Source organism: Poecile atricapillus, chromosome 37, assembly GCF_030490865.1.
Source record: "Poecile atricapillus isolate bPoeAtr1 chromosome 37, bPoeAtr1.hap1, whole genome shotgun sequence".
NCBI lineage: Eukaryota > Metazoa > Chordata > Aves > Passeriformes > Paridae > Poecile > Poecile atricapillus.
This window is the reverse complement of record NC_081285.1, coordinates 3,089,533-3,157,539: the sequence shown is the minus strand read 5'-3', so window position 1 is coordinate 3,157,539 and position 68,007 is coordinate 3,089,533. Positions and strand designations below refer to the sequence as shown.

General features: G+C 64.6%; 5 protein-coding genes and 1 long non-coding RNA gene across 6 annotated transcripts in view; 2 read left to right on the top strand and 4 right to left on the bottom strand.

Moving 5' to 3' along the window:
* LOC131591139 (plasma membrane calcium-transporting ATPase 3-like) overlaps positions 1–12,844 on the bottom strand; it is a 15,689-nt gene extending 2,845 nt beyond the window's left edge. The window contains exons 1-9 of the mRNA XM_058861617.1: positions 12,807–12,844; positions 10,902–10,974; positions 9,717–9,873; positions 8,565–8,762; positions 7,020–7,277; positions 5,422–5,547; positions 4,378–4,506; positions 2,752–2,928; positions 1,728–1,942 (exon numbers count right to left, since the gene is read on the bottom strand). Of these exons, the coding sequence (XP_058717600.1) occupies positions 1,728–1,942; positions 2,752–2,928; positions 4,378–4,506; positions 5,422–5,547; positions 7,020–7,277; positions 8,565–8,762; positions 9,717–9,867 (1,254 nt within the window). The 5' untranslated portion in view covers positions 9,868–9,873; positions 10,902–10,974; positions 12,807–12,844. The remainder of the gene's footprint in view (positions 1–1,727; positions 1,943–2,751; positions 2,929–4,377; positions 4,507–5,421; positions 5,548–7,019; positions 7,278–8,564; positions 8,763–9,716; positions 9,874–10,901; positions 10,975–12,806) is intronic.
* Positions 12,845–16,488: 3,644 nt separating this feature from the next.
* LOC131591140 (red-sensitive opsin) lies at positions 16,489–24,707 on the bottom strand. The gene is made up of 6 exons (XM_058861618.1): positions 24,530–24,707; positions 22,517–22,813; positions 20,734–20,902; positions 19,769–19,934; positions 18,770–19,009; positions 16,489–16,602 (listed from the first exon to the last, which is right to left on the bottom strand). Exons 1-6 carry the CDS (start codon positions 24,639–24,641, stop codon positions 16,489–16,491), a joined length of 1,098 nt encoding a protein of 365 aa, XP_058717601.1. The 5' UTR covers positions 24,642–24,707.
* On the bottom strand, positions 17,758–18,259 carry LOC131591141 (uncharacterized). The gene is made up of 3 exons (XR_009280266.1): positions 18,210–18,259; positions 18,090–18,109; positions 17,758–17,949 (listed from the first exon to the last, which is right to left on the bottom strand). It is a non-coding gene; the product is annotated as an uncharacterized LOC131591141 (long non-coding RNA).
* Positions 24,708–30,050: 5,343 nt separating the features above from the next.
* LOC131591082 (blue-sensitive opsin) lies at positions 30,051–35,692 on the bottom strand. The gene is made up of 5 exons (XM_058861527.1): positions 35,308–35,692; positions 33,065–33,233; positions 32,205–32,370; positions 31,019–31,258; positions 30,051–30,179 (listed from the first exon to the last, which is right to left on the bottom strand). The coding sequence occupies exons 1-5, from the start codon at positions 35,690–35,692 to the stop codon at positions 30,051–30,053; spliced, it is 1,089 nt and encodes a 362-aa protein (XP_058717510.1).
* A 3,514-nt stretch (positions 35,693–39,206) lies between these two features.
* On the top strand, positions 39,207–45,546 carry MECP2 (methyl-CpG binding protein 2). The gene is given in 4 exon segments (XM_058861627.1): positions 39,207–39,267; positions 43,856–44,164; positions 44,284–45,123; positions 45,125–45,546. Coding segments are annotated over 4 exon segments (1,533 nt in total). The 5' UTR covers positions 39,207–39,229; the 3' UTR covers positions 45,471–45,546.
* Positions 45,547–50,737: 5,191 nt separating this feature from the next.
* LOC131591059 (host cell factor 1-like) overlaps positions 50,738–68,007 on the top strand; it is a 17,630-nt gene continuing 360 nt past the window's right edge. The window contains exons 1-16 of the mRNA XM_058861486.1: positions 50,738–50,865; positions 51,665–52,102; positions 54,097–54,323; positions 55,069–55,217; positions 56,470–56,630; positions 58,175–58,383; positions 59,989–60,073; positions 60,310–60,416; positions 60,919–61,098; positions 62,190–62,474; positions 62,592–62,614; positions 63,528–63,749; positions 64,778–64,975; positions 66,393–66,623; positions 67,353–67,457; positions 67,955–67,994. Of these exons, the coding sequence (XP_058717469.1) occupies positions 54,116–54,323; positions 55,069–55,217; positions 56,470–56,630; positions 58,175–58,383; positions 59,989–60,073; positions 60,310–60,416; positions 60,919–61,098; positions 62,190–62,474; positions 62,592–62,614; positions 63,528–63,749; positions 64,778–64,975; positions 66,393–66,623; positions 67,353–67,457; positions 67,955–67,994 (2,203 nt within the window). The 5' untranslated portion in view covers positions 50,738–50,865; positions 51,665–52,102; positions 54,097–54,115. The remainder of the gene's footprint in view (positions 50,866–51,664; positions 52,103–54,096; positions 54,324–55,068; positions 55,218–56,469; positions 56,631–58,174; positions 58,384–59,988; positions 60,074–60,309; positions 60,417–60,918; positions 61,099–62,189; positions 62,475–62,591; positions 62,615–63,527; positions 63,750–64,777; positions 64,976–66,392; positions 66,624–67,352; positions 67,458–67,954; positions 67,995–68,007) is intronic.

The following is a 68,007-nucleotide window of genomic DNA, read 5'->3' as shown; positions in this document are numbered from 1 at the left end:
TGGGAAAAAATGGGAAAAAACGGGGGGAAAATGGGGATATTGGAGGGAAAAATGGGGGAAAATTGGGAATATTGGGGGATAAATTGGGGGAAATTTGGAGCTGGTTGTTGTCCTTCATCGTTTTCTGGGGTGGAAAAGGGGGAAAGTGGGAAAAAACGGGGGAAATGGGGGAAAAATGGGGAAAATGGCAAAAAAAATGGGGTAAATTGGGGAAAATTGGGGGGAATTGGGAGCTTCATCGTTTGGTTGTTGTCCTTCATCATTTTCTGGGGTGGAAAAGGGGGAAAGTGGGAAAAAACGGGGGGAAAATGGGGAAAAATGGGAAAAAATGAGGGGAAAATGGGGATATTGGGGGGAAAAATGGGGGAAAATTGGGAATATTGGGGGGGAAATTGGGGAAAATTTGGAGCTGGTTGTTGTCCTTCATCATTTTCTGGGGTGGAAAAGGGGGAAAATGGGAAAAATGGGGGGAAAAGGGGGGAAAATGTGGAAAAAATAGGGGAAAATGGGAAAAAACGTGGGGAAAATGGGGGAAATCGGGGGGAATATTGGGGGAAATTGGGAGCTGGTTGTGGTCCTTCATCATTTTCTGGGGTGGAAAAGGGGGAAAATGGGAAAAAACAGGGGAAAATGGGGGGAAAATGGGGAAAAATGGGGAAAAATGGGGAAAATTGGGGGGAAAAATGGGGAAAATTGGGGGGAATTGGGGGGAATTGGGAGCTGGTTGTGGTCCTTCATCGTTTTCTGGGGTGGAAAAGGGGGAAAATGGGAAAAATGGGGAGAATGGAAAAAAATGGGGTAAATTGGGGAAAATTGGGGGAAATTGGGGGAAAAAATGGGGAGAATGGCAAAAAAAATGGGGTAAATTGGGGTAATATTGGGGGGAATTGGGAGCTGGTTGTGGTCCTTCATCGTTTTCTGGGGTGGAAAAGGGGGAAAATGGGAAAAAACGGGGGGAAAAGGGGGAAAAATGGGGAAAAATGGGGGAAAAATGGGGAAAATTGGGGGAAAAATGGGGAGAATGGCAAAAAAATGGGGTAAATTGGGGAAAATTGGGGGGAATTGGGAGCTTCATCGTTTGGTTGTTGTCCTTCATTTTCTGGGGTGGAAAAGGGGGAAAGTGGGAAAAAACGGGGGAAATGGGGGAAAAATGGGGAAAATGGAAAAAAAAATAGGGAAAATTGGGGGAAAAAATGGGGAGAATGGCAAAAAAATGGGGTAAATTGGGGAAAATTGGGGGGAATTGGGAGCTTCATCGTTTGGTTGTTGTCCTTCATCATTTTCTGGGGTGGAAAAGGGGGAAAGTGGGAAAAAACGGGGGGAAAATGGGGAAAATGGGAAAAAAAAGAGAAAAAACGGGAAAAAAATGAGAAAAAAAGAGAGAAAAAATGGGAAAAACCAAGAAAAATAGGGGAAAAATGAGAAAAAAATGGGGGAAAAAAATGGGGAAAAAAATGAGAGAAAAATGGGAAAAAAATGGGAAAAAAACCGGGAAAAAATGAGAAAAAATAGGAAAAAATGGGAAAAAATGAGAAAAAACAAGAAAAATAGGGGAAAAAATTAGGAAAAAAATAGGAAAAAAATGGGAAAAAAAATGGGAAAAAACAGGAAAAAATGGGAAAAAATGAGAAAACCAGGGGGGCAAACGGAGCTGAAGGTGGGAAAAGGAGGAGAAACGGGAGCGGGTGGACGGACACGGCCATGGACAGACGGACGGACGGACGGACCTTGACGGAATAGGCCAGCGAGATGGTGACGGCCAGCGGGAGCCCCTCGGGGACGGCCACCACCAGCACGGTGACACCGATGATGAAGAACTTGACCCAGTACTGGACGTAAACGGGGGCGCACTCGGCCAGCCAGGGCCGGCCCTGCACCACGAAGGTGTCGATGACGAAGTAAAGGACGAGGATGATGACGGTGACGGCCGACATGGCCAGGCCTGGCAGGGGACGGGGTGGGGACGCGGCGCTGAGGTGGCCCCGGGGGTGTCCTCTCGTGGGGGTCACCCCGGGTTGGGTCTGGGGTCACCTCGGGGTCACGTCCCCACCCCTCAGGACGTGTCCTCAATGTCCCCAACCCCCTGTCCCCTCATTGGGGTCACCCCGGTTTGTGTGGTCAGTTGGGTCTGGGGTCACCTCGGGGTCACGTCCCCACCCCTCAGGACGTGTCCCCAGTGTCCCCAACCCCCTGTCCCCTCATTTGGGACCCCCAATCTGCGTGGTCAGTTGGGTCCGGGGTCACCTCAGGGTCATGTCCCCACCCCTCAGGACGTGTCCTCAGTGTCCCCAACCCCCTGTCCCCTCATTGGGGTCACCCCGGTTTGTGTGGTCAGTTGGGTCTGGGGTCACCTCGGGGTCATGTCCCCACCCTCAGGATGTGTCCCCAACCCTCAGGACATGTCCCCAGTGTCCCCACCCCTCAGGCCATGTCCCCAGTGTCCCCACCCCTCAGGACACGTCCCCACCCCTCAGGCCACGTCCCCAGTGTCCCCACCCCTCAGGGCCGTGTCTCCACCCCTCAGGCCATGTCCCCAGTGTCCCCACCCCTCAGGCCGTGTCCCCAGTGTCCCCACCCCTCAGGCCGTGTCCCCAGTGTTCCTACCCCTCAGGCCATGTCCCCACCCCTCAGGCCATGTCCCCAGGGTCCCCACTCCTCAGGCCATGTCCCCAGTGTCCCCACTCCTCAGGACACGTCCCCAGTGTCCCCACCCCCGTGTCCCCCCGGATTTGGGGACCCCCCGGTGCCCACCTGCCTTCCCGATCTGCAGGGCCAGCCGGGTCAGCTTGGCCTGGAGCACGGATTTCTCCTTCTTGGGGTCCCCCCGGGGGGGTCGCGGCCCCCCCGGACCCTCGGCGCTGTCCCCTCCCCCCTCGGCGCTGCGCAGCGGCTGCAGCTCCACGGCCACCGCAGGGTCCGGCCGGGGGCCTGGGGACAGCGGGGACAGACAGGGGACATCGGGGGGGGACACTGAGGGGACAGCGGGGACAGCGGGGGGGACATCAGGGGGGGACACTGAGGGGACATCGGGGGACAACGGGGACAGAGAGGGGACATCAGGGGGGACACTGATCGGGCCTGGGGACAATGGGGACATCGGGGGGGACATCGGGGGGGACAGAGAGGGGACATCGGGGGACAGAGAGGGGACAGAGAGGGGACAGCAGGGGACAGCGGGGGACAGAGAGGGGACAACGGGAGGGGACACAGAGGGGACATCGGGGGACATCAGGGACAGCGGGGGACAGAGAGGGGACAGCGGGGGGGGACACTGAGCGGGCCTGGGGACAACGGGGACAGCGGGGACAGAGAGGGGACATCAGGGGGGACAGACAGGGGACATCGGGGGACAGCGGGGACAGCGGGGGGACATCAGGGGACAGAGAGGGGACAGAGGGACAGAGGAGTCTGGAGCTCTCAGGGACATGGGGGAGATTTGGGGACAGAGGGAATGGACAGAAGGACAGAGGGGACAGAGGGACAGAGGGGACAGAGGGGACAGAGGGACAGAGGGGACAGAGGGGACAGAGGGGACAGAGGGGACAGAGGGACAGAGAGACAGAGGGACAGAAGGACAGAGGGACAGAGGGGACAGAGGGGACAGAGGGGACAGAGGGGACAGAGGGGACAGAAGGACAGAGGGGACAGAGGGACAGAGGGGACAGAGGGGACAGAAGGACAGAGAGACAGAGGGACAGAAGGACAGAGGGACAGAGGGGACAGAGGGGACAGAGGGGACAGAGGGGACAGAGGGGACAGAGGGCACAGAGGGACAGAGGGGACAGAGGGGACAGAAGGACAGAGGGACAGAAGGACAGAGGGACAGAGGGGACAGAGGGACAGAGGGGACAGAAGGACAGAGGGGACAGAGAGGGCAGAGGGACAGAGGGGACAGAAGGACAGAGGGGACAGAGGGCACAGAGGGACAGAAGGACAGAGGGGACAGAAGGACAGAAGGACAGAGGGACAGAGGGGACAGAGGGAACAGAGGGGACAGAGGGGACAGAGGGGACAGAGGGACAGAGGAACAGAGGGGACAGAGGGGACAGAGGGCACAGAGGAACAGAGGGGACAGAGAGGGCAGAGGGGACAGAGGGACAGAAGGACAGAGGGAATGGACAGAAGGACAGAGGGGACAGAGGGGACAGAGGGCTCTGGGCACACGGGAGACCCTCGGGGACAGAAGGTGACAAAGCCCACAGGGTCACCAACCCCCCCCAGTGCCACCCCCAGCCTGGGGACACCCCCGGTGCCACCTCCCTTGGGGACACCCCCGGTGCCACCCCCAGATCCCCCCAAAACCACCACAGACCCCCGGTGCCACCCCCCTTGGGGACACCCCAGCCCCCCCCCAGCCCCCCCAGCCCCCCGTGTCACCTCTCCTGTCCCCTCCGCCCTCCTCGGTGTCCCCCGCAGCCCCCAGCAGGGTGAAGATGATTCCGCTCTGCGAGTTCACCCCCACGGCCGTCACCACCATCCTGCCCGAGCCCTCCATGACGTGCGTGCCTGGGGACACCGGGGACACCGGGGTCACTGAGGGGTCACTGAGGGGTCACACGGGGACATCGGGGTCACACGGGGTCACCCAGGGGTCACCAGGCTCCCTCAGGGGTCCCCAGGGGTCACCCAGGGGTCTCCAGGGGTCACCAGGGGACCTTGGGGTCATCCAGGGGTCTCCAGGGGTCACCCAGGGTCACCCAGAGTCACCCAGGGGTCACCAGGCTCCCTCAGAGGTCACTGAGGGGTCACCAAGGTTCACCCAGGGGTCACCCAGGGTCCCCAGGGGTCACCCAGGGGTCTCCAGAGGTCTCCAGGGGTCACCCAGGGGTCACTGAGGGGTCACCCGGGTCACCAGGGGACATCGGGGTCCCCTGGGGGTCAGCAGGGGTCACCCAGGGGTCACCAGGGGTCACCTGGGGGTCTCCAGGGGTCACTGAGGGGTCACTGAGGGGTCACCCAGGGGTCTCCAGAGGTCATTGTGTGGTCCCCAGGGGTCACCCAGGGGTCTCCAGGGGTCACCCAGAGTCACCCAGGGGTCACCAGACTCCCTCAGAGGTCACTGAGGGGTCACCAAGGTTCACCCAGGGGTCACCCAGGGTCCCCAGGGGTCACCCAGGGGTCTCCAGAGGTCTCCAGGGGTCACCCAGGGGTCACTAGGGGACATCGGGGTCCCCTGGGGGTCAGCAGGGGTCACCCAGGGGTCCCCCGGGGGTCAGCCCCAGGGGTCACCCAGGGGTCACCCAGGTGTCTCCCAGGGGTCTCCAGAGGTCACTGTGTGGTCCCCAGGGGTCACCCAGGGGTCTCCAGGGGTCACTGAGGGGTCTCCAGGTGTCTCCAGGGGTCACCCAGGGGTCACCCAGGGTCACCCAGGGGTCACCCAGAGGTCACCCAGGGGTCACCCGGGGTCCCCACGCCCCTCACCCGACAGCAGCAGGGGGTCTCTGTCCAGGCCCTTGCGCACGTGGTCACTCTCCCCGGTCAGGGCGCTCTCGTCGATCTTGAGGTCACTGCCCTGGATCAGGACCCCATCGGCCGGCAGGAGGTCACCTGGGGGTCATGGGGGGTCATGGGGGTCACCTGGGGGTCAGCGGGGTCATGGGGGTCACTGGGGGTCACCTGGGGGTCATGGGGGGTCAGGGGGGTCACCTGGGGGTCAGCAGGGTCAGGGGGGTCACCTGGGGGTCAGCGGGGTCAGGGGGGTCACCTGGGGGTCACCTGGGGGTCACCTGGGGGTCATGGGGGGTCATGGGGGTCACCTGGGGGTCAGCAGGGTCAGGGGAGGTCATGGGGGTCACCTGGGGGTCAGCGGGGTCAGGGGGGTCATTTGGGGTCACCTGGGGGTCACCTGGGGGTCAGCGGGGTCATGGGAGTCACCTGGGGGTCACCTGGGGGTCAGCGGGGTCATGGGGGTCACCTGGGGGTCATGGGGGGTCAGGGGGGTCACCTGGGGGTCAGCAGGGTCAGGGGAGGTCATGGGGGTCACCTGGGGGTCAGCGGGGTCAGGGGGGTCATTTGGGGTCACCTGGGGGTCACCTGGGGGTCAGCAGGGTCATGGGGGTCACTGGGGGTCACCTGGGGGTCACCTGGGGGTCATTGGGACTCTGTGGTGGATCATGGGGTGACCCTGGGGTGTCCCCTGGGGTGTGGGGGACACGAGAGGTCACGGGGATGGGGACACGGGGATGGCATCAGGAGGGGGACAGGGGACGGGGACACAGGGACAGTGACTCAGGGGACACAGGTGACACAGAAACAGGGACACAGGTGACACAGGGATGGTGACACAGGTGACACAGAAACAGGGACACAGGTGACACAGGGATGGTGACACAGGGATGGTGACACAGGGATGAGGACAGGGACAGTGACACAGGTGACACAAGAACGACACAGGTGACACAGGTGACACAGACGACACAAGAACAATGACACAGGTGACACAGGTGACACAGGTGACACAGTGCCAATGACACAGGTGACACAGGTGACACAGGTGACACAGGTGACACAGCACCAATGACACAAGAACAATGACACAGGTGACACACGTGACACAGGGATGGTGACACAGCGCCAGCGACACAAGAACAATGACACAGGTGACACACGTGACACAGGTGACACAGGTGACACAGGTGACACAGTGCCAATGACACAGGTGACACAGGTGACACAGGTGACACAGGTGACACAGGTGACACAGGTGACACAGTGCCAATGACACAGGTGACACAGGTGACACAGGTGACACAGGTGACACAGGTGACACAGGTGACACAGGTGATACAGGTGACACAGGTGACACAGGTGACACAGCGCCAGCAACACAAGAACAATGACACAGGTGACACAGGTGACACAGTGCCAATGACACACGTGACACAGGTGACACTGGTGACACAGGTGACACAGTGCCAGCGACACAAGAACAATGACACAGGTGATACAGGTGACACAGGTGACACAGCGCCAGCGACAAAGAACAATGACACAGGTGACCCCCCCCCTCCCCCACTCACCGTACTTCACCTGCACCACGTCCCCCACCACCAGCTCGGCCACGGGCACCTGTGCCAGGTGTCCCCCGCGCAGGACGGCCACGCGCTGCTCGCGCTCCAGGCGGCTCTGCAGCCCCCGGAACTGCCGCTCCTTGCTCCAGTCGTTGGACGCCGTCACCAGCACCACGCACGCCACCGACAGCAGGATGGCAGCGCCCTCGATCCACCCGGCCTCGGCCTCTCCGGGGTCCTCAGAGCCCCCCGAGAGCTGCCCGCACTCTGGGGACACAGGGGACATCAGTGGGGACACGGGGGACACCCCTGGGGACACCCCTGGGGACACACGCCACCGACAGCAGGATGGCAGCGCCCTCGATCCACCCGGCCTCAGCCTCACCGGGGTCCTCGGAGCCCCCCAAGAGCTGCCCGCACGCTGGGGACACCGGGGACATCAGTGGGGACACGGGGGACACCCCTGGGGACACCCCTGGGGACACGGGGGACACCCCAGACCACGCACGCCACCGACAGCAGGATGGCAGCGCCCTCGATCCACCCGGCCTCGGCCTCTCCGGGGTCCTCAGAGCCCCCCGAGAGCTGCCCGCATGCTGGGGACACCAGGGGACACGGGGGACATCAGTGGGGACACGGGGGACACCCCTGGGGACATGGGGGACACCCCAGACCACGCACGCCACCGACAGCAGGATGGCAGCACCCTCGATCCACCCGGCCTCGGCCTCTCCGGGGTCCTCAGAGCCCCCCGAGAGCTGCCCGCACGCTGGGGACACGGGGGACACCGGGGGACACGGGGGACATCAGTGGGGACAAGGGGGACACCCCTGGGGACACCCCTGGGGACACGGGGGGACACCGGCTGGGGACACGGTGACACACATGGGGACGGTGTGGGGACAGAGGTGACACATGTGGGGACACGGGGGACAAGGATTTGGGGACAGGGACAGTGCTGGGGACAAGGGACAGAGCTGGGGACAGGAACACGGGGACAGGGACAGGGGATGGGGACAGGGGACAGGGACAGGGGACAGGGACAGGGGACAGGGGACACGGGGATGGGGACAGGGACACGGGGACAGGGGACAGAGCTGGGGACAGGGACACAGGGGCAGGGACAGGGGATGGGGACAGGGGACAGGGACATGGGGATGGGGACAGGAACACAGGGACAGGGAACAGGGGACACATGAATGGGGACACAGGGATGGGGACACAGGAATGGGGACACAGGGATGGGGACAGGAACACAGGGACAGGGACACGGGGATGGGGACAGGAGACACAGGGATGGGGACAGGGACAGGGGACAGGGGACACGGGGATGGGGACAGGGGACAGAGTTGGGGACAGGGGACAGAGCTGGGGACAGGGACACGGGGACAGGGGACAGAGGGATGAAGACAGGGGACAGAGTTGGGGACAGGGACATGGGGACAGGAGACACAGGGATGGGGACAGAGTTGGGGACAGGGGACAGAGCTGGGGACAGGGGACAGAGCTGGGGACAGGGACACAGTGCCAGGCCCGTGGGGACAGAGGTGTCACCTTCATCGGCGGCGCCGGGGGGGGCGTAGAAGGACAGCCCGAGGGACACGAGCGCGGCCACCTCGAGGATGACGAGGGTGACGTCCTGCAGGGCCTCCCACACCAGCGCCGCGAAGCTCTTGGGGCGCCGCGGGGGGATCCAGTTCCGGCCGAACGCCCGGCGGCGCCGCTCCAGCTCCGGGGGACCCTCGGACAGCCCTGGGGACACGGGTGTCACCCCTGGGGACAGCCTGGGGACACCCGGACAGCCCTGGGGACAGCCTGGGGACAGCCTGGGGACACCCAGACAGCCCTGGGGACACGGGTGTCACCCCTGGGGACAGCCTGGGGACACCCGAACAGCCCTGGGGACACGGGTGTCACCCCTGGGGACAGCCTGGGGACACCCAGACAGCCCTGGGGACACGGGTGTCACCCCTGGGGACAGCCTGGGGACACCCAGAGAGCCCTGGGGACAGCCTGGGGACACTGGGACAGCCCTGCGGACACGGGTGTCACCCCTGGGGACAGCCTGGGGACACACAGACAGCCCTGGGGACAGCCTGGGGACACCCAGACAGCCCTGGGGACACCCCTGGGGACACCCCTGTCACCCCCACGGCCACCCCGGGGACACTGGGACAGCCCTGGGGACACGGGTGTCACCCCTGGGGACAACCTGGGGACACTGGGACAGCCCTGGGGACACGGGTGTCACCCCCATGAACAACCGAGGGTTTCCCAAGGGCAATGAGGGAGTCTGGGGGTGTCGGGGCGGGTTCTGGGGGGTCCCAGGTGGTTCGGGGGGGGTCCCAGGTGGTTCCGGAGGGGGTCCCAGGTGGTTTTTGGGGGTCCCAGGTGGTTCCGGGGGTTCCCAGGTGGTTTTTGGGGGTCCCAGGTGGTTTTTGGGGGTCCCAGGTGGTTCCGGGGGGGGTCCCAGGTGGTTTTTGGGGGTCCCAGGTGGTTCCGGGGGGGTCCCAGGTGGTTTTTGGGGGTCCCAGGTGGTTCCGGGGGTTCCCAGGTGGTTTTTGGGGGTCCCAGGTGGTTTTTGGGGAGTTTCGGGAGCACCAGGGGCGGTTCCCGAGGGTTTCCAGGGCAATGAGGGAGTCTGGGGGTGTCGGGGCGGGTTCTGGGGGTCCCGAGGGGGTCTCAGGAGGGTCCCGGGGGTCTCACCGTCGGTGGGGGAGGTGCGCAGGCGGCGGCAGAGCCCCGGGACCCCCCCCAGGTCCCGCTGCAGCCTCAGGAGCGCCTCGGAGCCCCGGAGCTCCATCAGCGCCCGCAGCTCCGGCACCGCCAGCCCGAAACCCCCCCCGGCGTCCCCCATGGCGGCCTGGGGACAGGGGACACTGATGGGGACACGGGGACAGGGACAGGGGACAGCCCGAAACCCCCCCCGGCGTCCCCCATGGCGGCCTGGGGACAGGGGACAGCCTTGGGGACACGGGGACAGCGACAGGGGACAGCCCGAAACCCCCCCCGGCGTCCCCCATGGCGGCCTGGGGACAGGGGACACTGATGGGGACACGGGGACAGCCTTGGGGACAGCCCGAAACCCCCCCCGGCGTCCCCCATGGCGGCCTGGGGACAGGGGACACTGATGGGGACACGGGGACAGCCTTGGGGACAGCCCGAAACCCCCCCGGCGTACCCCATGGCGGCCCGGGGACGGGGGACAGCTCTGGGGACACGGGGACAGCCGTGGGGACACGGGGACACTGCTGGGGACAGGGGGACAGGGCTGGTGCCACCACTGGGGGCTTGGGGACAGCGCTGGCCAGCACTGGGGACAGCGCTCAGAGTTTGGGGACAGCCCTGGGGACACGACTGGGGGCTTGGGGACACATTTCAGAGCCGGGGGACACCGAGCACAGCTTGGGGACAGCAGGAGGGACCAAGAGCGGGGCGGGGACAGCAATGGGGACACCGAGGGGGACACGGGGACAGCCCTGGGGACACAGGGACAGCTCTGGGGGCTTGGGGACAGCCCTGGGGACACCATTGGGGGCTTGGGGACAGCCCTGGGGACACGGGGACAGCCCTGGGGACACGGGGACAGCGCTGGGGGCTTGGGGACAGCCCTGGGGACACCATTGGGGACTTGGGGACAGCCCTGGGGACACGGGGACAGCGCTGGGGACACCATTGGGGGCTTGGGGGCAGCAATGGGGACACCGAGGGGGACACGGGGACAGCGCTGGGGACACCATTGGGGGCTTGGGGACAGCCCTGGGGACACGGGGACAGCCCTGGGGACACCATTGGGGGCTTGGGGACAGCGCTGGGGACACGGGGACAGCGCTGGGGGCTGGGGGACAGCCCTGGGGACACGGGGACAGCGCCAGCGCCACCGCCCCTCACCTGTCAGCGCTGGCGGGGCCTGGGGGGGGTCTCGCCGGGGGGGGCCCGGCCGCCCCCCCTGCCCGGGCCACACCTGGGGACAGCGGGGACACCTGAGGGGACAGCGGGCAGCGGCCCCGCCCCCCCGGGGACACCAGCGCGACACCAGTGACTCCCAGTTCACCCCCCAGTCCCTCCCAGTCCCCCCAGTTCCCCCCCAAGAGCCCCCAGTCCCCCCTCGCCCCGCCCAAACCCCGCCCCCTCCCGTCCATCCCCCGTTTTCAGCCAATCAGCGCCAGGGGGGGGCGTGTCCAGCGCGGAGGCCCCGCCCCCGGCCCTGCGGCGGCGCGCGCGGACTGCGCCAGGCGGGGGGCGTGGCCTCGGGGAGAGGGCGGGAAAACCCCGTCCATATATGGGCAAAGCCACGCCCACTTGGCGGGAAAAAACAGCTCCCCCCTCCCCGTGGTGTAAACCCCGCCCACCGCGGGGAAAGCCCCGCCCCCAGCGCCGCACAGCTGGGCACACGTGGGCTCCCAGTGCTCCCAGTAACTCCCAGTTTACCCAGTAACCCCCAGTTCACCCCAGTTCACCCAGTAACCCCCAGTGTTCCCAGTAACCCCCAGTAACCCCCAGTTCACCCCAGTGCTCCCAGTAACCCCCAGTGCTCCCAGTAACCCCCAGCTCACCCAGTAACCCCCAGTTCACCCCAGCTCACCCAGTAATCCCCAGCGTTCCCAGTAACCCCCAGTGCTCCCAGTAACCCCCAGTAACCCCCAGTTCACCCCAATGCTCCCAGTAACCCCCAGTTTACCCAGTAACCCCCAGTAACTCCCAGTTCACCCAGTAACTCCCAGCTCCTGCTCACACCTGGCCCTGACACCTGGACAGCCCCGAAACACCTGGATACACCTGGCCCTGACACCTCGACACACCTGTCACACCTGGCCCCAACACACCTGGCCCTGTCACACCTGGACATCCTTGGCCCTTACACCTGGACAGCCCCGAAACACCTGGACACACCTATCACACCTGGCCCTGTCACACCTGGACACACGTGGCCCTTACACCTGGACAGCCCCGAAACACCTGGACACACCTGGCCCTGTCACACCTGGCCCCAACACACCTAGCCCTGTCACACCTGGCCCTGTCACACCTTGTCACACCTGGACACACCTGGCCCTGACACCTGGACAACCCTGACACACCTGGACACACCTGTCCCTGTCACACCTGGCCCTGTCACACCTGGCCCTGTCACACCTGGCCCTGTCACACCTGGACACACCTGGCCCTGTCACACCTCGCCCTATGTCACACCTGGCCCTGTCGCACCTGGCCCTGTCACATCTGGACACACCTGGACATCCCTGGCCCTGTCACACCTGGCCCTGACACACCTGGACACACCTGGCCCTGTGTCACACCTGGACACACCTGGCCCTGTGTCACACCTGGACATCCCTGGCCCTGTCACACCTGGACACACCTGGCCCTGTGTCACACCTGGACACACCTGTCCCTGTCACACCCGGACACACCTGGCCCTGTCACACCTCGCCCTATGTCACACCTGGACACACCTGGCCCTGTGTCACACCTGGACATCCCTGGCCCTGTCACACCTGGACACACCTGTCCCCATCACCCCTGTCCCGCCCCCCCCCGTTTCCCCCATCAGCCTCACACCTGCTCAGGTGCCCCCTCCCCCTCTGCCCCCTCCCCACGCCCGCGCCCGCCCCCCCAAACCCCCCCAAATTCCCCCTCTCCCCCTCCCCCCGCATCCTCCCCCCTCCCCCCTCCCGCAGCCCCGCGCGCTGCCCCCTCCCCCGCCCCTCCCCCGATCCCCCCGATCCCCCCGAACCCCCCCGAACCCCCCGAGCCCCCCGAACCCCCCGAGCCCCCCGGAGCCCCCCCCGGTACCGGTCCCGGCCCATCGGTCCCGGCGCTGCGGCGCTGCCGGAGGCGCTGCGGGCCGGGGGCGGGGCCTGAGGGGGGCGGGGTTGGAGCCCGGAGAGGGAGGCCACGCCCACTGGGTGGGACCCCCCGAACCCCCCGAACCCCCCCCCGTGTCGAGGATGGAGACCACCGGGGGGTGGCACCGCCTCTTTGTCACCTCCCCCCCCCCCCCGTGTCACCTCCCCCCGTGTCCCTCCCCCCCCCGGTGCCACCTCGGTGTCCCTGTCCCCGACACGGGGTGGGGGGGACACGGGGACAGAGGGACAGAGGGACACGGGGGACAGAGGGACACGGGGGACAGAGGGACAGAGGGACACGGGGACAGAGGGACACGGGGGACAGAGGGACAGAGGGACACGGGGGACAGAGGGACAGAGGGACACGGGGACAGAGGGACACGGGGGACAGAGGGACACGGGGACACGGGGGACAGAGGGACACGGGGGACAGAGGGACACAGGGACAGAGGGACAGAGGGACACGGGGACAGAGGGACACGGGGGACAGAGGGACACGGGGACACGGGGGACAGAGGGACACGGGGGACAGAGGGACACGGGGACACGGGGGACAGAGGGACACGGGGGACAGAGGGACACAGGGACAGAGGGACACGGGGGACAGAGGGACACAGGGACAGAGGGACACGGGGGACAGAGGGACACAGGGACAGAGGGACACGGGGGACAGAGGGACAGAGGGACACGGGGACAGAGGGACACGGGGGACAGAGGGACAGGGACACGGGGGACAGGGGGACAGAGGGACACGGGGACAGAGGGACACGGGGGACAGAGGGACACGGGGACACGGGGACAGAGGGACACGGGCACAGAGGGACAGAGGGACACGGGGGACAGGGACACGGGGACACGGGGGACAGAGGGACACGGGGACAGGGGGACACGGGGACACGGGGGACAGAGGGACACGGGGACAGAGGGACACGGGGACAGGGGGACAGAGGGACATGGGTACAGGGGGACACGGGGGACAGAGGGACACGGGGGACAGGGACACGGGGACACGGGGGTGGGGTGCGAGGGATGGAGGGGGTGGGGACAGCGGGGACAGCGTGACCTCAGGGGGAACCTCCTGTCCTCTCCCTGTCCTCTCCCTGTCCTGTCCCTGTCCTGTCCCTGTCCTGTCCCCATCCCTGTCCTCTCCCTGTCCTGTCCCTGTCCTGTCCCCATCCCCGTCTTGTCCCTGTCCTGTCCCCAACACTGTCTTGTCCCCAACCCTGTCCCTGTCCCCATCCTTGTCCACTCCTTGTCCCTGTCCTTGTCCCATTCCCATCCCTGTCCTGTCCCCAACACTGTCCACTCCTTGTCCCTGTCCCTGTCCCATTCTTGTCCTGTCCCTGTCTCCATCCATGTCCCAGCCTTGTCCCCTTCACTGTCCACTCCTTGTCCTGTCCCTTTCCTGTCCCCATCCCTGTCCTGTCCCCATCGCTGTCCCCATCCCTGTCCCTGTCCTGTCCCCACCACTGTCCACTCCTTGTCCCTGTCCTTGTCCATTCCCATCCCTGTCCCTGTCCCCTTCACTGTCCCATCCCTGTCCCATCTCTCTCCACTCCTTGTCCCCACCCTGTCCCTGTCCCTGTACTTGTACCATCCCTGTCCCCATCTTCATCCCCATCCTCATCCCTGTCCCATCCCCATCCCCGTCCCTGTCCTGTCCCCATCCCTGTCTCCTGTCCTTGTCCCATCCCTGTCCCCATCCCTGTCCCCATCCCCGTCCCCATCCCGTCCCTGTCCCCTCCTGTCCCATCCCTGTCCCCATCCCTGTCCCCTCCTGTCCCATCCCTGTCCCATCCCTGTCCCCTCCTGTCCCATCCCTGTCCCCTCCTGTCCCTATCCCATCCCCATCCCTGTCCCCTCCTGTCCCCATCCCCATCCCTGTCCCCTCCTGTCCCCATCCCTGTCCCCATCCCCGTCCCTGTCCCCATCACTATCCCTCCTGTCCCCATCCCTGTCCCTGTCCCATCCCCGTCCCTGTCCCCTCCTGTCCCCATCCCTGTCCCTATCCCCTGTCCCCTGTCCCCACCCCGGTCCCCATCCCTGTCCCCATCCCTGTCCCCATCCCTGTCCCTATCCCCTGTCCCCTGTCCCTGTCCCCTGTCCCTGTCCCCATCCCCCTCCCCCCCCTCCACGTGCCTTTCCCCTCTGGCCCCGCTCCTTTCCCGCCCCCTCCCCGCCAATCACAGCGCAGCGCGCGCCCCTCCCCGCCCTTTTTCGCCAATCAGAACGCGCGGGAGGCGTGGCCAGAGGGGCGATGACGTCACCTCCATTAAAATCACGCCCCTTTCGCCCCACCCCTGCTCCTGATTGGCCGCTTGGGGCAGCGAAGATTGACATCCCTATTGACCAATAGCAGAGCCGCGCGCAGCGGGAGCGTTTCCCATTGGCTGAGAGGCCTCGGGGGCGGGGCCAGCGGCCGCTGTCGCCTCCGCGGGGTCCGGGGGGGATTTGGGGGGACACGGGGGGGGGAGGGGAGGGGGTGACACCCGCAGGGGCTGATGGGAGGGTTGGGGACCCCTGAGGGACATCCGGAGGGGTGCGAGCCCCCCAAAAGGCGATGGGACAGTGGCGACCCCCCAAGAGGGGACACTGGGGACCCCCAGGGCCATTGGGGACACCCAAGGAGGGGACACTGGGGACCCCCAGGGCCATTTGGGACATTGAGACACCCAGGGACATTGGGGACACCAGAGAGGGGACATTGAGGACCCCCAGGGCCATTGGGGACACCCAAAGAGGGGACACTGAGGACCCCCAGGGCCATTGGGGACACCCAGAGAGGGGACACTGAGGACCCCCAGGGCCATTTGGGGCACCCAAAGAGGGGACATTGGGGACCCCCAGCACCCCAGAACCATGGGGTCACCCAGGGAGGGGACACTGGGGACCCCCGGGGCCATTGGGGACCCCCAGGGACATTGGGGACCCCCGGGGAGGGGACATTGAGGGCCCCCAGGGACATTGGGGACCCCCGGGACCATTGGGGACCCCCGGGACCATTGGAGACCCCCAAGGAGGGGCCATTGGGGACCCCCGGGGACACTGGGGACCCCCGGGGAGGGGGACACTGGGGACCCCCAGGGAGGGGACATCGGGGACACCCGGGGAGGGGACATTGGGTACCCCCAGGACCATTGGGGACCCCCGGGGAGGGGCCATTGGGGACCCCCGGGGCCATTGGTGACCCCGGGGAGGGGCGATTGGTGACATTGGTGACATTGGTGACCCCGGGGAGGGACATTGGGGACATTGGTGACATTGGTGACCCCCGGGGCCATTGGGGACATTGGTGACCCCCGGGGCCATTGGGGACATTGGTGACCCCCGGGGAGGGGCCATTGGTGACATTGGTGGCATTGGTGACCCCCGGGGCTGTTGGGGACCCCCGGGGAGGGGACATTGGTGACATTGGTGACATTGGGGACCCCCGGGGAGGGGACATTGGTGACATTGGTGACATTGGTGACCCCCGGGGCTGTTGGGGACCCCCGGGGAGGTGACATTGGTGACATTGGTGACATTGGGGACCCGCGGGGACACGCTGGCCGGCGGCGGGAGGTGACAGCGGGCGGGACGCGTGTCCGGGAGGTACAAAGCTTTATTGGGGAGGGGGGCGGCGGGGGTCCCTAGGCGGGGGACACGGAGGAGTTGGAGACCGAGGAGACCTCGGTGCGCGAGGTGGAGACCTCGGAGCCATCGTCCACCTTCTTGCCAAAGAGCTGCAGGATGCAGTTCCGGAACTGCGGGGACACACCGACACACCGACACACGGACACGGGGACAGACGGACACCGGGGACAGGGACAGACGGACAGACGGACACCGGGGACACACGGACAGACGGACAGACGGACACACGGACACCGACAGGGACACACGGACACACGGACACACGGACACCGGGGACAGACGGACACCGGGGACAGAAGGACAGACGGACACCGACAGGGACACACGGACACACGGACACACGGACACCGGGGACAGGGACAGACGGACAGGGGACACACGGGACACACGGACACCGGGGACAGACGGACACACGGACAGACGGACACCGGGGACACACGGACACACGGACACCGGGGACACACGGACACCGGGGACAGGGGACACACGGACACACGGACACACGGACACCGGGGACACACGGACACCGGGGACACACGGACACCGGGGACACACGGACAGACGGACAGAGGGAGAGGGGACAGGGGGGAAGGGGGGACAGACGGACATGGGCCAGACGGGGACAGACGGACACCGGACAGACGGACACCGGACAGACAGGGGGACAGACAGACACGGGACACACGGACACCGGGGACAGACGGACACACGGACAGACAGGGGGACAGACGGACACGGGGGACAGGGACAGACGGACACCGGACACACGGACAGACGGACACGGGGAACAGACGGACACCGGACACACGGGCAGGGGGGACAGACGGACAAACGGACACAGGACAGACGGACACGGGGGACAGGAGGGACAGACGGGCACCGGACAGACGGACACGGGGGACAGACGGACAGGAGGGACAGACGGACACGGGGGACAGGAGGGACAGACGGGCAGGAGGGACAGACAGGGGGACAGACGGTCACGGGGAACAGACGGACAGGAGGGACAGACGGACACGGGACAGACAGGGGGACAGACGGACACGGGGAACAGGCGGGCACGGGGAACAGATGGACACGGGAGACAGACGGACACGGGACAGGGACAGACGGGGACAGACGGACACCAGACAGACGGTCACGGGGAACAGACGGACACGGGACAGACGGACAGGAGGGACAGACGGACACGGGACAGACACGGGGGACAGATAGGGGGACAGCGGACAGAGGGGACAGGGACAGACGGACCGGGGGGACAGACGGGGGGACACAGGGGACAGGAGGGACATGGGACACACCAGGGACAGGGGGACAGGGACAGACAGGGGGACAGAGGGGACAGACAAGGGGACAGACAGGGGACACCAGGTCAGCCAGAGCCCCACATCGGGGGTCCCGCGCAGGTGACACCGGGGGGACAGGTGGAGCTGCTGGTGGCAGCTGCTCCGTGTCACCTGTCCCTGCTCTGTGTCACCTGTCCCTGTTCTGTATCACCTGTCCGTGTTCTGTGTCACCTGTCCCTCTTCTGTGTCACCTGTTCCCATTCTGTGTCACCTGTCCCTGTTCTGTGTCACCTGTCCCTGTTCTGTGTCACCTGTTCCCATTCTGTGTCACCTGTCCTTGCTCTGTGTCACCTGTCCCTGCTCTGTGCCACCTGTCCCTGCTCTGTGTCACCTGTCCCTGTTCTGTGTCACCTGTCCCCATTCTGGGTCACCTGTCCCTGCTCTGTGTCACCTGTTCCTGTTCTGTGTCACCTGTCCCTGCTCTATCCTGGCTCTCTCCAGGTGTACCCAGGTGTCCCCAGGTGTCCCCAGGTGCGTCCCTCACCTGTCTGTTCATGAAGACGTAGATGATGGGGTTGTAGATGGTGACCCATAACCCATAACCCCATACCCTGAGGTGTCCCCAGGTGCTCTCAGCTGTCCCCAGGTGTGTCCCCAGGTGTGTTCCCAGGTACCCAAAGCTCACCTGTCTGTTCATGAAGACGTAGATGATGGGGTTGTAGATGGTGACCCATAACCCATAACCCCATACCCTGAGGTGTCCCCAGGTGCTCTCAGCTGTCCCCAGGTGTGTCCCCAGGTGTGTTCCCAGGTACCCAAAGCTCACCTGTCTGTTCATGAAGACGTAGATGATGGGGTTGTAGATGGTGACCCATAACCCCATGTCCCATAACCCCATACCCTGAGATGTCCCCAGGTGCTCTCAGCTGTCCCCAGGTGTCCCCAGGTGTCCCCAGGTGTCCCCAGGTGTCCCCAGGTACCCAAAGCTCACCTGTCTGTTCATGAAGACGTAGATGATGGGGTTGTAGATGGTGGCGCTCTTGGCGAAGAAGGCGGGCAGGGCGGCGGTGAGCGGGTGGAAGGCGTAGCCGGGGTTGGCGGCGGCGAAGCAGGCGAAGATGGTGTAGGGCCCCCAGCAGAAGCAGTAGGCCAGGATCATCACCACCACCATGCGCGACACCTCCTTCTCCGCCTTCTGCGTCGACTCCGACTCCTTCTGCTGCGCCGCCACCTGCACGGGGGGAGAGGGGGGTTATGGGGGGCTGGGGGGGGCTGGGGGGGGGCTGGGGGGGGGTTAAAGGGGTTCTGGAGGGGTGCTGGGGGGTTAGAGGGGGGCTGGGGGGGTGCTGGGAGGGGTTAAAGGGGCTCTGGGGGGGTTAAAACGGGTTAAAGGGGGTCCTGGGGGGGTTACAGGGGTCCTGGGGGGTTAAAGGGGTCCTGGGGAGGTCCTGGGGGGGTTACAGGGGGTCCTGGGGGGTTAAAGGGGGTCCTGGGGGGTTACAGGGGGTCTGGGAGGGTCCTGGGGTCACCCTGGGGGGTGCTGAGGGGGTTACAGGGGGGCTGGGAGGGGTCCTGGGGGGGTTAAAGGGGTCCTGGGGGGGTTACAGGGGGTCTGGGGGGGGGTCCTGGGGGATATTTGGGTTTTTGTTTCTCAGTCCAGGATTTTTCCTGGGGTTTTTTTCAGTTCAGGAATTTTGGGGAGGGGGATTTTTCACTCCGGGATTTTTTCCCGGGGGGGGGTTTAGGTCCGGGATTTTTGGGGAGGGGCTTTTTAGGTCCGGGATTTTTGGGGAGGGGGATTTTTCACTCTGGAATTTTTCCCGGGGGGGTTTTTTAGGTCCGGGATTTTTGGGGAGGAGTTTTTTGAGTCTGGGATTTTTCCCGGAGGGGTTTTTTAGGTCCGGGATTTTTGGGGAAGGGGATTTTAGGTCCGGAATTTTTCCCGGGGGGGTTTTTTAGGTCCGGGATTTTTGGGGAGGGGTCTCCTCACCGCACGGATGGCCAGCCACACTTGCAGGTAGCAGAAGATGATGACGGCCAGCGGGAAGAAGCAGCAGGTGACCATCAGGACCACCATGTAGGACTGGACCCCCGGGTCGGTGCTGCCGCTGAACACGTCGGGCCCGCACGAGGTCTTCAGCCCGTGGGGCCAGTACCTGCCCGGGGGGGACATCGGGGGGGCTCGGGTGACAAAAGGGACCCCAAAAACTCCTCGGGAAAGCCCCGGAGCCGGGGGACCCCCGGGATAGTCCTGGGGACCCTCCTGGAGCTGTTTTTGGGGACACCCGGGGACACCCTGGGTCACCCCCAGACCCATCCTGAGGAGCTCAGGGTCACCCCCGTGGGGTCAGTACCTGCCCAGGGGGGTTCGGGTGACAAAAGGGACCCCCAAAACTCCTCGTGAAAGCTCCGGGTCCTGGGGACCCCCTGGATCACCCCCAGACCCTTCCGGGGGACCCCTGGGATAGTCCTGGGGCTGTTTTTGGGGACACCTGGGGACACCTGGGCCACCCTCGGGGGTCGGTACCTGCCCGGGGGAGCTCAGGTGACAAAAGGGACCCCCCAAAAACTCCTCAGGAAAGCTCCGGGTCCTGGGGACCCCCGGGAACCTCGGGGTCACCCCAAACACCCCCTGGGGACACCCCCAGACCCCTCCCCAGGGCCCGGAGACCCCTCCCCACCTGCTCCAGCCGAATCCTGGATCAGATCCAGGAGGAGAGGACCCCGGCCCGGACCCCTCCCCACACCTTGGGGACACCCTGGGGACACCCCCAGACCCCTCCCCAGGGTCCGGAGACCCCTCCCCACCTGCTCCAGCCGAAGATGGGGGGCGCGGTCCAGGCGCAGGACCAGATCCAGGAGAAGAGGACCCCAGCCCGGACCCCTCCCCACACCTTGGGGACACCCCGGGGACACCCCCAGACCCCTCCCCAGGGCCCGGAGACCCCTCCCCACCTGCTCCAGCCGAAGATGGGGGGCGCGGTCCAGGCGCAGGACCAGATCCAGGAGAAGAGGACCCCGGCCACCGCCAGCTTCCCGTCGAACTTGATGTTCCCGAAGGGTTTGCAGACCACGAACCAGCGCTCCCAGGAGATGATGGCCAGGGACCAGAGCGCCGTGATGCCTGCGGGGGGGTTGGGGTGCGTGTGGGGCTGCCCCATAGCGCCCGGACCCACTGAGCCCCATAGGACACGGCCCCATAGGGCTGGAACCCATTGAACCCCATAGGGAACCCATTGAACCCCATAGAGAACCCATCAAACCCCATAGAGAACCCATCGAACCCCATAGAGAACCCATCGAACCCCATAGGGAACCCCCGGCTCTGTGGGGTGTGTGGGCAGTGCTGGGATGTCTGGGGGGGTTTGGGGTGCGTGTGGGGCTGCCCCATAGCGCCCGGACCCACTGAGCCCCATAGAGCACGGCCCCATAGGGCTGGAACCCATTGAACCCCATAGGGAACCCATCAAACCCCATAGGGAACCCCCGGCTCTATGGGGGGTGTGGGCAGTGCTGGGATGTCTGGGGGGGTTGGGGTGCGTGTGGGGCTGCCCCATAGCGCCCAGACCCATAGAGAGTCCTTGACCCACATCCCTGACCCAGATCCCTGACCCACATCCCACCCCCCAGATCCCTGACCCACATCCCTGACCCTGAGCCCAGCCCTACATCCGTGACCCACATCTCAGCCCCATATCCCTGACCCACACCCTTGACCCACATCCCACCCCCCACATCCCTGACCCACACCCCTGACCCACATCTGTGACCCACCCCACACCCCAAAACTCTGTTTCAAACTGCCCCCAAGCACTGACCCCACACCCCCCACACCCCCAGACTGACCCCACAACCTGAGTGACCACAACTCCACACCCCACACCCCCAGACTGACCCCACACCCCCAGACTGACCACAACCCCACCCCCCACACCCAGACTGACCGTACACCCCGACTGACCACAGGCGCTGACCCCACACCCCCCACACCCCCAGACTGACCCCACACCCCCAGACTGACCCCACACCTCCAGACTGACCCCACACCCCCAGACTGACCCCACACCCCCAGACTGACCACAGGCACTGACCCCACACCCCCCACACCCCCAGACTGACCCCACACCCCCAGACTGACCCCACACCTCCAGACTGACCCCACACCCCCAGACTGACCCCACACCTCCAGACTGACCCCACACCCCCAGACTGACCCCACACCTCCAGACTGACCCCACACCTCCAGACTGACCCCACACCCCCAGACTGACCCCACACCCCCAGACTGACCACAGGCACTGACCCCACACCCCCCACACCCCCAGACTGACCCCACACCCCCAGACTGACCCCACACCCCCAGACTGACCACAGGCACTGACCCCACACCCCCCACACCCCCAGACTGACCCCACACCCTGACTGACCCCAACCCCCCAACCCCACACCCCGACTGACCCCAACCCCACACCCCACACCCCATATCCTTGTCCCACTGACCCCACACCCCCAGACTGACCCCACACCCCCAGACTGACCCCACACCCCCAGACTGACCACGACCCCACACCCCCCACACCCCAACTGACCACAACCCCACACCCCGACTGACCACAGGCGCTGACCCCACACCCCCAGACTGACCCCACACCCCCAGACTGACCACAGGCACTGACCCCACACCCCCAGACTGACCCCACACCCCCAGACTGACCACAACCCCCCAACCCCGACTGACCACAGGCGCTGACGGTGTAGCCCTCGATGACGCACATGGGGTGGCCGAGGATGAAGTAGCCGAAGATCTGGTTGACCACGCTGATGGTGCTGGCGATCACCGTCTCGCCCAGGTCGGCCACGGCCAGGTTGACCAGGATCCAGTTCAGGGGGTGCCGCAGCTTCTTGAACTTGGCGGTGGCCACCAGCACCAGCCCGTTGGTGAACACCGAGGCGATGACCACGAAGATCATCCACAGCGACGTCAGGTTGTACACCCAGCGCGGGGCGATGTGGTAGTTGGGACCCTCGAAGGGACCTGGGGGGACGGCGTGGGGTCACCCCAGTGTGTCCAGGGGTCACCTCCAGTCCCCAAGGGTCACCTCCTGTCCCCTCGGGTCATCTCCTGTCCCCAAGGGTCACCCCTGTGTGTCCAGGAGTCACCCCCATGTGTCCAGGAGTCACCCCCGTGTGCCCAGGGGACACCCCTGTGTCCCCAAGGGTCACCTCCCGTCCCCTCGGGTCACCCCAGTGTGTCCAGGGGTCATCTCCTGTCCCCAAGGGTCACCCCTGTGCGTCCAGGAGTCACCCCTGTGTCCCCAAGGGTCACCCCAGTGTGTCCAGGGGTCACCCCCCTGTGCTTGACGGTCACCCCCGTGTGCCTGAGGGTCACCTCCTGTCCCTTCGGGTCACTCTCGTGTGCCCAGGGTCACCCCCGTGTGTCCAGGAGTCACCCCCATGTCCCCAAGGGTCACCCCCATGTCCCCAAGGGTCACCTCCTGTCCCCTTGTGGCTATTGTGGTTGGTTGGTGACCCCAAAATTCCTCAGAACTCCTCAAAACTCCTCCTCAAGACTCCTCAAAACTCCTCAAAATGCACCCTCTGTGTCCCCAAGGGTCACCTCCTGTCCCTAAGGGTCACCCCCTGTCCCCTCAGGTCACCCCCATGTCCCCCTCGAGCCCGCTGAGGTTGGTTCTTGACCCCAAAACTCCTCAAAACTCCTCAAAATTTCCCCAAGCCCCCTCCCCTGATGTCTCCCGATGTCCCCAAGTGTCCCCCGATGTCCCCTCATGTCCCTTTGTGCCTCTCTGTGTCCCCAATGTCCCCACCATCCTCACTCCACTCATCTCTACCATTGGCGCACTGACCCCAAAACCCCTCAAAACTCCCCAAAATTCCCCCAAACCCACCCCTAGACCCCTCCCCCGATGTCCCCAAGTGTCCTCTCGATGTCCCCAAATGTCCCCTCGATGTCCCTTCGTGCCTCTCTGTGTCCCCAAGATCCCAAATATCTTCACCGCGCTCATCTCTACCATTGGCGCACCGACCCCAAAACCCCCAAAATTCCCTCAAAACTCCCCAAAATTCCCCCAAACCCACCCCGAGCCCCCTCCCCCGATGTCCCTCGCTGTCCCCAAATGTCCTCTCGATGTCCCCAAATGTCCCCCGATGTCCCTTTGTGCCTCTCTGTGTCCTCAAGATCTCAAATACCCTCACCATGCTCATCTCTACCATTGCTGCACCTTGACCGCCGACCCCAAAACCCCCCAAAATTCCCCCAAAACCCCCAAAATTCTCCCAAAACCCACCCCGAGCCCCCTCCCCTGCTGTCCCCAAGTGTCCCCCGATGTCCCCAAGTGTCCCTTCGTGCCTCTCTGTGTCCCCACGATCCTCACCGCGCTCATCTCTACCATTGGCGCACCGACCCCAAAACCCCCAAAACCCCCCAAAATTCCCCCAAAACCCCCCAAAATTCCCCCAAACCCACCCTGTGCCCCCTCCCCCGCTGTCCCCCGCTGTCCCCCGCTGTCCCCAAATGTCCCCCGATGTCCCCAAGTGTCCCCAAATGTCCCTCGATGTCCCTTCGTGCCTCTCTGTGTCCCCACGATCCTCACTGCGCTCATCTCTACCATTGGCGCACCGACCCCAAAACCCCCAAAATTCCCCCAAAACCCCCCAAAATTCCCCCAAAACCCACCCCGCGCCCCCTCCCCCGCTGTCCCCGCGGTGTCCCCGCGGTGTCCCCGAGCCTCACCGCGCGTGTTGTTGCTGTTGGTGTAGGTGAAGATGCTGTCGCGCGTGGTGTCATCGTCGTCGTGTCGCCGGCGGGCGGCGAAAACCGCCCCGTCCCAAACAGCCGTGGCCATTGTCCCCAAAGTGCCACCAGCGCCACTGCCCCGGCCACCCGACCCCCCTGCTCTTATAGACCCCTCCCCCCGCCCCCGGATTAACCCCAAACCCCCCCAAAATTAAAATCCCCCCCTCGTGCCTGAGCCCTTAATTGGGGCGGTGAGGATGAGGGGGGGGCGCGGCCCGGGCTCACCTGAGCAGCCGGGGTGAGCTGATGGGATTCTGCCTTAATCCCCCCGCTGCTTCCTGGGCTCTGCGAGACCCCCCCGGGGTCCGGCTGATCCCCCCCGGGACCCCCGGGATGGGAACGGGACCCCCGGGATCGAAATCGGCACCTCCGGGACCCCCCGGGACCCCCAAACCCGGCGTTAATTGCGAACGGACTCGACTTTTCCTGGGGGGGTTTTAACTCCCCCGAGGGGTCCAAATTGGCCCCCCCGAGATCCAAATTGACCCCCCGGGACCCCCGGGATGGGAACGGGACCCCCGGGATCGAAATCGGCACCTCCGGGACCCCCCGGGACCCCCAAAAAACCGAAAGAGTTTGTGAGGGTTAATCGTGAACGGCCCCGACTTTTCCTGGGGGCCTTTTAGCTCCCCCGAGGGGTCCAAATTTGCCCCCCCGGGACCCCCGGGATCAAATCGGGACCGTCGAGATCAGAATGGGACCCCCGGGATCGATATCGGCACCTCCGGGACCCCCCGGGACCCCCCCGGGACCCCCAAACCCGGCGTTAATTGCGAACGGACCCGACTTTTCCTGGGGAGGTTTTAACTCCCCCGAGGGGTCCAAATTGGCCCCCCCGGGACCCAAATTTCCCCCCTCGAGGCCCAAATTGACCCCCCGGGACCCCCAGGATCCCAACGGGACCCCCAGAATCGAAATCAGCGCCCCCAGAAACCCCCGGGACCCCCCCGGGACCCCCCAAACCCCAGCGCTGGTTCCCCACCCTCAATTCCTGACTGGGACCCCCAAGTTTGGGGCTGAGACCCCCGGGACCCCCAAGTGTGGGGCTGAGACCCTCGGGACCCCCAAGTGTGGGGCTGAGACCCCCGGGACCCCCAAGTGTGGGGCTGAGACCCCCCCGGGACCCCCAAGTGTGGGGCTGAGACCCCCCGGGACCCCCAAGTGTGGGGCTGAGACCCCCCAGGAGCAGCGCTGCCCCCCCCGGGGTGTGAGACCCTGCCCCACATCGGGGTCCTGCCCCACATCGGGGTCCTGCCCCATAGCGGGGTCCTGACCCCCCCTTTTTGCCCCACATCGGGGTCCCGACCCCCTTCCTGCCCCATAGCAGGGCTGGGACCCCTTCCTGCCCCACACCGGGGGCTCCCAGCACACCCCGCCCCACATCGGGGGGTCCTGACCCACATCGGGGGTCCTGACCCACATCGGGGGGTCCTGACCCACATCAGAGCTCTGCCCCACATCGGGGGGTCCTGACCCACATCAGAGCTCTGCCCCACATCGGGGGGTCCTGACCCACATCGGGGGTCCTGCTCCATATCGGGGGGTCCTGACCCACATCAGAGCTCTGCCCCACATCGGGGGGTCCTGGCTCTCCCCGCCCCACAAAATTCTGGGTCCTGGATCCCTCCTGCCCCACATCGGGGTCCTGACCCTCTTCCCGCCCCATAGCAGGGCTCTGACCCCCTCCTGCCCCAATTAGGGGGGTCGGGGCTCTCTCCTGCCCCACTTCGGGGGGTCCTGACCCACATCGGGGGTCCTGCCCCACATCGAGGGGTCGGGGCTCTCTCCTGACCCACATTTGGGGGTCCTGCCCCACTTCGGGGGGTTCTGACCCACATCGGGGGGTTCTGACCCACATCGGGGGTCCTGCCCCACATCGAGGGGTCGGGGCTCTCTCCTGACCCACATTTGGGGGTCCTGCCCCACTTCGGGGGGTTCTGACCCACATCGGGGGGTCCTGCCCCACATCGCGGGCTCGGAGTTCTCTCCTGACCCACATCGGGGGTCCTGCCCCACATCGAGGGGTCGGGGCTCTCTCCTGACCCACATTTGGGGGTCCTGCCCCACATCGGGGGCTCTGCCCCACATCGCGGGCTCGGGGTTCTCTCCTGACCCACATTTGGGGGTCAGACCCCCCCCCGGACCCGCGGATCGGGGTCACGAGGCCGCGTTACATCACGGGGGGCTCCGGCTCGGGGCCAAGTGGGGCACGGGGGGAGCCCCCCAAAATAACCCCAGCCCTAATTAGCAATTAACCCGGAGCGGATTAACGAGGGGCGGGGGGCGCCCATTGGGGGTCCTGGGGTGTCCCCCCCCCTTTTTCCGCACCCATCGGGGGTCCTGGGGGGGGTCCCGGGGGTTGGGGGGCGCTCCTCGGAGGGGGAGGGGGAATGGGGGGGGGTCACCCCAGAAAGGCCCCCCAGGATTGACCTTAATCCCCTCCCCCCACCCCGGGGGGGGACCCGGAGCTGCCCCCCCTCCCCCCACGCCCCCTCCCCCCCTAATCCCGGGATTTTCGGGTCGCCCCGGGGGAGTCCGATTAGGGGGGGACACGGAAATTTTAATCCCCCCCCGGGGAAAAGGGGGCGCGGAGCGGCGGAGAGAGAAGTTGGGGGGCTCCGGGGGGCTCCGGGGGGCTCCGGGGGGGAGCTGGGGAGGGTTTTTTTGGGGAGGGGGCTGTCAGGGGTCGGGGCTCGGGGGTTTTGGGGCGGTTCTGAGAGGTTTGGGAGCGGTTCTGGAAGGGTCTGGGGAGGTTCTGAAGGGATTTTGGGGGGGTCTGGAGGGTTCCGGGGGGCTCTGGGGAGGGTCTGGGGGGGGTTGGGGTCGTTCCGAGGAATTTTGGGGTCGTTCCGAGCGGTTTTGGGGCGGTTCTGAGGAATTTTGGGGTCGTTCTGAGGGACTTTAGGGACGTTCTGAGGAATTTCGGGGTCGTTCCCAGCGGTTTTGGGGCCGTTCTGAGGAATTTTGGGGCCGTTCTGAGCGGTTTTGGGGCCGTTCTGAGGAATTTTGGGGTCGTTCCGAGCAGTTTTGGGGCCGTTCCAGGGGTCCCCGGGGGGCTCCGGGGTTCTCTGGGGGGCTCTGAGGGAGGATCTGAGGGGTTTTGGGGTCATTCTGAGAGTTTTTGGGGTCGTTCTGAGAGGTTTTGGGGCCGTTCCAGGGGTCTCTGGGGGGCTCCGGGGTTTTCTGGGGGGTTCTGGGGGAGGTTCTGAGGAATTTTGGGGTCATTCCGCGGATTTTTGGGGTCATTCTGAGGAATTTTGGGGCCGTTCCGAGCAGTTTTGGGGCCGTTCCAGGGGTCTCTGGGCGACTCCGGGGTTTTCTGGGGGGTTCTGGGGGAGGTTCTGAGGAATTTTGGGGTCGTTCCGAGCGGTTTTGGGGTCGTTCCGAGCGGTTTTGGGGCCGTTCCGGGGCTCCCTGGGGAGGTTTTGACGAGTCCGGCTCATCCCTGGAGGGACCCGCGGGTTCCAGGGGGGCGGAATTGGGTCGGGGGGCACTCGGAGCCCCCCAAATTGAGGGAAAAGGGGGCGGGCGGTGCCCTCCACCCCCCATCTCTCCCCCCCAATTCCGGGGGGCGCCGGTAAGTGCTGGGGGGGCTCTGTGGGGCGGGGGTTGGGGGCTCCGGGGGGGCTCTGTGGGGCCACCAAGGGCCACCAGGGGCTGATTTGGGGCCACCAAGGGCCACCAGGGGCTGTTTTGGGGCCACCAAGGGCTGATTTGGGGCTGATTTGGGGCCACCACGAGCCTCTATGGGGCACCATTGGGTGCTGTGGGTCACAGTGGGGCCACCAAGGGGTCCCACGGGAGCCGGGGGTGTCCCCGGGGGTGTCCCCAGGGTGTCCCCGGGGTGTCCCCGCGTGTCCCCCCGGGCCGTGCGGCCGGAATTCCGCTAGTTCTGAACTTTTTCCTGGGAAAAAAGAAAAGCTCACTACTGGCAGAACTCGGCCGCGCGCCCCACTGCGGGGCACTTGGGGGGCACGGCGGGGGCACTTGGGGGGCACCGCGGGGCGTTTGGGGCACTTCGGGGGCATTTTCGGGCATTTCGGGGGCATTTTCGGGCATTTCGGGGGTAATTTTTTGGCATTTCGGGGGCATTTTGGGGGCATTTTTGGGGCTCTTATGGGGTGCGTGTGGGGCTGGGGGCACTACGGCGGCACTTGGGGGTATGGGGTTAATGCGAGGACACTTGTGGGGCGCGTGTGGGGCACTTGTGGGGCACTTGTGGGGCACTTGTGGGGCTGGGGGCACTGCGAGGACACCGGTGGGGTTCTTGTGGGGCACTCGGAGGGCACTTGTGGGGCTGGGGGGCACTTGGGGGGCAGTGTGAAGGCACTTGTGGGGCATTGGGGCGGTACCTGTGGGTCTGGGGGTACTTGTGGGGCACTTGTGGGGCACTTGTGGGGCGGCCCCCAAAGCAGAGGCAGCGGCTGCGTCTCCAGTGTTTAATGCGGGGGGGGGGGGGGGTTTATGTACAACGGAGCCGTGGGGCTGCCCCACAGCGGGCAGGGGGGGCAGAGCTGCCGTGGGGCAGAGCCCGGTGTGGGGCTGAGCCTCCGTAGAGCAAAGCTGTGGGGCAGCGTCGCCGTGGGGCAGAACCACCATGGGGCAGAGCTTTCCATGGGGCAGAGCCGTGGGGCAGAGCCTGATGTGGGGCAGAGCCGTGGGGCAGAGCTTTCCATGGGGCAGAGCTTTCCATGGGGCAGAACTGTGAGGCTGAGCCCCATATAGGGCACAGCCGTGGGGCAGAGCTGCCATGGGGCAGAGCCATGGGGCAGCTCTGCTATGGGGCAGCCGCACCGCGGGGCAGAGCCATGGGGCAGAGCCATGGGGTAGAGCCATGGGGTAGAGCCATGGGGCAGCTCTGCTATGGGGCAGCTCCTGCTACGGGTCCACCCCGCTATGGGGCAGCCCCGCCGTGGCTCAGCCCTGCTATGGGGCAGGGCCGCTATGGGGCAGCCCCACTGTGGATCAGCCCCGCTATGGGGCAGCCCCTGCTATGGGGCAGCCCCACTGTGGATCAGCTCTGCTATGGGGCAGCCCCGCTATGGGGCAGCCCCGCTATGGGGCAGCTCCTGCTGTGGCTCAGCCCCGCTATAGGGCAGCCCCGCTATGGGGCAGCTCCTGCTGTGGCTCAGCCCTGCTATGGGGCAGCCCCACTGTGGCTCAGCCCCGCTATGGGGCAGCCCCACTGTGGCTCAGCCCCGCTATGGGGCAGGGCCGCTATGGGGCAGCTCCTGCTGTGGCTCAGCCCTGCTATGGGGCAGCCCCACTGTGGCTCAGCCCCGCTATGGGGCAGCCCCACTGTGGCTCAGCCCCGCTATGGGGCAGGGCCGCTATGGGGCAGCTCCTGCTGCGGCTCAGCCCCGCTATGGGGCAGCTCCTGCTGTGGCTCAGCCCCGCTATGGGGCAGCCCCACTGCGGATCAGCTCTGCTATGGGGCAGGGCCGCTATGGGGCAGGCCCTAGGCCGGGGACACCTGGCTGGAGGACACCGAGGACACCTGAGTGGCCTGGGACGAGCCGGACACGTCATCATCGTCCCCAAAGGGGCTCCGGCCACAGAACACGAGCTTGAGCATGCAGGAGCGGAACTGTGGGGAGGGGGCGTCAGTGCGGACCCCAGACCCACAGAGAGACCCCAGACCCACTGAGAGACCCCAGACCCACGGCGGGACCCATAGCGACCGCCCCAGACCCACTGCGGGACCCCAGACCCACTGAGAGACCCCAGACCCACTGCAGGACCCATAGGAACAGCCCCAGACCCACTGAGAGACCCCAGACCCACAGACAGACCCCAGACCCACGGCGGGACCCATAGCGACCGCCCCAGACCCACAGAGAGACCCCAGACCCACAGACAGACCCCAGACCCACGGCGGGACCCATAGCGACCGCCCCAGACCCACAGAGAGACCCCAGACCCACTGAGAGACCCCAGACCCACAGCGGGACCCCAGACCCACAGCAACACTTCCATTATCCCCACTGCCCCACTGTCCCCATTGTCCCCATGACCTCCATCCCCCCCACTGTCCCCACTGTCCCCAAATCCCCCCTGTCCCCAAATCTGCCCCCCTGCCCCACAGCCCCCACTGTCCCCCTGTCCCCACTGTCCCCAAATCCCCCCTGTCCCCAAATCCGCCCCACTGTCCCCATCACCCCCATCACCCCCACTGCCCCACTGTCCCCATCACCCCCACTGCCCCACTGTCCCCAAATCCCCCCCGTCCCCAAATCCGCCCCACAGCCCCCACTGTCCCCATTGTCCCCAAATCCACCCCACAGCCCCCACAGTCCCCACTGTCCCCAAATCCTCCCCCAGCCCCCACTGCCCCTCTGTCCCCAAATCCCCCCTGTCCCCAAATCCACCCCCCAGCCCCCCCTGTCCCCACTGTCCCCAAATCCCCCCCCAGCCCCCTGCCCGCACCTGTTTGTTCATGAAGACGTAAATGACGGGGTTGTAGACGGTGGAGGCCTTGGAGAAGACGGAGGGGATGGAGGCCAGCCCCACATCGAAGGGGTGGCCGCGGTGGGTCACCACCCACAGGGCGAAGGCGCAGTAGGGCAGCCAGCACACCAGGAACCCCAAAACCATCACCACCACCATCTTGGTCACCTCCCGCTCCGCCTTCTGCGTGGTGGCCGACTGCTCCTGCTGCTTGGCCACCTGTGGGGCGCCGTGGGGCGACGGGAGTGGGGTCGGGGGTGGGGGATATGGGGTCAGGTATGGGGATATGGGGTCAGATATGGGGGATATGGGGTCAGATATGGGGATATGGGGTCAGGTATGGGGGATATGGGGTCAGATATGGGGGGTGTGGGGTCAGATATGGGGATATGGGGTCAGACATGGGGGATATGGGGTCAGATATGGGGGGTGTGGGGTCAGATATGGGGATATGGGGTCAGATATGGGGGGTGTGGGGTGAAATATGGGGGATATGGGGTCGGGGGTGGGGGATATGGGGTGAGATATGGAGATATGGGGTCAGATATGGGGATATGGGGTCGGGTATGGGGGATATGGGGTCAGATATGGGGATATGGGGTCAGATATGGAGATATGGGGTCAGGTATGGGGGATATGGGGTCAGATATGGGGGATATGGGGTCAGGTATGGAGATATGGGGTCAGATATGGGGATATGGGGTCGGGTATGGGGTGTGTGGGGTCGGGTGTGGTTGGAGGATATGGGGTCGGGTGTGGGGGGTAAGGTATGGGGGGTGTGGGGTGAGATATGGGGGATATGGGATCAGATGTAGGGGTGTGATGTTGGGTGTGGGGTCAGATATGGGGGATATGGGGTCGGGTGTGGGGTGTGTGGGGTCAGGTATGGGGGGGTGTGCGCCCCAAATAACCCGAGACCCCCAGGACCCCTCCCAGGGAACCCCAGGACCCCCAGAGACTCCCCAAAAACCCCCCGGGACCCCCCAAAAACCCCCCGGGACCCCCCAAACCCCTCACCGCACCCGGGGTGAGCAGCAGCCGCCCGTAGGAGACGATCCCGATCGGGACCCTGCGCTCCCCTGATCCCCCCGGGACCCCCAAAATCCCCCCAAACCCCCCCCCGGGACCCCCCAAACCCCCTCAGGACCCCCCCGAACCCCCTCACCGCGCGCAGGGTGAGCAGCAGCCGCCCGTAGGAGAAGATGATGACGGTGAGGGGGAACCCGAAGCAGAAGCAGAAGAGGAAAATCACGTAGGATTCGTTGTTCCATTTATTGTCCGTCGTGTACCAGTCCGGGCCGCACGAGCACTGCAGCCCCTCGGGGATGTACCTGGGGAGGGGGCCACGGGTGGGGGTCACCGAGCCGCCCCCGGGACCCCCGGACCTCCCCCCGGGACCCCCGGACCCTCCCCGGGACCCCCGGACCGGCCCCGGCATCGGCGAATTCCCCGAGCTCAATAAATTCCCGACAATTCCCGCGACCCCCGCCCGAGTTCGGGAGCTCCTCAGACCCTCGGGGATGGATCTGGGGAGGGGGCGTGGGGGGTGGGCACAGCCATGGGACCCCCGAACCTCCCACGGGACCCCCGAACTTCCCCCCGAAATCCCCGAGCTGCCCCCCGAAATCCCCGAGCTGCCCCCGGGACCCCCGACATCCCCGAACCGCTCCCGGGCTCAATAAATTCCCGAAAATTCCCGCGACCCCCGCCCGAGTTCGGGAGCTCCTCAGCCCCTCGGGGATGGATCTGGGGAGGGGGCACGGGGGGTGGGCACAGCCACGGGACCCCCGAAGTCAGCCCGGGACCCCCGAACCTCCCCCGGGACCCCCGAACCGCCCCCGGGATCAGCGAATTCCCCCGGGATTCCCAAAATCCCCAAATCCCCGACAATTCCGGGCACTCCGGGGGGGGTGGGTTTTGGGGAGGGGGCTGAGGGGGGCTCGCAGGGCTGCGGGACCCCCGGACCCACCTGGGACCCCCAGAGACCCCTGACCCCCCCCGGGACCCCCAGACCCCTCCCCAGACCTGCTCCAGCCGAAGAGGGGGGGCACGGAGGCGATGAGGCCGAAGATCCAGGTGATGGCACAGCCCAGCACCGCGTGGCTGCCGCGGAAGGTGAAGTTGCCCAGGGGCTTGCAGATGACCAGGAACCGCTCGAAGGCCACCACGGCCAGGGACCAGAGGGACACCATCCCTGGGGACAGGGGACACCGGTGACACCATGGCCACCATGGCCACCATGGCCAGGGACCAGAGGGACACCATCCCTGGGGACAGGGGACACCATGACACCATGGCCACCATGGCCACCATGGCCAGGGACACCATCCCTGGGGACAGGGGACACCATGACACCATGGCCACCATGGCCACCACGGCCAGGGACACCATCCCTGGGGACAGGGGACACCATGACACCATGGCCACCATGGCCACCATGGCCAGGGACCAGAGGGACACCATCCCTGGGGACAGGGGACACCGGTGACACCATGGCCACCATGGCCACCATGGCCAGGGACACCATCCCTGGGGACAGGGGACACCATGACACCATGGCCACCATGGCCACCACGGCCACCACGGCCAGGGACCAGAGGGACACCATCCCTGGGGACAGGGGACACCGGTGACACCATGGCCACCATGCCAGTGACCACAAGGACACTGCCCCATGCCACTGTCACGGTGTCCCCACGGTGTCCCCACAGTGTCCCCACAGTGTCCCCACGGTGTCCTCGTGTCCCCATGGTGTCCCCATGGTGTCCCCCCAGTGTCCCCACAGTGTCCCCATGGTGTCCCCACGGTGTCCCCACAGTGTCCCCATGGTGTCCTTGTGTCCCCATGGTGTCCCCATGGTGTCCCCACAATGTCCCCACAGTGTCCCCATGGTGTCCCCACGGTGTCCCCACAGTGTCCCCATGGTGTCCTTGTGTCCCCATGGTGTCCCCATGGTGTCCCCACAATGTCCCCACAGTGTCCCCACAGTGTCCCCACGGTGTCCTCGTGTCCCCCTGTCCCTCTGTCCAGTGTCCCTCACTCTCCGATGTCCCCGATGTCCCCACACCCGGCCAGCTGTGCCCATGGCCCCAGTGACCTCCTGCCCCAAATGTCCCACACCAAACACCCCCAGACCCAAAACCCCCACACCCAACGACCCCAGACCCAAACACCCCCAGACCCAACAACCCCAGACCCAACACCCCCAGACCCAAAACCCCCAGACCAAACACCCCCAGACCCAATGACCCCAGACCCAAACACCCCCAGACCCAAACACCCCCAGACCCCCAAACACCCCCAGACCCAAACACCCCCAGACCCAAAACCCCCAGACCCAAACACCCCCAGACCCAAACACCCCCAGACCCAAAACCCCCCAGACCCAACAACCCCAGACCCAAAACCCCCAGACCCCCAAACACCCCCAGACCCATGGTGACCTCCTGCCCCACATGTCCCACACCCAACACCTCCAGACCCAAACACCCCCAGACCCAACACCCCCAGACCCAAAACCCCCAGACCCAAACACCCCCAGACCCAAAACCCCCAGACCCAAACACCCCCAGACCCACCACCCCCAGACCCAAAACCCCCAGACCCAACAACCCCACCCCCAACACCCCCAGACCCAAAACCCCCAGACCCAAACACCCCCAGACCCAAACACCCCCAGACCCAAAACCCCCCAGACCCAACAACCCCAGACCCAAAACCCCCAGACCCAAACACCCCCAGACCCAAACACCCCCAGACCCAAAACCCCCAGACCCCCAAACACCCCCAGACCCAAACACCCCCAGACCCAAACCTCCCAGACCCAACAACCCCAGACCCAAAACCCCCAGACCCCCAAACACCCCCAGACCCAAACACCCCCAGACCCAAACACCTCCAGACCCAACGACCCCAAACACCCCCAAACACCCCCAGACCCAACACCCCCAGACCCAAAACCCTCAGACCCAAACACCCCCAGACCCAACACCCCCAGACCCAAACACCTCCACACCCAACACCCCCAGACCCAACACCCCCAGACCCAACACCCCCACACCCAAACACCTCCACACCCAAACACCCCCAGACCCAAACACCCCCAGACCCAACGACCCCAGACCCAACACCCCCAACACCCCCACACCCACCACCCCCAACACCCCCACCCCCAACACCCCCAGACCCAATGACCCCAGACCCAATGACCCCACACCCAAACCCCCCACCCCCCCACCCCCCCACCCCCCCTCCCCACATCCCCTCACCCCCCAGCGTGGCGGCGAACCCCTCGATCTTGCAGGCCAAGGGCCCCAGGGCGAAATACATCTGGGAGAAGCTGTAGAAGGCGGTGGTGGAGCCCACGCACACCACCAGCAGGTTGGCCACCGCCAGGTTGACCAGGATGTAGTTGAGGTGCGACCTCAGCTTCTTGTACTTGGCCGTGCAGGCCACGGTCAGCGCGTTGATGGGCACGCCGAGGATGATGAGGAGGAACATGAAGGCCGCCATGGCCTTGAAGATGCCGGGGCTGCCCAGGTGGGTTTGGGGCACCAGGAACGGGCTGAGAGCCGTCAGGTTGGTGGTCTCCAGGTTCATGGGGATGTAGAAATCCTCGGGGAGGTCGTCGCGCATCTCCCGTGGTCTCTGCATGGCGGCGATGATGATGATGAGGGGCGGGCGGGGGGCGCTGGGGTGGATTTTTTATAGGGAGGGGGGTGGGTGGGATGGGACCCCCCCTCCTCACTGCTCCCACCCCACCCCCCCTGGGAATAATCGGGGCTCAGGAGGAAAAGAGCGGCTGAGCCCGGCTCATCCCGGGGCCGGTGGTGGCCAAGCTGGGCTTAGGCACCCGGCAAGCGGCTTTTGGGGGGTCTTAATCACCCCCGAGCCCTGATTAGCGGGGTTGGGGGGGGGATCAGGGGGTTTCAGACCCCCCCCCGTGTGCTAAAAGGGTTTAATTGGGTGCTGGTGGAATGAGGGGGGTGGGGGGTGGGGGGTCCTGAAATACCCCCGGGGGGCAGGGAGGGGTTGGGGGGTTTTGGGGGGGGGGAATTGGAGAGTGGGAGGGTCTTGGGGGGCAAAATCGGGGGGTAAAAGATTGGTGGGAACCTAAACTGGACCCCAAAAGCTCCTCGGGGTCCTAAATTGGACCCCAAAAGCTCCTCAGGATCCTAAATTGGACCCAAAAAATTCTGTGAGATTCTAAATTGGACCCCAAAAAATTCAATGGGATCCTAAATTTGACCCCAAAACTCGGTGAGATCATAAACTGGACCCCAAAAACTCAGTGAGATTCTAAATTGGACCCCAAAAGCTCCTCAGGATCCTAAATTTGAACCCCAAAACTCGGTGAAATCCTAAATTAGACCCCAAAAGCTCCTTGGGATCCCCCAAATTTCCCCGGGACTCCAAATTGGACCCCAAAACCTCCCTGGGACCCCCCCTCACATCAAAATTTTATTGGGATTTTAACTGGAGCCTTCAAACGCTCCCTGGGACCCCAAATTTTAACCCCAAACCTTCCCCATCCCCAAAACTCCTCCCGAGACCCCCCCCCCGTACCCCAAAACCCCCCAGACCCTCCCCCCAAACGCCCCCGGAGCCCCCCCGGTTTCTCCCCTGGATTTGGGGGGTCCCGGGGGGGTTTTAGGTGGTCCCGGGGGGGCTTTTGGGGGTCTTGGGGGGACTACATGTCCCAGGGTCCCTCTGGGGACCCCCCCAGGTGCCCCCCTAATCCCGGGGGGGTCACGGATGGTCGGGATTAGGGAAAATCCCCCCGGAGGTGGCCCCGATCCGGGGGGGGAGGGGAGGGGAGGGGAGGGGCGGGACCCCCCCCCCCCAAATGGGAGGGGGTGGGGTGGAAAAAAAGGGGGGAGGGGTCCATAGGGGGGGTCCGGGGGGGGGTTTGGGGGTGTCCCAGGGTGGGGAGGGGTTTGGGGGGGTCGGGGGGGGTTGGGTTGACTCATATTGGGGAGGGGGTCGGGGGGGGGTGGGGTTGTTCCGGGGGGGGTCGGGAGGGGGAGGGGGTGGGGGAGGGGGAGGGGGAGGGGGGGAGGGGGGATTAACGCTCCATCCCCGCTCATCTCCGGGCCGGGGGGAGCACCCGGCCCCCATCCCCCCCCCAGGGACCGGACTGGGGGTCACCATCCCCCATACTGGGGTCACCATCCCATACTGGGGTCACCATCCCCATACTGGGGTCACCATCCCCATACTGGGGTCACCATCCCCATACTGGGGTCACCATCCCATACTGGGGTCACCATCCCCATACTGGGGTCACCATCTCCATACTGGGGTCACCATCCCCATACTGGGGGTCACCATCCCATACTGGGGTCACCATCCCCCATACTGGGGTCACCATCCCATACTGGGGTCACCATCCCCCATACTGGGGTCACCATCCCCATACTGGGGTCACCATCCCATACTGGGGTCACCATCCCCATACTGGGGTCACCATCCCATACTGGGGTCACCATCCCCCATACTGGGGTCACCATCCCCATACTGGGGTCACCATCCCATACTGGGGGTCACCATCCCCGGACTGGGGTCACCATCCCCCATCCCATACTGGGGTCACCATCCCATACTGGGGTCACCATCCCCATACTGGGGTCACCATCTCCATACTGGTGCTTTACTGGGGGTGCAGAGCCCATACTGGTCCTGTATTGGGGCCCGTGATGCCCGGACTGGTCCCGTACTGGTCCCTGCTGTCCCCACACTGGTCCCAGTTGTCCCACACTGGTCCCAGTTGCCCCATACTGGTCCCAGTTGTCCCACACTGGTCCCAGTTGCTCCACACTGGTCCCAGTTGCCCCCGTACTGGTCCCAGCTGTCCCACACTGGTCCCAGTTGTCCCACACTGGTCCCAGTTATCCCATACTGGTCCCAGTTGCCCCACACTGGTCCCAGTTGTCCCCATACTGGTCCCAGTTGCCCCACACTGGTCCCAGTTCTCCCCATACTGGTCCCAGTTGCCCCATACTGGTCCCAGTTCTCCCCATACTGGTCTCAGTTGCTCCACACTGGTCCCCGCTGTCCCCACACTGGTCCCAGTTGTCCCCATACTGGTCCCAGTTATCCCACACTGGTCCCAGTTGCCCCCGTACTGGTCCCAGTTGTCCCACACTGGTCCCAGTTGGCCCCGTACTGGTCCCAGTTGTCCCCACACTGGTCCCAGTTCTCCCCATACTGGTCCCAGTTGCCCCACACTGGTCCCCGCTGTCCCCACACTGGTCCCAGTTGTCCCCATACTGGTCCCAGTTATCCCACACTGGTCCCAGTTGCCCCACACTGGTCCCAGTTATCCCACACTGGTCCCAGTTGCCCCACACTGGTCCCAGTTGCCCCACACTGGTCCCAGTTGCCCCCGTACTGGTCCCTGCTGTCCCCACACTGGTCCCAGTTGCCCCACACTGGTCCCAGTTATTCCATACTGGTCCCAGTTGTCCCCACACTGGTCCCAGTTATCCCACACTGGTCCCAGTTGTCCCCGTACTGGTCCCTGCTGTCCCCATACTGGTCCCAGTTATCCCACACTGGTCCCAGTTATCCCATACTGGTCCCAGTTGCCCCCGTACTGGTCCCAGTTGTCCCACACTGGTCCCAGTTGTCCCACACTGGTCCCAGTTATCCCATACTGGTCCCAGTTGTCCCCGTACTGGGGCAGTGGGACCCGGGGCGGGCGGGGCGTGGCCGGGGGGCGTGGCCAGGAGGGGGCGTGGCCTCGCGGACCGTTACGGCCGTTGGATTTCAAACCCTTCGCAGCGCGGGGGGGGCCCAGGCCACGCCCCCTCCGCCGGCGCTTGACCGACGCCTCCCTGAGCCAATCAGCGCGCTGCGTCCCGGCGCGGGGCCCAATGAGCGGCCGCGCGCGCTCCGCCGGCCCCGCCCCCCGTAACTGACAGCGCTTCCCGCCAATTCCAACGGCCCGGCGCGAGCGCCCCGGCCCCGCCCCCGGAGGGCGGCCCCGCCGCCCAATCGCCGCGCGCCGACGCCTTGAGCGACGGGGCGCCCGGCCAATGAGCGCCGGGCGGAGGGGCGGGGCCAGCGCCGCTCCGGGTTCCCGTCGCCGCTCGGTCCGGGCCGCCCCCCCCCCCCTCCCGCCCCCCCCCCTCGGCCCCCCCCCTCAGCTTCCCCCCCCCCCCCCCCCGCGGGTTCTTCGCTGCGAAGAAAATGGCGGCGGCGGCGCCGAGCGGCGACGAGGGGCGGCTGTGAGTGAGGAGGGGGCGGCGGGGCCGGGGGGGGGGCCGCGGCGGGTGTCGGGGAAGGCTGTGAGGAGAAACGGAGGGCTGTGAGGTGGGGGGGGGTGAGGGGGGGCGTCGCCCCGCGCGCGCGCGCGCGCGCTCGAGACCCCCCCCCCCCTCCTCCTCCTCTCCCTCACGCCCCCCCCCCCCCACCCCACCCCCCCCCCCCCTCTCTTCACCCCTTTCCTTCCCCTCACGGGCCGGGCGGGAACCGGGAATGGCGGGCGGGGAGGGGGGGGTGTGTGTGTGAGGGCTGGGGGGGGGCGCCGGGAGAGCCGCGAGTGCGTCACGAGCGGCCGCGGCCCCCCCGGCGGGCGGGAAGGGCCCCCCCGCTTTGGGGACCCCTGCGTGGGACCCCCCCAAGCCTTTCCGCGCCGTCCTGGGACTCTGGGGGGGACCCCCCACCTTCCCCCGAACCTTCACCGTGCCTCCAAATGCGGCCCCCCCCCCCCACCTCACATCCCTCCCCACCACCCCGCCCGAAATTTTGGGGACCCCCCCCCCTCTCCAAGTTCGTCGTTTTCTGTTTCCACCTCGGTGTTGGTGGGAGATGGGGACCCCTCCCCTCAAAGCTGAGAGGGACCCGCCATGAGGGGACCCCCCCCCCCATCAGGGGACACACCCCCCAGCCCGTCCCGCGCGCGCCGAGCGCCGCCAGTCACCCCAAAAACCGCCCCAAAACCCCCCCGGGGCACCCCCAAATCCCACCCCGAGGCACCCCCAGACCCTCCCCGAGTCACCCCGAAACCCCCCGGGTCACCCCCAATTCCCAGAGTTACCCCAAACCCCCCCCCCACCCCGAGATACCCCGTAACTCCCTGAGTTATCCTGACCCCCTCCCGAAATCACCCCAAAACCCCCCCCGAAGTCACCCAAAACCCCCCCGAGTCACCCCGAAACCCCCCGGGTCACCCCCAATTCCCAGAGTTACCCCAAACCCCCTCCTCGCACCCCTCACCCCGAGATACCCCGTAACTCCCTGAGTTATCCTGACCCCCCCCCGAAATCACCCCAAATCCCCCCCGAAGTCACCCCAAAACCCCCCCGGCTCACCCCAAAACCCCCCGGGTCACCCCAAAATGTTACGCTCGCGCCGCGCCCCGAAATACCCAAATTTTGCCCCGAACTGCCGCGCTCACGTGGTGCCCCAAAATTATCCCCAAAATACCCTGAATTTCCCCAAAATGCTGCACCCCAAAACTGCCCCTGGCGCCCCAAATTCCTGCGCCCCCAAATTGCTGAAAATGCCCCAAACTGCTTCTCACGCTGCGCCCCCCAAACCCCCCGAGTTATCCCAAAATGCTGCGCCCCAAAATTGACAAAATTGCCCCAAACCGCTGCTCACGCCGTGTCCCAAATCCCCCAAATTTACCCTAAAATCCCCGAAATTGCCCCAAAATTTTGTGCTCGTGCGTCACCCCAAAATACCCAAAATTGCCCCAAAGTGCTGCCCGTGCTGCACGCCCCAAACCCTCCATTTACCCAAAAATCCCCCAAATTTCCCCAAATTGCTGCTCTCGTGCAGCGCCCCCAAACTCCCCCATTTACCCCAAAACACCCCAAATTCCCTCAAAATACAGCAGCCGTGCTGAGCCCCAAAATATCCCAGAATTGCCCCAAACGCTGCTCCCAAAAAACGCCTCAAATTCCCCCAAAAACGCCCGCGTTGGGTTCACCCCCGAAATTCCCCCAAATCCCGCCTGGAATTTGCACCAATCGCCCCGAAATTCCCCAAATTCCGCCGGAATTGCCCAAATTTCCCTGGAATAACCCAAAATTCGGCTGAAGCCCCCGGTGGTGGGGGGTCCCTGGGGGGGTCACCCCTCATCCCGCGCCCCTTCCCGAATTTTTTTGTCGCCGTTTTTGCGACTTTTAACCCCGAGACGGGACCCCCCCCTCAATAAATGGGTCTGGGGGCGTGGGGATAAACCATGGGGGGGGTCTTGGGGGGTGGGGGGAGGGTTGCAGCCCCCTCCCCACCCCCACAGCGGGGGTCCCGCCCCTCCCCCAGCCTCACTTGTCTGTGTTTCCTCGCCAGGACGGGACCCCCACGCCGGCGGCACCGAGGACGGGGGGGGGGTCCCACGCCGCCTCCCCCTCCCCAAAATCCCGCCCGTCCTCGGCGTCGCCGCGCGCTGACCGCCCCCCACCCCACCCCACCCCGCGCCGGTCACTCCGTGGGGCTGCCGGACACTCGGCCGCCTCTTTGGGGATGTCCGGCCCCTTCCGTGGCCGCTCCGAGCTCCCCACGCCGTGGAGTGACCGGCGCTGTGGTCATTCCCGAGCTCCCCATGCCGTGGAGTGACCAGTGCTGTGGTCATTCCCGAGCTCCCCATGCCGTGGAGTGACCAGTGCTGTGGTCATTCCCGAGCTCCCCACGCCGTGGAGTGACCGGCGCTGTGGTCATTCCCGAGCTCTCCACGCCGTGGAGTGACCGGTGCTGTGGTCATTCCCGAGCTCCCCACTCTGTGGAGTGACCAGTGCTGTGGTCATTCCCGAGCTCCCCACGCCGTGGAGTGACCGGTGCTGTGGTCATTCCCGAGCTCCCCACGCCGTGGAGTGACCGGCGCTGTGGTCATTCCCGAGCTCCCCACGCCGTGGAGTGACCGGCGCTGTGGTCATTCCCGAGCTCCCAACGCCGTGGAGTGACCAGCGCTGTGGTCATTCCCGAGCTCCCAATGCCGTGGAGTGACCGGCGCTGTGGTCATTCCCGAGCTCCCCACGCCGTGGAGTGACCGGTGCTGTGGTCATTCCCAAGCTCCCCACGCCGTGGAGTGACCGGTGCTGTGGTCATTCCCGAGCTCCCCACGCCGTGGAGTGACCAGTGCTGTGGTCATTCCCGCCACTCCGGGCTCCTCCTCGTTGTCCGGGCTCTGGCCGGACCCATCCCCTGCTTTGGCAGATTCGGCGCCGTTTCGCCCCGTTCTGGGGCTGTGTCCGTGTGTCCGGCGGCGTCCGTTTGTCCGTCGGGGGTCTGTGCGGCCAGGACTGACCGGTGCCGTGTCCGGGGAGTTGCAGGGCCCTGTCTGTCGGTGTCCGTGTGTCAGGCGCTGACCAGCGCTGTGTCCGTGTGTCCGGCGCTGACCGGCACTGTGTCCAAAGCTGACCCACGCTGTGTCCGTGTGTCCAGCGCTGACCGGCGCTGTGTCCGTGTGTCCAGCGCTGACCGGCGCTGTGTCCGTTTGTCCGGCGCTGACCCACGCCGTGTCCGTGTGTCCGGCGCTGACCAGCGCTGTGTCCGGAGCTGACCCACGCTGTGTCCGTGTGTCCAGAGCTGACCCACGCTGTGTCCGTGTGTCCAGCGCTGACCCACGCTGTGTCCGTGTGTCCAGAGCTGACCCACGCCGTGTCCAGGGATCCTCAGGGCCGTGTCCGTGCGTCCCTTGAGGCCGCGTCCGTGTGTCCGGCACTGACCAGCGCTGTGTCCGTGTGTCCGGAGCTGACCCACGCTGTGTCCGTGTGTCCAGCACTGACCGGTGCTGTGTCCGTGTGTCCAGCGCTGACCAGCACTGTGTCCGTGTGTCCAGCGCTGACCAGCGCTGTGTCCAGAGCTGACCCACGCTGTGTCCGTGTGTCCAGCACTGACCGGCGCTGTGTCCGTGTGTCCGGCGCTGACCCACGCCATGTCCAGGGATCATCCTCAGGGCCGTGTCCGTGCGTCCCTTGAGGCCGTGTCCGTGTGTCCGGCGCTGTGTCCGTGTGTCCAGCACTGACCGGCGCTGTGTCCGTGTGTCCAGCACTGACCCACGCTGTGTCCGTGTGTCAGGTGCTGACCCACACCGTGTCCAGGGATCCTCAGGGCCGTGTCCGTGCATGCATCGGGTCCGTGTGTCCAGCGCTGACCAGTGCAGTGTCCAGGTGTCCTGAGGGCCCTGTCTGTGTGTCCAGCGCTGACCAGTGCAGTGTCCAGGTGTCCTGAGGGCCCTGTCCATGTGTCCAGCACTGACCAGTGCAGTGTCCAGGTGTCCTCAGGACGCTGTCTGTGTGTCCGGGACTGACCAATGCAGTGTCCAGGGAGTTTCAGAACCCTGTCCGTTGGTGTCTGTGTGTCCAGCACTGACCAGTGCAGTGTCCAGGTGTCCTCAGGACCCTGTCTGTGTGTCCGGGACTGACCAATGCAGTGTCCAGGTGTCCTCAGGACCCTGTCTGTGTGTCCAGCACTGACCAGTGCAGTGTCCAGGGAGTTTCATGACCCTGTCCGTGTGTCCAGCACTGGTCAGTGCAGTGTCCAGGTGTCCTCAGGGCCCTGTCCATGTGTCCAGCACTGGTCAGTGCAGTGTCCAGGTGTCCTCAGGACCCTGTCCATGTGTCCAGCACTGACCTTTTCCCTGTCCCTCCCCTCCTCGCGTCCATCGCTGCCCACCCCCCTTGTGCTGCCCCCCACTGACCCCCACTGACCACCCCCACTGACCCCCATTGACCCCCACTGACCCCACTGCCCCCCACTGCCCCCCACTGCCCCCCACTGCCCCCCACTGCCCCCACTGCCCCCCACTGCCCCCCACTGCCCCCACTGCCCCCACTGCCCCCCACTGACCACCCCCTCTCCCCCCAGGGAGGACAAACCCGAGGAGAACCTACAGCGGCCGCCCAAGGCCAAAAAACCCAAGAAGGACCGCAAAGAACCGGAACCCGCTCAGCCCGCGGCCGAACCCGCCGAGGCCGGCAAGGCCGAGAGCTCGGAGGGCGCCGGGGCGGCTCCGGCGGCACCGGAAGCGTCGGCGTCGCCGAAGCAGCGGCGCTCCATCATCCGCGACCGCGGGCCCATGTACGACGACCCCACGCTGCCCGAGGGCTGGACGCGCAAGCTCAAGCAGCGCAAGTCCGGCCGCTCGGCCGGCAAGTACGACGTCTACCTGATCAAGTGAGGCTCAGGAGGGGGTTTGGGGTGGCGTGGGGGGCGCTGAGCGCTGGCTGACCGCTGGCTGAGCGCCGCTGACCGCTGCTGACCGCTGGCTGACCGCTGCTTCTCCCCGTCCGCAGCCCGCAGGGAAAAGCGTTCCGCTCGAAGGTGGAGCTGATCGCCTACTTCGAGAAGGTGGGGGACACCTCGCTGGACCCCAACGATTTCGACTTCACGGTGACCGGCCGGGGTAGCCCCTCCCGCCGCGAGCAGCGCCCGCCCAAGAAGCCCAAATCGCCCAAAGGTCCCGGCACCGGCCGCGGCCGGGGGCGCCCCAAGGGCAGCGGCTCCGGCGGCGGCTCCGGCGGTTCCGCCCGGCCCAAAGCGGCGGCGGCCGTGTCCGAGGGGGGCTCGGCGGCCAAGCGGGCGTTGGAGAAGCCCCCCGGGAAGCTGCTGGTCAAGATGCCCTTCTCGCCGGGCCAAGCCGGCCCCGCCGCCCCCGCGGCCCCGCGGCGGCCGGGCCGCAAGCGCCGCGCCGAGCCGGACAGTCCGGCCGTGCCCAAGAAACGCGGGCGCAAACCGGCGGGGGCGGCGGGGCCGGGGGGGCCGGGAGGCGCCGACAAAAAGGCCGCGACCCCCCCGGCCGTGCAGGAGACGGTGCTGCCCATCAAGAAGAGGAAGACGAGGGAGACGGTGGTGGTGGAACCGGCCGGAGCGGCGGCCGGAGCGGCTTCGGGCGCCGCCGCCGCCGCCACGACGACGCCGACGACGCCGCGGCCGCCCCCGACCCCGCCGGGCCCCCGCGGCCCCCGCAGCGCCCGCAGCCCCGGCCGGCGCAGCAAGGAGGGGAGCCCCAAAGGTCGGGGGGCTCCCCCCGCGCCCCCCCCGGCACCGCCGGAGCCCCCCCAGAGCGGCCCCAAGGACAGCGCCGGCCCCCCCCCGCCCCCGCCGCCCCCCCCCGCCGCCGCCCCCTCCCCCGCCGCCGCCGCCCCCCCAGGACTTGAGCGGCTGCTCGGAGCAGAGGGGGGGTCCCGCCGCCCCCGACGGCTGCGCCAAGGAGCCCCCTAAGACTCAGCCCCCGCCGCCGCCGCCGCTGCCGCCGTCGCCGCCCTACAAACACCGAGGGGAGCCCGAGCACAAAGACTCTGCCTCCTCTTCCTCCACCTCCTCCTCCTCATCTTCCTCCTCCTCGTCGTCGTCCTCCTCCTCCTCCTCCTCGTCGGCGCCGCCGCCGCCCCCGCCCCCCCCCAGCGTGGCCGTGCCGCGGCCCCCGGCCCGCGAGGAGCCGGTGGACACGCGGACGCCTGTGCCCGAGCGGGTCAGCTGACTGTGAGCGCCGCGGGGGACGCACGGACGGACGGACGGACGGACGGACACTCGGACGGGCCCCCCCCGACCCAAACACCCCCCCCACAACGCCTCCCCCCCGCCCCCAACTCCCCCCCTCCTCGCCCCCAACCTTTCACCGGGCAGTGTGGGGGAGGGGGAACCCACCCCGACTCCCCCCTCCCCCCAAAAAAAGCCCCCCCACCCCCCCCTCTCTGGGGTTTCCCATCCCCCTCCCATCCCCCTCCCCCACCGCGCGTCCCCCCGGGATTTTTATTACGACAAGCACAGCGAGGGACCCCCCCCGACCCCCCCAATTTGCACTTTTAGAGGGGAGGGGGGGTCTCACAGGGCCCCCCTGGAGGTTGGGCGGGGTTTGGGGGAGGGGCGGGGTTGTTTTGGGGGAGGGGGAGGGGTCGCGTCTTCCCCCCTCCCCCGGCGCCGCTTTTCTCGTTCTTCCAGTTCCGTTTTCCGCCCGTGGGAACCATTTGCACTATGGGGGAGGGGAGGGGGCGGGGCCGGGATCCGGCCGGCGGCCAATGGGGAGCGGCGCTGCTCAGAAAGGGGTGGGGCCGAAGCCGCGGCCAATCGGGGGGGCAGGGATCCAGCGTGGAGCCAATCAGGAGAAGGGGGCGTGGTGTCAGGGTGTGGGTGTGGAGCCAATCAGGAGGAGCGGAGGGTTCAGCCGGGATTCCGGGCTGAGCCAATCAGGAGCGGCGCTGGGCAGGGGTGGGATCCGGTGTGGAGCCAATCAGGAGCGACTGAGGAGGAGGGGTCTGGTGTTGAGCCAATCAGGCAAGATTTTATTGGGGGTCGGATTTCGAGCCAATCAGCAGCTACCGGTCTGGGCGGGATCCGGTGTCAGGAGCCAATCAGGAGGGGCGGGATCAGGAGGGGGTGGGGCCTGGCCTTCGGCCAATGGGGGCGGCTCTGTAGGGGCAGGATCTGGTGTGGAGCCAATCAGGAGGGGCGGGATCAGGCCTGGAGCCAATCAGGAGCCGCGATTCCGGAGGGGGAGCAGAAGGGGGTGGGGAGGATTCGGGATCTCCCCGCTCGGAGGCGTGGCCGAGTCAGGAGCCAATCAGGGAGCGGGCGGAGTCGGCGCCGTCCAATTAGGGCTGAGATCCTGTGGGGGCGGGGCCCGGCCGGGATCCAATCAGGAGTGGTTTGGATTGGAGGGGCGGGTCCAGCCCCCGCCCAATGGGGTCGCTCCGTGCTGGGGGCGGGATCCGGTGGTGGCCAATCAGGAGAGGCCATGGGCGTGGTGGGAGCCAATCAGGAGCGAGGGTGAGATCCAGTCAAGAGCCAATCAGGAGCGAGCATGGGGGGAGCTGGGATCCAGTCTGGAGCCAATCAGAATGGAGGGCGGGATCCGGTACAGAACCAATCGTGATCGAGCTGGGCGGGGCTGGGATCTGCTCCAGAGCCAATCAGAGTTCACCGTGGGTGGAGCCGGGATCCAGCCGGGAGCCAATCAGAAACGAGGGTGGGATGTGAGCGGGAACCAATCAGGAGCGGGCTGGGATCTGGTCCAGAGCCAATCAGGAGCGAGCACGGGGCGATCCATTTGACCTTTGGGGGGGAGATGGGGGCTGGTTGTCCCGCCCCTCCCCCACTCATTCCCCCTCCCCCCAATTCCCATCCCGGGGTGGGGGAGGGGTCCCCATCCTGCACTTTACCCACTCGGGGGGGGGAGGGGTCGGGGTCACCCCCCCCTTGTGCCCCCCCCGTTCTTCCATCGCCCCTCCCCCACCCCCGGGGGGTCCCCACCCCCCCCGGCTCCTCACGGCAATAAGGGGGGGGAGGGGCAGCCAGAGAGAGCAACCCCCAACAGAGGGGGGGGGAGGGGCCCGTGTGGGGGGAGGGGTCCCGACTTGAGTGGGGGGAGGGGAGAGAAGGGGGGCGGCCACCACCGTATGGGGGGGGTGGGGTCTGAATTTCGGGGGGGTGGGGCTTTGCCCCTCCCCCCTCCCCCTCCCCCCCCCCACCTATTTATTCTCTCGAGACGTTTTTGCCTTATAAAGTTCCGGAAAAGCCCCCTCGGTGTCGGTTCTTTTTGGGGGGGGGGGCGGGGGGGGGGAGGGGCGGTGGGGGGCGGGGAGAGAAGGTGTTGAGGGGGGGGCGGGGGTCTCACAGCGCCGCCCCCCCCTTCACTTTCCCCTCCCCCACTTAAACCCCCCCCCCAAAAAAACAACAACAACAAAAACAACAACAACGATCCCCCCCCCCCGGGTCTGTGTCTGTGCTGCTGCTGCTGCTGCTGCGCGTGATCCAGCGATTATAAATCTGTGTAACCCTCTGCCGCCTCCGCCGCTTCTTTGGCTCCGCTCACGGATCCCCCGGGATCCCCCCCGGGATCTCCCGTCAGGGATTCCCCCGGCATCCCCCTCAAATCCCTCCCAGATCCCCCCGGATCCCCCGGGATCCCCCCCGGGATCTCCCGTCAGGGATTCCCCCGGCATCCCCCTCAAATCCCTCCCAGATCCCCCCCGGGATCCCCCCCCAGGATCCCCCCGGATCTCCCGTGGATCCCCCCGGATCCTCCTCTGGATTCCCCCAGGATCCCCCTCAAATCCCTCCCAGATCCCCCCCGGGATCCCCCCTGGATTCCCCCTGGGATCCCCCCCCCGGATCCTCCTCTGGATCCCCCCGGGATCCCCCTCAAATCCCCCCAGATCCCCTCAGGATCCCCCCCTGGATTCCCCCCAGGATCCCCCTGGATCCCCCCCAGGATCCCCCTCAAATCCCTCCCCACAAAACCAAACCCCACCCCTCCCCACCTTGGGACCCCCTCCTGGGTGGATCTGGTGGATCCCGGATCCCCAGGTGAGTTTGGGGATCTCAGGTGGGATTTGGGATCTTCCCAGGTGGATTTTGGGGTTCCCAGGTGCTGATTTTGGGGTCTTCAGGTGGGATTTGGGATCTTCCCAGGTGGGTTTTGGATCTTCCCAGGTGGATTTGGGATCCCCAGGTGGGATTTGGGATCTTCCCAGGTGCGTTTGGGATCTTCCAAAAAAAACCAGGTGGGTTTTGGGATCTTCCCCAGGTGAGCTTGGGATCTTCCCCAGGTGAGTTTGGGATCGTCCCCAGGTGGATTTCAGGTACCCAGGTGCATTTTGGATCTATCCAGGTGGGTTTTGGATCCTGGGTGGATTTGGGATCCTCCCGGGTGGATTTTGGGGGTTCCAGGTGCTGAATTTGGAGTCCCCAGGTGGAGTTTGGGGTTCTCAGGTGGATTTTGGGGTTCCCAAGTGCTGAATTTGGGGTCCCCAGGTGGATTTTGGGGTTCCCCGGTGGATTTTGGGGTTCCCAGGTGGATTTTGGGGTTCCCAGGTGCTTTTTGACCGTGCAGGTGTTGATTTTGGGCTCTCCCCAGGTAGCTTTGTGTCTGCCCAGGTGCATTTGGGTTCCCCCATTTGAGGCTTTGGGTCCTTGGCTGTGGATTTCGGGTTCCTACAGGTGGATTTTGGGGTCTCTGGGTAGATTTTGACCCCCCCAGGTGGATTTGGGTCCCCTCAGGTGGATTTGGGACCCCCCAGGTGGATTTGGGACCCCCCAGGTGGATTTGGGTCCCCCCCAGGTGGATTTGGGACCCCCCAGGTGGATTTGGAACCCCCAAGGTGGATTTGGGACCCCCCAGGTGGATTTGGGACCCCCCAGGTGGATTTGGGTCCCCCCAGGTGGATTTGGGTCCCCCCAGGTGGATTTGGGTCCCCCCAGGTGGATTTGGGTCCCCCCAGGTGGATTTGGGTCCCCCCAGGTGGATTTGGGTCCCCCCAGGTGGATTTTGGATGCCCCCGATGCGTTTTGGGGTCCCCGGATGTTGATTTTGGGGTCCTCGGGGGGATTTTGGGGCGCATCCAGGATCTTCCCGCCAGATCCCCTGGATGACGTCACTGAATCCCCTCCGATGACGTCACTGGACCAGACAGGTGTTCCCCCCCACCCTTCCCCCCCCCTTCAGCCCTCAGGAGTGTCCTGGCAGCTGTGACGTCACACCGCGACACCGTTCGCGCGTACTACGTCATCACCCCAATGACGTCATCGCGAGAGCGGGGCGGGGAAAAGGCGCTCAGGCCCCGCCCCTTTTCCCGCCTCCGTGAGGGGCGGTTCCGCCACGCTCAAGATGGCGCCGTTGCCACGGTAACCGCGAAGGGGGCGGAGCTTCCGCCACACCAAAAATGGCGGCGGGGGCGGGACTGGGGAGGCCGCTAAAATATCACTGGGATGGAACTGGGAGGAACTGGGAGGGACTGGGAGCTCCAGCATTCCCGCCAAAAAAACCCTGGAGCCCCCAGACTCATTTTGTGACCGGGGGGGCTCAAATCCTCTCTCAAATGGGACCCCAAAGCACCGGATCCTCCTCCAGGACACCTCGGGGGTGGCTCCTGGTCACACCTGGGGGTTTTATTGTCACATTTGGGGGTTTTATTGTCACACCTGGGGGTTTTATTGTCACAATTGGGGGTTTCTTATCACACCTGGGGGCTGTTTCACCCCAAAACTCCCTCAATCCTCCTCAAAACCTCCCCAAACGCCGGCACCTTCACCCCGAACCCCTTGGTGACACTCCCCTCCCTCCTCCTCTCCTCTCCCCACCCGCTCTGGAGCATTTTGGAGTCCCGGAAGAGCAAAACTGGGGCGAAAAGCGCCAAATTCGGGTGTTGGAAGAAAAATCCGTTACGAGAAAGGCGGAGAAAGCGCATGCGCAAGGAGGAGGCGGAGCCGCGCATGCGCCGATTCGCTCAGCGCGGCCGCGCACGCGCAGTGCGCGCCGGAGCCGTTAAGCGCCACCATCCGGGGCCTGGCGGGCGCCATCTTTGTGGCGGGTGGAGGAGACGCGTCCAAAATGGCGGCTCCCAAGCGCCAGTAGCCGGCGCGGCGGGCGGGCCTTTCTCAGCTTTGTGCGCGGCGGCGGAGGCCCGGAGCGAGCGGCGGCGGCGGCGGAAAGCGGCGCTCGGGGTCGGCGGGCGGCGGGTGGCTGCAGGTGCGGAGAGGCGGCGGAGCGGCGCGGAGAGCGGCGCATCCGGGTCCCGCGGCCGCCGCCATCTTGGGCCGCCGCGGAGCTGAGGGCTCCCGCCTGCGCCATCTTGGGGCGCCGCATCGGGGCTGTCCCGGAGGGGGGACGAGAGGAGGGGGCGGCCGGGCCTGAGCGAAGAGCGCGCGGAGCCGCCAAAGCTCCGCTTGCGTCCCGGGCAGGCGCCGCCATCTTGCGCGCGCGGCGAGGAGGAGGAAGAGGAGGAGGAGGAGGAGGAAGATCCGGGCACCGGGCGGCGCCATCTTGGACCCCCCCCTTCCCACAGAGCGCGCCGCCATCTTGTGACCCCTCCCCCCGCGCAGCCGGGCACCGGCCGCTCCGCCGCCTTGGAGCCTCTGCGGTAGCGGAGCCGCACCCGGTAAGGGCGGAACGAAGCGAAGAGCGGCGGGAGGGAGGGGAGGGAGCGCGGGGGCTCCGTGGGGGCCGACACCGATCACGGGTTCCGCCGGATGGGCGGCGCCATCTTGGGAGGGGACGTGCGGGGTGTCATGGCGGCGCCGTGCCCCGACATCCGGGTCCTTCCCCCCTTCCACCGCCCCCGGGGCGCCATCCTGGGAGGGGCCGCCGCATCCGGGGCCCGCGCGCCGCCATCTTGAGCGTCCGGGGGGGGTTTTTGGGGGGCGATGGCATCGCCGGGGGTCCCCGAACCGTTTGAGTCGCTCGGAACCGCGGGGCTGTGAGGCCTCAGAGCGGCCCGTTAACCCCGGGGGGGCGGTGGGGAAAGCGGGAGCGCCCCGGGGTAGAGGAAGAGGAGGGAGGAGGAGGAGGAGGAGGGGGCGCGGTTCGCGGAGGAGGCGGTACCCAAGGAGAGGCGGGGCGCCCAAGATGGCGGCGCCCATGGCGGGTTGAGTGCTCCGTACAGCGCAGCGCCGCCGGGAAACGGGCCGTGCCGCCCGCAGCCAGGCCGCGGGGGATTCGGTGTGTGCGGGGGGACGAGGCCGGGAGTGTCGGGGAGCGATTATGGGGCCGCGGGGAGGCTGCGAGGGGGCGGCACCGGGAGATGGCGGCGCTCGGGGTGGGGGGGGGCGAGAAGTGGGGAACCCGCGTAAAAGGCGGGATTGGGGGGGCGGCCCCTTTAAGAGGCGGGTGAAGTGGGCGTGGTCACGCCCTTCCGTGACCACGCCCCCTCCGTTGGCGCCATGGCCGCGCCCCTTCAGGCGGCTCCGTACAATCCTCCCCGCGCCCCTCCGCCGTTCGCGCCGGCCCCGCCGCCACCGGGCCCGGTCCGGAGGCCACCGAGATGACGGTGAAACTCCTCCCGGTCCCCCCCACAAAATGTCGCCGCCTCCTCCCTTCCCACCCTCCCCACAATGTCGCCCCCCGTCCGCGGCCAAGATGGCGCCGCCCGGGTCCGGAGGGGGCGTGTCCGCGCCGGCCCCGCCCCCTCCCGTCGCTTCCCGCCCACCCTCGGCGGCCGCCGGACACAGGCGCAAGATGGCGGCTCCCAGGGCGGCGTGAGGGGCCGCCGCCGTCGCGCTCTGCCCGCAGCCGCAGCCCCGCGCCGGGAGCCGCAGCAGCCGCGTCACCCCCGGAGCCGCCGCCGGGAATCGGGGAGCGGCCGAGGGCCGGGAGGGGGAGGCGGCCGCGGGGCCGCGGTGAGCGGGGGGGGCGGCGGTGGGGGGGGAGGAGGCGGCCGCCATTTTCCGCCCGGGCAGAGACAAGATGGCGGCGCGCAGGGGCCTGAGGGGGGGGGGAGGGGAGCGTGAGGGGAGGGGCAGGGCCGGGGGGGGGGGTTGGGCAGTGGGGGGGGCGGCAATAACTGAGGGGGGGTCACGGCCTGAGGGGGGAATTTGGGGAGGGGGGAATTTGGGGAGGGGGTTCGGGTTCGGTCTGAGGGGGGAATTTGGCGGGAGGAGGGGTTTGACACCGGGGGGGGGGGCAAGGCCTGAGGGTGAATTTGAGGGGGGGGAGGGAAATGAAGCTTAAGGGGGGGGGTAAATATTGTGGGGAGGGGGTTTGGGTTAAAGGGGGGGTCACGGTGTGAGGGGGGGGCTAATTAAGAGGTGACATAATGGAGAAAGTAATTAACGGGGAGGAATAAATGCCCCCCTCCCCCTCGGACTGGCTCCTCCCCGATTGTCACACCCCCTGTGGTGATGGGGGGGGGTAATTAACTCCTTCGGGTTAATTGCGGGGAGGGGAGGGGGCGGCGTAATTAAACATTTATTGGGTGGGGGGGCGCGTCAAACCCTTGTGAGGGGGGAGGGGTTGGAGGTGACCCTGGAGATTTGGGGACCCCTCCCCAAAATATGAGGGGGGGTCTCTGTATCCAAACCCCCCCTTTGTCCCTCTGGGGGGGTCAGTGTCAATGGGGGGGGGTTTGGGGTGTCCCCCACACCTGAACCCCCCCCAGCAGAGACAGTGAGGGGGGGTCTGGTCATTTTGGGGGGGCTCTGGTGATTTTAGGGGTTTTTTTGGGGTGTCCCCTGTGTTTGACCCCCCCCCAGGACAGGTGGGGGGGGGTCACTGTCAGCGAGGGGGGGGGTTTAGGTAAATTTTGGGTTTTTTGGGGTATCCTCCCCGTGACCCCCCCAGGACAGGCAGCAGGGGGGGTTCAGTGTCCCTGACAGGGGTTTTTAGGTAATTTTGGGCATTTTTGGGTTCTCCCCCCCTCTAACCCCCCCCAGGACAGGCCGTGTGTGGGGGTCACTGTCACTAACAGGGGTTTTTAGGTCAATTTTGGGCATTTTTGGGTTCTCCCCCCCCTCTAACCCCCCCCAGGACAGGCAGCAGGGGGGTGTCACTGTCACTAAAGGGGGTTTTTAGGTAATTTTGGCCATTTTTGGGTTCTCCCTCACCTCTAACCCCCCATGTCCCCCCCAGAACAGGCAGTGAGGGGGTTCAGTGTCACTGACAGGAGTTTTTAGGTTAATTTTGTGCATTTTTGGGTTCTCCCCCCCCTCTAATCCCTCTTGTCCCCCCCCAGGACAGGCAGTGAGGGGGTTCAGTGTCCCTAACAGGGTTTTTTAGGTCAATTTTGGCCATTTTTGGGGTATCCCCCCCCCTAACCCCCCCTGTCCCCCCCAGGACAGGCAGTGAGGGGGGGTCACTGTCACTCACAGGGATTTTTAGGTGATTTTGGGCATTTTTGGGTCACTCCCCCACATCTAACCCCCCCCAGGACAGGCAGCAGTGTCACTAAAGGGGGTTTTTAGGTAATTTTGAAGGTTTTTGGGTTCTCCCCCCCTCTAACCCCCCGTGTCCCCCCCAGGACAGGCAGTGGGGGGTGGGTCAGTGTCACTGAGGGGGAATTTTTAGGTCAATTTGGGGTTTTTTGGGTTATACCCCATATTTAACCTCCCATGTCCCCCCCAGAACAGGCAGCAGGGGGGGTTCAGTGTCCCTGACAGGGATTTTTAGGTAATTTTGGGCATTTTTGGGTTCTAACCCCCCCTGTCCCCCCCAGCACAGGCAGTGATGGGGGGGTCACTGTCACTAACAGGGATTTTTAGGTGATTTTGGGCATTTTTGGGTTCTAACCCCCCCTGTCCCCCCCAGGACAGGCAGCAGGGGGGGTTCAGTGTCCCTGACAGGGATTTTTAGGTGATTTTGGGCATTTTTGGGTTCTAACCCCCCCTGTCCCCCCCAGGACAGGCAGCGGGGGACGCATGGCAGGCCTGGGCGGGGGGGGGTCCCCTCCTCGGGCCCCCCCGGGCCCCCCCGCGCTGCAGCCCCGCTGGAAGCGGGTGGTGGGCTGGGCTGGGCCGGTGCCACGGCCCCGGCACGGCCACCGAGCCGTGGCCATCAAGGAGCTGATCGTGGTCTTCGGGGGGGGCAACGAGGGCATCGTGGATGAGCTGCACGTCTACAACACAGGTGGGGCTGGGGGGGCACCTGGGGGCACCTGGGGGGGGATTGGGGACAGGGGGGGCACAGGTGGGGCTGGGGGGGCACCTGGGGGGGGGATTGGGGATGGGGGGCCACCTGGGGGGGTGGGATTTGGGATGGGGGGGCACAGGTGGGGCTGGGGGGGATTGGGTATTGGGGTGGGGCTGGGGAGGGCACCTGGGGGGGCTGGATTTGGGACAGGGGACACTGGGGGGGCATCTGGGGGGTGGCATTGGGCATTGGGGGGGCACAGGTGGGGCTGGGGGGCACCTGGGAATGGGATTTGGGATAGGGGGCACTGGGGGGGTTCCTCATCCCGATGATTTTTGGGCTCATTCTGGGTGTCCCCTGATGATTTTGGGGTTCATTCTGGGTGTCCCCGGGTGTCCCCACAGCCACCAACCAGTGGTTCATCCCAGTGATTTTGGGGTTCATTCTGGGTGTCCCCAATGATTTTTGGGGTTCATTCTGGGTGTCCCTGATGATTTTGGGGTTCATTCTGGGTGTCCCCAATGATTTTGGGGTTCACCCCGGGTGTCCCTGATGATTTTGGGGTTCACCCCGGGTGTCCCCGATGATTTTGGGGTTCACCCCGGGTGTCCCTGATGATTTTGGGGGTTCACCCCGGGTGTCCCTGATGATTTTGGGGTTCACCCCGGGTGTCCCTGATGATTTTGGGGTTCACCCCGGGTGTCCCTGATGATTTTGGGGTTCACCCCGGGTGTCCCCACAGCCACCAACCAGTGGTTCATCCCGGCCGTGCGGGGGGACATCCCCCCGGGCTGCGCCGCCTACGGCTTCGTGTGCGACGGGACGCGGCTGCTGGTGTTCGGGGGCATGGTGGAGTACGGCAAGTACAGCAACGACCTCTACGAGCTGCAGGTACCCCCCTGAGACCCCTCCCCAAACTGGGGCCACCCCCTGAGACCCCTCCCCGAATTGGGGTCACCCCCTGGGAACCACCCCCCAAACTGGGGTCACCCCCTGGGAACCACCCCCCAAACTGGGGTCACCCCCCTGAGACCCCTCCCCAAACTGGGGCCACCCCCCGAGACCCCTCCCCAAACTGGGGCCACCCCCTGGGAACCCCTCCCCAAACTGGGGCCACCCCCCGAGACCCCTCCCCAAACTGGGGTCACCCCCCGAGACCCCTCCCCAAACTGGGGTCACCCCCTGGGAACCACCCCCCAAATCAGGGCTGACACCTGGGACCCCTCCCAGAACAGGGGAGACACCTGGGAACCACCCCCCAAATGAGGGAGACCCCTGGGACCCCTCCCCAAATTGGGGTCACCACCTGGGAACCACCCCTCAGAACAGGGAGACCCCTGGGACCCCTCCCCAAATTGGGGTCACCACCCTGGGACCCCTTCCTAGAACAGGAGAGACCCCCAGGAGCTGCCCCCCAAATCAGGGAGACTCCTGGGACCCCTCCCCAAATGAGAGAGACCCCCAGGACTCCTCCCCAAATACTCCAGAACTCCCCCAAACCATGGGTGACCCCCTGGGACCACCCCAAAACACTCCTGGACCCTCTGAGACCACCCCGAAACACCTCGGGACCCCCTGGGATCACCCCAAAATACCTTGGGACCCCCTGGGATCACCCCAAAATACCTTGGGACCCCCTGGGACCACCCCAAAACACCTGGGGACCCCCTGGGACCGCCCCAAAACACCTCAGGACCCTCTGGGATCACCCCAAAACACTCCTGGACCCTCTGAGACCACCCCAAAACACCTGGGGACCCCCTGAGATCCCCCCAAAACACTCCTGGACCCTCTGAGACCACCCCAAAACACCTGGGGACCCCCTGGGACCACCCCAAAACACCTTGGGACCCCCTGGGACCACCCCAAAACACCTTGGGACCCCCTGGGATCACCCCAAAACACCTGGGGACCCCCTGGGATCACCCCAAAACACCTGGAGACCCCCTGGGACCACCCCAAAACACCTTGGGACCCCCTGGGATCACCCCAAAACACCTGGGGACCCCCTGAGACCACCCCAAAACACCTTGGGACCCCCTGGTACCTCTGAACCCCCCCTGGTTTTGGGGTCCCCCATCCCCCTGGGTACCCCCCAATGCCAGACCCCTCCCCAAATCCCAAATCCCCCTCCCCATTTCAGGCCTCCAGGTGGGAGTGGAAGCGGCTGAAGGCGAAGACCCCCAAGAATGGACCCCCCCCTTGCCCCCGGCTGGGCCACAGCTTCTCCCTGGTGGGCAACAAGTGTTACCTGTTTGGGGGGCTGGCCAACGACAGCGAGGACCCCAAAAACAACATCCCCAGGTATGGGGCACCCCAAATCTAAACAGAATTCTCGCTGCAAAACACAGCCCAAAAAAATCCCCAAATTTGTGGGGTAAAACCTTTCAAATCTACGGGATAAATCTTAAATTTATGGGGTAAAACCTTTCAAATCTACGGGATGAATCCTAAATTTATGGGGTAAAACCTTTCAAATCTACGGGATAAATCCTAAATTTATGGGGTAAAGCCTTTTAAATCTATGGGATAAATCCCAAATTTATGGGGTAAAACCTTTTAAATCTATGGGATAAATCCCAAATTTATGGGGTAAAACCTTTCAAATTTATGGGATAAATCCCAAATTTGTGGGGTAGGATCTTCCAAATCTATAGGGTACATCCCAGATATATTGGGTAAAAGTTTCTAAATTTATGGGGTAAAATTTTCTTAATCTATGGGGGAAAATTCTCTAAGTTCGTGGTGTAAAACTTTCTAAATCTGTGAGGTAAATCCCAAATTTGTGGGGTAAAAGTTTTTAAATCTGTGGGGATAAAATTGTCTGAATTTATGGGGTAAAACCTTTTCTAATCTATGGGGCAAACCCCAAATCCATGGGGGATTTATGGATCTTTGATATTGGTACAGGGGGATTTTGGGGATTTTTAGGGGGTTTTGTGAGGCTTTTGGGAGTTTTTTGGGGATTTTGAGGGTTTTAGGTGGTTTGGGATCGTTTTGGGTGCATTTTAGGGGATATAAGAACTCTTTTAAGAACATCTCATATCCCCAAAATCCCTTTTAAACCAATCCCACAACCCCAAAACCCCTTTTAGGGGCTTCTTTGGGGTCTCCTGACCTTCTGAACCCCCTCCCCACACACCTGAACCATCCACAGGTGACTTTGGGACCATTTTGGGTCCATTTTATGGGGTTTAAGAATTCTTTTAAGAGCATCTCATATCCTTAAAAGCAGTTTTAAACCAATCCCACAACCCCAAAAACCCTTTTAGGGAAATCTCATGACTCCAGAACCCCTTTTAGGGGTTTCTTTGGGGTCTCCTGACTTTCTAAACCACCCCCAGGTGACTTTAAGACCATTTTGGATGCATTTTATGGGATTTAAGAACTACCCCACTACCCCAAAGTCCCTTTTAAACCAGCTCCACAAACCCCAAAAACCCTTTTAGGGAAATCTCATGACCCCAGAACCCCTTTTAGGGGTTTCTTTGGGGTCTCCTGATCTTCTGAACCACCCACAGGTGATTTAAAGACCATTTTGGGTGCATTTTATGGGATTTAAGGATCACCCTACATCCCCAAAGTGCTTTTTAAACCAATCCCACAACCCCAAAAACCTTTTTAGGGGAATGTCATGATCCTAAAAACCCCTTTAGGAGTTTCTTTGGGGTCTCCTGACCTTCTGAACCACCCACAGATGATTTTAAGACCATTTTGGGTGTGTTTTAAGTGATTTAAGAACCCTTTTAAGAACACCCCATATCCCCAAAACCCCTTTTAGGGCCACCCCACAACCCCAAAACCCCTTTTAGGATAATTTTAGGATCTCTAAGCTCATTTTCCCCCAGGTACCTGAACGATTTGTACGTTCTGGAGCTTCGCCCGGGCTCGGGGGTCCTGGCCTGGGACATCCCCATCACTTACGGGGTCCTTCCTCCTCCTCGGGAGTCGCACACGGCCGTGGTGTACACGGAGCGCGACGGGCGGCGCTCGCGCCTCGTCATCTACGGGGGCATGAGCGGCTGCAGGCTGGGGGATCTCTGGACCCTCGACATTGGTGAGGAGATTTTGGGGTTTTTTGGGATTTGTGGGATTTTTTTGGGATTTTTTTGGGATTTTTGGGGGATTTTTTTTGGGTTATTTTGGGATTTTTTTTGGATTTTTTGGGATTTTTTTCAGATTTTTGGGGGGATTTTTTCAGATTTTTTTTGGGATTTTTTTTAATTTTTTTGGGGATTTTTTTGGGTTTTTTTCAGATTTTTTGGGGATTTTTTATTTTGGATATTTTGGGGTTTTTAGGGGGTTTGGGGTCAGGGGAATGGGAGCATTGGTGGATATGGGGCCATGAGGGGCTGCAGGCTGGGGGATCTCTGGACCCTCGACATTGGTGAGGAGATTTTGGGGTTTTTTGGGATTTGTGGGATTTTTTGGGATATTTTTGGGATATTTTTTGGATTTTTTTGGGATTTTTTGGGATTTTTTTCAGATTTTTGGGGGGATTTTTTCAGATTTTTTTGGGGATTTTTTGGGATTTTTTTTTTATTTTTTGGGGGATTTTTTTTTTATTTTTTTTATTTTTTGGGGGTTTTTTCAGATTTTTTGGGATTTTTTTTTGTTTTGTTTTTTGGGGTTTTTAGGGGGTTTGGGGTCAGGGGAATGGGATCATAGGTGGATATGGGGTCATGAGCGGCTGCAGGCTGGGGGATCTCTGGACCCTCGACATCGGTGAGGAGATTTTGGGGTTTTTTGGGATTTGTGGGATTTTTTGGGGATTTTTTGGGGATTTTTTGGGGATTTTTTTGGGATTTTTTCAGATTTTTTTGGGGATTTTTTCAGATTTTTTTGGGGATTTTTTGGGGATTTTTTTGGGATTTTTTTTGGGATTTTTTTATTTTTTGGGGGATTTTTTTGGGTTTTTTTCAGATTTTTTGGGTTTTTTTTTTTTTTTTTTTTTTTTGTTTTTTGGGGTTTTTAGGAGGTTTGGGGTCAGGGGAATGGGATCATTGGTGGATATGGGGCCATGAGGGGTTTTAGGCTGGGGGATCTCTGGACCCTCAACATCAGTGAGGGAATTTTTGGGATTTGTGGGATTTTTTAGGATTTTGGGGGGGGGTTTGTGGGGTTTTTTGGGATTTTTTGGGATTTTTTTTTGGGTTTTTTTGGGTTTTTTTTGGGTTTTTTTGGGTTTTTTAGGGATTTTTTGGGAGCTTTTTAGGGTTTTTAGGGGTTTGGGGTCAGGGACATGCCAGAACTGGGTGCTCAGGGAGACATTTCTTTACATTTTTAAGAGTTTTGGGGCCATTTCCTCACATTTTGGGGCAATTTCCTCATGTTTTGGGACAATTTCCTCACATTTTGGGGCTGTTTTTTCACATCCTGGGTGATTTTGGGGTCATTTTTTCACATTTTGGGGCCATTTTTTCACATTTTGGGGCCATTTTTTCACATTTTGGGACCGTTTCCTCACATTTTGGGGCCGTTTTTTCACATTTTGGGGCCATTTTTTCACATTTTGGGATCATTTTTTCACATTTTGGGACCATTTCCTCACATTTTGGGGCCGTTTTCTCACATTTTGGGGCCATTTTTTCACATTTTGGGGTCATTTTTTCACATTTTGGGGCCATTTCCTCACATTTTGGGGGGTTTTGGGGTCTTTCAGAGACGCTGACCTGGAACAAGCCGAGCCTGAGCGGGGTCGCTCCCCTCCCCCGCAGCCTCCACTCAGCCACCACCATCGGCAACAAGTGAGTCTGGGGGCGACCCCCCCCAAAAAAAACCCCCAAATCCCCCCTTTGGGGGTCCCTTTGTGTCCCTGCCCCCTCCCCAGGGGGGGTTGGAGTCTTTAAATGGGGAATAATTTATTTTATTTTAATTTTTAATCGATACAAACGGTTCTGTGACCCCTAAAAAAATGGGAATTTTGGGGGGTGGGGGTCTCTGGGTGTCCCCCTGACCCCCCCTGACCTTTGCCCCCCCCCAGGATGTACGTTTTTGGGGGGTGGGTGCCCCTGGTGATGGACGACGTGAAGGTGGCGACGCACGAGAAGGAGTGGAAGTGCACCAACACCCTGGCCTGCCTCAACCTGGGTGAGGAGGGGGCTCGGGACCCCCAAAAGTGACCCCAAATCCACCCTAAAACACCCCAGATCTCAACTTGGGGGAGGAGGGGGCTTGGGACCCCCAAAACTGACCCCAAATCCATCTTGGGGCCCCCAAAAGTGACCCCAAATATTCCTAAAACCCACCCTAAAACACCTCAAATCTGAATGTGGGTGAGGAGGGGGCTCAGGACCCCCAAAACTGACCCCAAATTCACCCTAAAACACCCCAGATCTCAGCCTGGGTGAGGAGGGGGCTCAGGACCCCCAAAACTGACCCCAAATTCACCCTAAAACACCCCAGATCTCAGCCTGGGTGAGGAGGGGGCTCGGGACCCCCAAAAGAGCCCCCCAGACCCTTCTGTGACTCCCCCTGTGCCCCCCCAGACTCGATGGCGTGGGAGCCGCTGGTTCTGGAGACCCTCGAGGACCCCCAGACCCCTCCCCAAACCCCCCAAAACCCCCCTGTGACCCCCCCTGTGCCCCCCCAGACTCGATGGCGTGGGAGCCGCTGGTTCTGGAGACCCTCGAGGACAATGTGCCGCGGGCTCGCGCCGGGCACTGCGCCGTGGCCATCGCCACCCGCCTGTACATCTGGAGCGGGCGCGACGGCTACCGCAAGGCCTGGAACAACCAGGTGTGCTGCAAGGACCTGTGGTACCTGGAGACAGGTGAGCATGGGGGCTGCAAGGACCTGGGGGGGCTGGAACAACCAGGGGGGCTGCAAGGACCTGTGGTACCTGGAGACAGGTGAGCATGGGGGCTGCAAGGACCTGGGGGGGGGCTGGAACAACCAGGGGGGCTGCAAGGACCTGGGGGGGCTGGAACAACCAGGTGTGCTGCAAGGACCTGTGGTACCTGGAGACAGGTGAGCCTGGGGGCTGCGAGGACCTGGGGGGGCTGCAAGGACCTGGGGGGGACTGGAGACAGGTGAGCCTGGGGGCTGCAAGGACCTGGGGGGGCTGGAACAACCAGGGGGGCTGCAAGGACCTGTGGTACCTGGAGACAGGTGAGCATGGGAGGGTTGGGGATAATCTGTGTGTAACCCCATTGTAACCCCCATTGTAACCCGTGTGTAACCCCCATTGTAACCCCCATTGTAACCTGTGTGTAACCCGTGTGTAACCCGTGTGTAACCCCACTCTAACCCCATTTTTCCCCCCCCAGAGCGCCCCCCGGCGCCGGGCCGTGTAACCCCCATTGTAACCTGTGTGTAATCCCCATTGTAACCCCCATTGTAACCTGTGTGTAACCCGTGTGTAACCCGTGTGTAACCCCACTCTAACCCCATTTTTCCCCCCCCAGAGCGCCCCCTGGCGCCGGGCCGTGTAACCCCCATTGTAGCCTGTGTGTAACCCCCATTGTAACCCGTGTGTAACCTGTGTGTAACCTGTGTGTAACCCCCATTGTAACCCGTGTGTAACCCGTGTGTAACCCGTGTGTAACCTGTGTGTAACCCCCATTGTAACCCGTGTGTAACCCGTGTGTAACCCGTGTGTAACCTGTGTGTAACCCCATTTCCCCCCCCCCGCAGAGCGCCCCCCGGCGCCGGGCCATGTAACTCCCATTGTAACCCGTGTGTAACCCCCATTGTAACCCGTGTGTAACCCCCATTGTAACCCGTGTGTAACCCGTGTGTAACCCGTGTGTAACCTGTGTGTAACCCGTGTGTAACCTGTGTGTAACCCCCATTGTAACCCGTGTGTAACCCGTGTGTAACCCGTGTGTAACCTGTGTGTAACCCCATTTTTCCCCCCCGCAGAGCGCCCCCCGGCGCCGGGCCGCGTGCAGCTGGTCCGTGCTAACACCACGTCGCTGGAGGTGAGCTGGGGCGCGGTGCCCACGGCCGACTCGTACCTGCTGCAGCTGCAGAAGTACGAGCTGCCCGCCGCCCCCGCCCCTCCCCCCGTGCCCTCCGTGCCCGCCAACCCCCCCAAGAGCCCCGCCCCCGCCGCCCCCGCCCCTCCCCCCGCGCCCCCCGCCCTGCCCCAGCTCGGGGGGGTGGGGCTCACCCTGCTGGGCCCCGCCCCCGCCCCGCCCCCCGCCAGCGCCGCGGGGGTGGTGGGGGGAGGGGCTGCTGGGGGTGGGGGTGGGGCGGGGGGTGGGGCGGGGGGTGGGGGTGGGGCGGGTGGGGCGGTGGGCGCGGCCCCGCCCCCCCCCAGCGCCACCCTGCAGGTGCTGCCGGCGGCGGGGGGGGCGGGGCAGGTGGGGGCAGGAGGAGGCGGAGCCGCGGCGACAGCAGCGGGGACAGGGAGGGGACCTGGTGAGTGACACCGGGGGGGGGACATTGGGGGACATGGGGGGGACACTGGGGACATGGGGGGGACATTGGGGACATGGGGGGGACATTGGGAACATGGGGGGGACACTGGGGACATGGGGGGGACACTGGGGACACTGGGGAGGGGACCTGGTGAGTGACACCGGGGGGGGACACTGGGGGACATGGGGGGGACACTGGGGACATGGGGGGGACATTGGGGACATTGGGGACAGGGAGGGGACCTGGTGAGTGACACTGGGGGGGGACATTGGGGACATGGGGGGGGCATTGGGGACATGGGGGGACCTGGTGAGTGACACTGGGGGGGGACATTGGGGGGGACATTGGGGACATTGGGGACAGGGAGGGGACCTGGTGAGTGACACCAGGGACATGGGGGGGACATTGGGGACATTGGGGACATTGGGGAGGGGACCTGGTGAGTGACACCGGGGGGGGACATGGGGGACATGGGGGGGACACTGGGGACATTGGGGGACACTGGGGATGGGGGGGACATTGGGGACATTGGGGAGGGCATTGGGGACATGGGGGGACATTTGGGACATGGGGGGGACATTGGGGGGGGACACTGGGGACATGGGGGGGGTAAATGGGGACACCTGGGACATTGGGGGGGATATTGGGGGGACCTTTGGGACACGGGGGGGCACTTGGGGACATTGGGGAGGGCATTGGGGACATGGGGGGACACTGGGGACATTGGGGGGGATATTGGGGAGACCTTTGGGACACGGGGGGGCACTTGGGGACATTGGGGGGGGACACAGGGGGCGAGAAATTGGGACATGGGGGGGACACGGGGGGGCTCTGCAGGTGCCAGGGCTGACCCTCCCGTGTCCCCAATGTCCCCCCCGTGTCCCCAATGTCCCCCCAGGTGTGCCGGCGGTGCTGAAGGTGAGCGGGACCCCCGCGGGCACGGCGGGACCCCCGCTGGTCACCGTGCGCTCGGCCGGGCCCGGCAAGGCCCCGGTGACGGTGACATCGCTGCCCGCCGGCGTCAGGATGGTGGTGCCCAGCCAGAGCCCCCAGGGCACGGTGAGGGAGGGGACACACCTGGGGACAGGTGGGGGGTACCTGGGGACAGGTGAGGGGTACCTGGGGACAGGTGGGGGGTACCTGGGGGGTACCTGGGGACAGGTGGGGGGACACTTGGGGACAGGTGAGGGGTACCTGGGGACAGGTGAGGGGTACCTGGGGACAGGTGGGGACAGGTGGGGACAGGTGAGGGGTACCTGGGGACAGGTGGGGACAGGTGGGGACATCTGGGACAGGTGGGGGGTACCTGGGGACAGGTGGGGGGTACCTGGGGACAGGTGGGGTACCTGGAGGGTACTTGGGGACAGGTGGGGACAGGTGGGGGACACCTGGGGACAGGTGGGGGGACACTTGGGGACAGGTGGGGGGTACCTGGGGGGTACCTGGGGACAGGTGGGGACACTTTGGGACAGGTGGGGATAGGTATGGGACAGGTGGGGGACACTTGGGGACAGGTGGGGGGTACCTGGGGACAGGTGGGGGGTACCTGGAGGGTACCTGGGGACAGGTGGGGACATCTGGGACAGATGGGGACAGGTGGGGGACACTTGGGGACAGGTAGGGGGTACCTGGGGACAGGTGAAGGACAGGTGGGGGTCACCTGGGGTATACAGGGGAGGGGTCCTGGGGTCCCAGGTGTGTCCTCAGCTGTGACCTGCCATGCCCAGGTGTCCCCAGATGCACTCAGGTGTTCCCAGGTGTCCCCATGCCCAGCCCAGGTGTGTCCCCAGCTCCGCCCAGGTGTCCCCAGGTGTGTCCCCAGGCTCACCCAGGTGTCCCCAGGCTCACCCAGGTGTCCCCAGGTGTGTCCCCAGGCTCACTCAGGTGTCCCCAGGTGTCCCCAGGCTCACCCAGGTGTCCCTAGGTGCCCCCAGGTGTGTCCCCAGGTGCAGTCAGGTGTCCCCATGCCCAGCCCAGGTGCCCCCAGGTGTCCCCACAGCTGTCCCCAGGTGTCCCCAGCTCTCCCCAGGTGTCCCCAGGTGTCCCCAGGTGTCCCCAGGCTCACCCAGGTGTCCCTGTGCCCGCAGGTGATTGGCAGTAGCCCTCAGATGAGTGGCATGGCGGCGCTGGCGGCGGCGGCCGCGGCCACCCAGAAGATTCCGCCGGCGTCGGCGCCCACCGTGCTCAGCGTCCCCGCGGGGGCCACCATCGTCAAAACGGTGGCCGTCACCCCCGGGGCCACCACCCTGCCCGCCACCGTCAAGGTGGCCTCGTCACCTGTCATGGTACGGGGACACCCGGGGGATGGGGGTGGTGGCATTGTCACTCTGGTGTCACCATGGTGTCACCCAGGGGCTGGGGGTGGTGGTGGTGGCACTTTGGTGTCACCTTGGTGTCACCCAGGGGCTGGGGGTGGTGGTGGCACTTTGGTGTCACCAAGGGGTTGGGGTGGCACTGGTGTGGTGGTGGCACTGTCACCGTGGTGTCACCCAGGGGCTGGGGGTGGTGGCATTGTCACTCTGGTGTCACCGTGGTGTCACCCAGGGGTTGGGGGTGGTGGTGGTGGCACTTTGGTGTCACCTTGGTGTCACCCGGGGGATGGGGGTGGTGGCATTGTCACTCTGCTGTCACCTTGGCGTCACCCGGGGGCTGGGGGTGGTGGTGGCACTTTGGTGGCACTTCAGTGTCACCCAGGGGTTGGGGTGGTGGTGGCATTGTCACTTCAGTGACACTGTGGTGTCACCGGGGCCTTGGAGGGGCTGGGGTGGCACTGGGAGGCTCGAGGTGACACTGGGGTGACGCCAAGAGTCTTAGGGTGACACTGGGGGTCTCAAGGTGACACCGAGGGTCTCAGGGTGACCCTGGGGTGACCCTGGGAAGCTCAAGGTGGCACTGAGGTGACACTGAGGGGTCTCAGGGTGACACCAAGACTCTCAGGGTGACCCTGAGGTCACACCAGGGGTCTCGAGGTGACCCTGGGGTGACACCAGGGGTCTCAAGGTGACCCTGTGGTGACCCCATGGTGTCACCGAGAGTTTCAAGGTGATCCTAAGGGTTTCAAGGTGACCCTGAGGTGACACCAGAGGTCTCAAGGTGACCCTGAGGTGACCCTGAGGTTCTCAAGGTGACCCTGGGAGGTTCAAGGTGACGCCAAGAGTCTCAAGGTGACCCTGAGGTGACACCAGGGGTCTCAAGGTGACCCCGAGAGTCTCAAGGTGACCCTGAGGTGACCCCATGGTGTCACCAAGAGTCTCAAGGTGACCTCATGGGTCTCAAGGTGACCATGAGGGTCTCAAGGTGACCCCAAGAGTCTCAGGGTGACCATGAGGTGCCACCATCACCCTCACGAGCGTCCCACCCATGTCCCCCCGTGTCCCCCAATGTCCCCCCATGTCCCCCCATGTCCCACCCATGTCCCTCCTGTGTCCCCTGGTGTCCCCCCCAATGTCCCCCCCGTGTCCCCCCGGTGTCCCCCCATGTCCCCTGGTGTCCCCCTGTGTCCCCCCCCATGTCCCCCCATGTCTCACCCATGTCCCCCCATGTCCCCTCATGTCCCACCCATGTCCCGCCCGTGTCCCCTGGTGTCCCCCCCGTGTCCCCCTGTGTCCCCTGGTGTCCTCCCCGTGTCCCACCCATGTCCCCCCGGTGTCCCCTGGTGTCCCCTGGTGTCCCCCCCGGTGTCCCCCGGTGTCCCCACCCCAGGTGAGCAACCCGGCCACGCGGATGCTGAAGACGGCGGCCGCCCAGGTGGGCACGGCCGGGGGGTCCCCGGCGGCCACCAACGCGGCCACCAGGCCGATCATCACGGTGCACAAGTCGGGGACAGTGACGGTGGCCCAGCAGGCCCAGGTGGTCACCACCGTGGTCGGAGGGGTCACCAAAACCATCACCCTGGTCAAGAGCCCCATCTCGGTGCCGGGGGGCAGCGCCCTGGTGAGGGGGGACCCCGGTTTGGGGGGTCTTGGGGTGGGGGGGACCCCGGTTTGGGGGGTGGGGACACGGGGTTGGGGGTGCTGGGGGGTGGGGATACGGATTTGGGGGGTCTTGGGGAGGAGGGACCCCAATTTGGGGGTGGGGACACAGTTTGGGGGGTCTTGGGGTGTGGGGGACACAGTTTGGGGGGTCTTGGGGAGGAGGGACCCCGGTTTGGGGGAGTTGGGGAGGAGGGACCCCAATTTGGGGGGTCTTGGGGTGGAGGGGACCCCAGTTTGGGGGAGTTGGGGGTGGGGGGATCCCGATTTGGGGGTCTTGGGGTGTGGGGGACACAGTTTGGGGGGTCTTGGGGTGGGGGGGACCCCGGTTTGGGGGTGTTGGGGGGGTTTGGGGTCAGGGACACCTGGATTTGGGGACATTGGGAGGGTGGGCACCCAAATTTGGGGGGTCTTGGAATGGGGGGGACACAGATTTGGGGATTTGGGGGGTGGGGACATGGATTTGGGGGTCCTGGGGGGCTCTGGGTGTTGGGGGACCCCAATTTGGGGGGGGGGTCCTGGGTGGGTTTGGGGCTGTGTGGGAACCAAAGGGGGCACAACCCCAAATTCCCCCCTCCTCTTTTTGGGGCCAAATTTGGGGGTCCCGGGGGCTTTCAAAGCCCTCAAAGGTCAGGATTTGGGGGTTCCCTTTTTTGGGGAGGGGTCTCTGAGCCCCCCATGGCCCCCCCAGATCTCCAACCTGGGCAAGGTGATGTCGGTGGTGCAGACGAAGCCGGTGCAGAGCTCGGCCGTGACCGGCCAGGCCTCGAGCGGCCCCGTCACCCAAATCATCCAGGTGACCCCTCCCCAAATCCATGAGAACCCCCAGAATCACAGAGACCCCTCCCCAAATCCATGAGACCCCCCAGAATCACAGAGACCCCTCCCCAAATCACAGAGAACCCCCAGAATCCATGAGACCCCTCCCCAAAATCACAGAGACTCCCTAAAATCCCTGAGAACCCCCCAAAATCCCCCCCTCGGCCGGCACCGGCCAGGCCTCGAGCGGCCCCGTCACCCAAATCATCCCCGAGACCCCTCCCCAAATCACTGAGACCCCTCCCCAAATTCCTGAGAACCCCCAGAATCACAGAGACCCCTCCCCAAATCCATGAGACCCCTCCCCAAATCCCTGGGACCCCCCCTAAAACCACTCCAGGACCCTCCCCAGCCCCCCACTGACCCCAAACCCCCTCCCCATGAACCCTCCCCCACAAAATGACCCCTCCCCACCCTCGACTGACCCCTCCCCCCAATGACCCCTCCCCCCCTGACTGACCCCTCCCCCCGCAGACCAAGGGCCCCCTCCCCCCCCTGACTGACCCCTCCCCCCGCAGACCAAGGGA

Coding starts and splice junctions, on each gene's coding strand:
- LOC131591140 (XM_058861618.1), bottom strand. CDS start 24,641: ATGGCCACGGCTGTTTGGGACGGGGCGGTTTTCGCCGCCCGCCGGCGA. Junction 22,814..24,529: donor CAACAGCAACAACACGCGCG/GTGAGGCTCGGG, acceptor CCGTCCCCCCAG/GTCCCTTCGAGGGTCCCAAC. Junction 19,010..19,768: donor TGTGGCTGGCCATCCGTGCG/GTGAGGAGACCC, acceptor CCCCCCGTGCAG/GTGGCGGCGCAGCAGAAGGA.
- LOC131591082 (XM_058861527.1), bottom strand. CDS start 35,692: ATGCAGAGACCACGGGAGATGCGCGACGACCTCCCCGAGGATTTCTAC. Junction 32,371..33,064: donor CCCCTCTTCGGCTGGAGCAG/GTCTGGGGAGGG, acceptor CCCCCTCCCCAG/GTACATCCCCGAGGGGCTGC. Junction 30,180..31,018: donor ACGTCTTCATGAACAAACAG/GTGCGGGCAGGG, acceptor CCCTCCCCACAG/TTCCGCTCCTGCATGCTCAA.